This window comes from Gadus morhua, chromosome 6, assembly GCF_902167405.1.
Source record: "Gadus morhua chromosome 6, gadMor3.0, whole genome shotgun sequence".
Taxonomy (NCBI): domain Eukaryota; kingdom Metazoa; phylum Chordata; class Actinopteri; order Gadiformes; family Gadidae; genus Gadus; species Gadus morhua.
Genome location: NC_044053.1, coordinates 5,085,371 through 5,140,370, shown reverse-complemented (window position 1 = coordinate 5,140,370; position 55,000 = coordinate 5,085,371). Strand labels below are relative to the sequence as shown.

The 55,000-nt window shown below is 45.3% G+C and overlaps 3 protein-coding genes across 6 annotated transcripts; 2 read left to right on the top strand and 1 right to left on the bottom strand.

Annotated features, from left to right (window-relative positions):
- The first annotated feature begins 6,810 nt into the window (after positions 1–6,810).
- On the top strand, positions 6,811–22,249 carry thrap3a (thyroid hormone receptor associated protein 3a). 2 transcript variants are annotated; one of them, XM_030358490.1, is made up of 11 exons: positions 6,811–7,114; positions 12,098–12,275; positions 15,191–16,168; positions 16,660–17,298; positions 17,859–18,043; positions 18,521–18,629; positions 18,901–18,985; positions 19,622–19,806; positions 19,913–20,099; positions 20,250–20,387; positions 20,676–22,249. In XM_030358490.1, the coding sequence occupies exons 2-11, from the start codon at positions 12,124–12,126 to the stop codon at positions 20,886–20,888; spliced, it is 2,871 nt and encodes a 956-aa protein (XP_030214350.1). In that variant the 5' UTR covers positions 6,811–7,114; positions 12,098–12,123; the 3' UTR covers positions 20,889–22,249. The 2 variants fall into 2 exon arrangements, with proteins under 2 accessions (XP_030214350.1, XP_030214351.1); XM_030358491.1 differs by lacking the exons at positions 6,811–7,114; positions 12,098–12,275 and adding an exon at positions 12,615–13,536.
- Positions 22,250–22,520: 271 nt separating this feature from the next.
- Positions 22,521–36,763, top strand: sh3d21 (SH3 domain containing 21). Its single transcript, XM_030358492.1, has 17 exons — positions 22,521–22,765; positions 23,444–23,601; positions 23,741–23,795; positions 25,426–25,535; positions 27,145–27,235; positions 27,373–27,434; positions 27,541–27,586; positions 31,037–31,131; positions 31,641–31,739; positions 32,146–32,197; positions 33,130–33,177; positions 33,284–33,392; positions 34,088–34,226; positions 34,914–34,988; positions 35,302–35,438; positions 35,750–35,813; positions 36,178–36,763. The coding sequence occupies exons 1-17, from the start codon at positions 22,762–22,764 to the stop codon at positions 36,208–36,210; spliced, it is 1,377 nt and encodes a 458-aa protein (XP_030214352.1). The 5' UTR covers positions 22,521–22,761; the 3' UTR covers positions 36,211–36,763.
- A 2,581-nt stretch (positions 36,764–39,344) lies between these two features.
- Positions 39,345–51,472, bottom strand: eva1ba (eva-1 homolog Ba (C. elegans)). 3 transcript variants are annotated; one of them, XM_030358681.1, is made up of 4 exons: positions 51,185–51,472; positions 42,982–43,103; positions 41,114–41,202; positions 39,345–40,901 (listed from the first exon to the last, which is right to left on the bottom strand). In XM_030358681.1, the coding sequence occupies exons 3-4, from the start codon at positions 41,178–41,180 to the stop codon at positions 40,441–40,443; spliced, it is 528 nt and encodes a 175-aa protein (XP_030214541.1). In that variant the 5' UTR covers positions 41,181–41,202; positions 42,982–43,103; positions 51,185–51,472; the 3' UTR covers positions 39,345–40,440. The 3 variants fall into 3 exon arrangements, with proteins under 3 accessions (XP_030214541.1, XP_030214542.1, XP_030214543.1); XM_030358682.1 differs by lacking the exon at positions 51,185–51,472 and adding an exon at positions 43,739–44,034; XM_030358683.1 differs by lacking the exon at positions 42,982–43,103 and having other exon boundaries at positions 51,185–51,469.
- Between the last annotated feature and the right edge of the window lie 3,528 nt (positions 51,473–55,000).

The following is a 55,000-nucleotide window of genomic DNA, read 5'->3' as shown; positions in this document are numbered from 1 at the left end:
GGAAACACCGTCTACACAGCACCAGAGAACATCAGTAATGATCATGTTACGCAACCAAAAGGAACACGCTGCCTTCCACGGACACTTATACGATTCTTATGGCTCCTGATTTGTTAATTACCTTAAAAGTCAAAAGCCTTAATGAATCTGTACCCCTAGGCTACTATGCAGTTTATTTGCATGACGCAGTAATTTAATGATACATTTTAGTGTCACCGACATCATTGAACTATTATACAATTAAAACACCTTTCACAATTGTTCGTAAACGATCATGAACATTCTTATGTACTCATAAAGACTCATATTTAAGGATACTACTGCTTCCTATGTGTGGAGGGTGGGGGCAAGAAGAGTGGACAGCGTGCGTCGGTCGGACTCCAAGCGACCAGGCCGCCACAGCCAGTGGACAAACACGTCCATCCCCTCACCCCGAAAACACACACCCGTAATACAAACATCACCACAGAAATATAACAGAACTGTTTTTCCTGGACAGCCCTATAGCAGCATCCACCATTTTTATTGCCTGTGTTTCAGGGTTGCGTTCAAGTCCATGGGTGGCTAGACGGGTTGAGGTTTTCCAAAGGCATTCTTGCGTGTTCCCTTCTTCCTGCTGGAAAAGCGTTTTCCCTTCTTCTTCTTTAGTGACTGGCTCTCAGGAGAGGAAGCCACAGAAGCAGAAATGTGTTTTCATGTGATTGCAGGTCACAGTTGCAGCCACTGCCAAGCCAGCTGCTTTCAATTTTGCGTATTTATTCCAAGCTTTATAAAGCGTCTGTTTGTTTGCGAGTGCTTTCTTCTGACATAGCATTTTATTATATTTGCTGTACTTCTCAGAGTGAAGAGAAGGTTGTGTAATGTTGCATCTGACTCCATTTAGTATGTAGTCTACTCATCTCTATTTCATTGCGCCTGTGTGTATACATGCCCCCTGTGTGTGTGTGTTAACCTGTGGCATAGTGTCTCGGCGGTGAGAACATCTCGTTCCCCGCTAGCATATCTCACAGGTTTAGTATGTTCTTAGTAGCTTGTTCTTTGGGGTTCCTCGGTAAACTCAGAAGAGTTCTCCGTCCTGGCATCAGAACCGGAAACACTAGTTTATCCACCATTCCCTGGGATCTGGTTTCAAGCCACACGATAATGTGTCTATAAAAGGTAAATAAAAGATTGCCATATTCCTGTTCCATTCCTCTGATCTGTCACAGATGGTTCAGACCAGGAAAACTCTGCCCGTTGGTTCCAACTCAGACTGTCACCAAAGTGTCACCAAATAAAGTGAAAGTCTAATGGGGAGGTGATGGGGCTGAGTGATGTCACTTCCTTGGCAATTCTTCTTCGTCTCTCGCACAAGACCACGCTTCACTTGACTCATATCATCGGAATCGCCAAAGTGGGGATAATGGGTTATATTACGACAAAGATACTTGGAACACGAACAACGATTGACTTAATCTTCCAGCAAAAGCTCCTTCCTGAAGATGGTCATTTCAATTTCACCATTCACCCTCGCTAGGTCCAACATCCAGAGTCCTGTATTCTCTGTGGGCGGGGACTTTTAATCTTTCAGATTTTATTTGCTTGGCACAAACTAGAATTAAATCATTTTCAGATACACATTTTTCCTTTCTTTTTATTTTTTACTCAAAATAAACCCTGTTTCAATTTGGTATTGCTGCATCTGTTTTTCCCACAGAGAAGGTGTTTGCTTCTGTGTTCTCTGGATTCACCGCTCGGAGGGGAGCAGTTTCACAGAAAGGTCTTACATTTGTACCGGGCTTGCTCATGGACACTACAGTAGCTGGGATTATGTCAGGATGGTGAACAAGCAGGAGGGGGGGGGGGACCTAAAGCCCTTGGAGACTGTAACTGTGATTAAGGGCTTTATAAATACGATAAATGAGAAGGCCTTTGGAAATATCCATCATAAAACCTGCTTGGAAAATATCTCCAGATAGAGCCGTGCCGCCTGGTGTTGGTTTCACAGTTGTTACACGGCCATTTTGTGTGTCAGGGGTGTCAGAGATGAGCAACACAATCTGTTTTATGCACTTTTCATATCTGCTGCCCTCAGCAAGAAACAGGAGGCTAAGTGTTCGGAGAGCAGCCAGACATGAGCGGCACATTAAATGTTGCTATTTCGAACCGAAACGTTTGTTATTCCACACGACGCTAAGAGCATTTAATTGTCCGCGTCTCCTCCTCCCTCCCTCCCGGCTTCCCCCACCCACCAGGACCCCTCCGGGACCGGGACGTCCCCCCAAAGCCGCCGACTCCGATGTCGGGCCAACGCCGAAAGCAAAACGTTACGATTGGAAACCTCAGTATGCCTTTATATCCTGCTGCTCCATCTCTGGCCAGCGCGGTCTCGGGTTACCACGGCGACACTGGAACGCGGGGTTGGTAAGCGAGACCCCGTTAACAGCCGGGGGGCCGGGGCGACGTGGCGGGGGCCGATACGGTCGCCCGTCCGGGGTTAGGTGGATTTACCGGCGCACTAATTTTACCCACAGTGCCGAGGGGCGGAGGGGGTGGGGGGGGGGGGGGGGGGGGGGGGGGGGGGGTTGGTTGCACCTGTGTGGGGATTAGTGCAGATAGCATATGGTGTGTGTGTGTGTGTGTGTCTGACGTGTGTGTGTCCTCGAGAAGTGCACGAGGGGGTGAAGTGTCACTGGTGACGTCCCCCTGATCTGTCCTGGCACAGGGTGGGCGGGGCTTGTTCTGTTCCGTACCTGCACATCCTGCGCTCCCACACAGCAGTTTGGGGCGGACTGTAAAGTTGAACCCTTCTGTCTTGGTTTCCACCCCTACCCTGAATCAGCCGATTTAACGTCTTTACAACTCCCTCCGGGCCCCGTGACCACCGCGACCACCTCCAGATGGTTCCCTCCAAACTCTGGGGACTGGATTCTGTGTCTCTAGGAACCGGAGTTTGTTCCTTATGAAAATGTAGCCACCCATGAGCCACTGGAGACCCGGCCAAGGTATTTCCACTGGAAGGGTTGTGTGGATGCTGACAGGCTCTCAGCGGAGGCCCCGGAGTGGGTCTGCTCTTCAGGGGGAAATCCTGGGGGACTTCGGGGTCCCTGGTGGTGCAGCTGGGCACTCAGGAAAGTTATTTTCTCCGCTGCCGTTTTCCCCTTGAGTCTTCCACAAGCCAAAATAACACGCACAAAGACCGAGAAACACACGCACCCAACGCACGCGGGCGTGTCAACTAAACACACACGCATGCGGTTTGCGCACGCACAAACACACCGAAACACACTCTCGTACAAACGCACTCACACCAGTCATACTGCAACTGCAGGATGACTGTGTGAGTGGATGCTAATATATTAGCATCCGTAACATTCTAGTCATCTCTGTTGCTAGACCAGGTGTGTGTGTGTGTGTGTGTGTGTGTGTGTGTGTGTGTGTGTGTGTGTGTGTGTGTGTGTGTGTGTGTGTGTGTGTGTGTGTGTGTGTGTGTGTGTGTGTGTGTAGACACTTCTTGAGAAGCCCGCCGACTGTTCAGTTGAACCCATCTCTCAGTCAGGGACAGGGAAACCACGTGTGTCACGTTCAAGTGTCGCAAGCCACACATCTGTTCCCCTACACTCACTGCGGCAAAAAACACACCCTCAAACACCGCCGTTTCCCTGGCGACCGAAATGCCAGGGCCCATCCATCACCAGTCGACGCGCCCGTCTCTCCATGACAAGAAGCGCTGCACCGGCTCTCGAAAGCACCTGATCACATGTCACAGCAGAGGATTCAAAGAAGGCCCCGCCGTCCCCCACACTTTCCTCCTGAGTTGACGTTCTTATTATTCATTACCGTCTTCCCAGGAGACCCTTTGAAAGACGTTAGCAGATGTACCCTGCAGAGTTCAGGCTCAAACAACAGCGAAACCAGTCCCACGTGGTGTGCAGGCTGTTTACCGCCAGACTTGTGATACCCGTGTCCCCTACGTTCTGCTCAGCCCACCCGGTCTTTACACCAACTCGACCGGCTTCCTGCCGTAGCATTATCGACGCCGTTTGACGTGATTTCATTGGAAGATTTTTGGGAGTGAACCTCACTCAACACACCGATTATTGGGGTTTCTGTAGCTCTTTAATTGTATGTTCATGTCGGGGGGGGAGGGGGGGGGGGTCAGGGTAGTCTAATGGTTGGTCAGTCTGACTCACAGCTGAAGAGGTCTGTGCCCAATGTCCCCAGCATAGGCATCGTTGAGCAAGATGTCCCCTAGCCACCAACTGCTCCTAACGACATGTATCTGAATACACTCTAAGTAGCTTTGGATTAAAGGGTGATGCATGACTCAACAGTAAATAAAGTTATCGTATCATCCGGTGTGTACTTGTAAGCACATGCGTGTTAGTCCTGGTGCCTCCCCCTCTGACTAGACCTACCGAGGTTCACCCCCTCCCTCTCCTTCATCTGAAGCTCTGAAGCGCTCTCAGAGATAAGGTTGAGGGGACTGACCTCGCCGTCGCCCCTTGTGTGTGAGAGCGTTTCTGTTTTACGATCGAGCCGTGCTATTTCGGTTCTGTTGGCACACAGGGGGGAGGGCTGTCAGCTCTCTGTCTTTCCCGTTCTTATACAAGACATGCTAGCAGCAGTGCTGGTCTTATACAAGACGTCTTAGCAGTCACACTATTCTTATTAAAGACATGTTATCATTCGTGCCATTCTTATGCAAGACATGTTAAAAAATTATACTGTTCTTATGCAAGACAGGTTAAAAATTATACTGTTTTTATGCAAAACATGTTAACAGTCATGCTGTTCTTCTGAAAGAGATGTAAACAATTATTCTGTTCTTATGCAAGACATGTTAACAGTCATGTTTTTCTTATGCAAGACATGTTAACAGTCATTCTGTTCTTATGCAATACATGTTAACAGTCCTGCTGTTACTATGCAGGACATGTCAACAGTCCTACTGTTACTATGCAGGAGATGTTAACAGTCATGCTATTCTTATGCAATACATGTTAACAGTCATGCTTTTCTTATGCAAGACAAGTTAACAGTCATGCTGTTTGATTTATATACAATACATGTTGGTAGTCATGCTGCTCTCATTCAACACATGCTAGCAGTCATGCTGTTGTTCCGCGACACATGAGAGAGATAAGATAATGAGGATGCTTTGATTATCCCTGAGGGGGAATATGTTGTGGCAGCAGCGCACAATATGAAAAATATCAATATAAAACCGCGATTACTTTAACAATCTGTATAAGAATAGGTTGAAAAACAACATGTCTCCTCGCCATTAGCATGACATTTTCAGTGAATCTGTGGAATTTTCCACTAGAAATATTCAATATTTCTTACCGGATACCGTACACTTAAATAAAAAGATCTCTTGGCTTCTTCATTTTACTACAACCCCCATCATGCAACGGCCTGTTGTCAGAACAGAGACGCTGTGGGTCTCCATGACAACTGGTTCCCCATCAAAAGGCCGCCCTTGGAGTTGCTAATGGCATCTGGATGAGGGGTCGCAACCCCCCGTGGGTCCCCCCGGCAGCTGCCTGCCTTACACTCCGATCTGGTTCAACCCAGTCCTGACCGCAATAAAGGCTCCTTCGGACCCCCCATGGAGTCGGATGACTCGACATTTATAGATAAGAGAAGGGTGAGGACAATTCATATCTGGGACATCTCCACTGGAGCCGCTGCCAAGCCCACAGTTTACAAGTTGGACAGGTTGGAGGTTGTTAAAGTTGGACGTTGTGTCGAAATGAACTAACGTTGCGTCCCAGAATACAATGCTCGTAAACACCATCTTACTCTGATATTGATAGGAGCGATGAGTGATTCACAACATGACGAATTTATATCACAGGGGCAGCTTTGTAACACAAAACCAATCTCCAACGGTTTGCTCATGAACACACTATTCGTTTAGCTCTGTCAGACAAGTCTCAGTCTATTTATGTGCATCCATTGATTGGTGAAAACCAAAATCTATTTTATTTGTTTAAATTCTAACATGTATTGATGTATATTAATGTAAGATTGTGTGGTGGCATATATATATATATATATATATATATATATATATATATATATATATATATATAGATATAGATATAGATATAGATATACATTTGGAAAACTAAACTAGAGGATGAAAAAGGTCGGCAGGAGTGGAGTCTGAGGGCTGAGGGAGAGAGAGAGAGAGAGAGAGAGAGAGAGAGAGAGAGAGAGAGAGAGAGAGAGAGAGAGAGAGAGGGAGAGAGAGAGAGAGAGAGGGAGAGAGAGAGAGAGGGAGAGAGAGAGAGAGAGAGAGAGAGAGAGAGAGAGAGAGAGAGAGAGAGAGAGAGAGAGAGAGAGAGAGAGAGAGAGAGAGAGAGAGAGAGAGAGAGAGAGAGAGAGATGGATCTCTGTTATCCAGGAAAAAGGCTCATTCCTTAAAATACCTCCATATATCTCTGCCAAGGACAACTGTGCCAGGGCTAGGGAAGGCCTTGAACGAACCAGCCAGGAGATGACCTGGAACCGGTTCAGAGTGGATCTGGAGCAGGACCATAGAGATGGAGGAATAAGGACATCTGAGAGAAAAGGGATGCACCTCTACACCTCCTCCGACGTAGCAGCAGGAACATCTGGAGTTGGCAGAGTTTAACATAACGTATACGTTCAATTATAATTGTTCTGTCTTATTCTCTTTCTAGCAATGTTTCGTTCGTCTTTTCTTTCCATTATTTTTTTATTGAATAACTTTGAGACGGAGTTAAATAATGGTTGATTTTGGAGGGCGGTGTTATTAGAGCGCCTGCGCGTGTCTGCGCGGTCACACCCATTCGCCCAGTTTACGCATCTGGTGCGCGCAGGCACGGGCTCTCCATCCGATGGGATTGTCAACCAAACTCGTCGTTGGTCGCACCGGAGGCAGAACTATGACTTTACCCTCCACCCAACAACACACTGGCAATAAGGAATGAAGACTCCGTGATTTGGATGCTGGCAAATACTTTGCCAGGCAAACCTATTTATGCGCAAAAAGACATCCCAGTTACGGTGACATTGTTTTCGTGTGACTCGATTTGGACGTCAGAGTCCCTGTCTCTCTTGAAAGAAGCTCACATCTTGATCTTGAAGCTGACTGAAAAAGGTACGTAGCGTAACACACGTGTAACATAAGTTATAGGTTAAATATTTAGACATTGTGGAGTCTGATGTGCTAACGCCAATGAACGCGTCTCTACGTTGTTGAATGAACTAGAGATGCGTCAGCAACAGTTTAACTGAGAGCGCATGTGTGAGCTCCTCTCACCAGGATCTCTCCCGCTGAACAAACACTTCAGCAAACAAGGACGTGAGGCAGAACCAGGAGCGTCAGCAGTCACACACATTTTTTCACTTTTGATGTGGATGTGTGTGCGTGTGTGTGTGTGCATGTGTGTGTGTGTGTGTGTGTGTGTGTGTGTGTGTGTGTGTGTGTGTGTGTGTGTGTGTGTGTGTGTGTGTGTGTGTGTGTGTGTGTGTGTGTGTGTGTGTGTGTGTGTGTGTGTGTGTGTGTGTTGCGCGTGCGAGTATCTGTGTTTTCTGCTGTTTTCAGAAACATTTTCCCTGCTTCATTCTCAATAGGAATAAGATTCATTATGTAACCTTATTATAACTTGGCTTCCGAGATTTCCAGGGACAGACTCGCTCAGGTTAAAACAACGCGAAACTAACACCACACACTGAGGGCTCACCGCAGGAGACCAAAATAGAGAGGACCTTTAGATGAGGTGATGTCAAACTAAGAGATGCAGAGAGAGGAGATGACAGCCGTTTGTCATCCCCTTGTCCTTCTTCAAACAGACAGGACTAGTAGTTGAACAACCAGTGAAAAGGAATGTTTGTCATAATTATGTTTGTTCAACGCTATGCAGTTAAACGCTTATTTGCCATGAACTCTGGCTCTATTACTGTAAAATGTATCATGAAATTAGGATAGAAACACAGCCGAATTACACATTGAGATGGATGCATGGTACAATGAAATCAGGATCAACAAATGACAGCGTTCTAACCAGGGGCGTAGCCACGTGGGGGCCATGGGGGGCAACGGCCCCTCCTGGTCAGGGGACGGCCACCCCGCTGCCCCCCCCCCCCCCCCCCAGTATATATATATATAAAAAAAAAAAAAACACAGAAGATTGAATTGTACTGAATATCATCAGAATTTGTATCAGAAAACTTAATTAATCCCTGGGGAAAAATTGTTTCGTTCCAGCTGCTCCGAACAAAAGTAAATTACAAGCATAGAAGATACGATTATAAAATAGAAAATTATAAATAAAATATATTAAAATAAAAGTAAGACTAAAGTAAGAAGTGGACATCTCTAAGTGGAAGTGGACATCTCTTAGTAGGTTATATTCACTCATTCATAATATCTTATCCCCATATCTACGGAATTGCAGAACATTTTGTATCGGCATCGGCATAAAATAGTATCGTGAGGTCCCTGCAGATTCCCATCACTACTAGCCCGGTTGTTTCAGCGCTAGTATAGTTACTCTGCCTGTCATAGCCGGTTTATAAGCCTGACTACTAGCCAAGTTGTTCTAACATAAGCCTGGTGACTAGCCTGGTTACTAGCCTGGTTTCTAGCCTGCTTGTTCTTACTCTGGCCGGGTTATAAGCCCGTTTACGAGCCATGTTGTTTTAACGTAAGCCTGGTTATTAGCCTGGTTACTGGCCTGGTTACTAGCCTGGTTACTAGCCTGGTTACTAGCCTGCTTGTTCTTACTCTGGCCTGGTTATAAGCCCGGCTACGAGCCATGTTGTTTTAACGTAAGCCTGGTTATTAGCCTGGTTACTAGCCCGGCTGTTCTAACTCTAGCCTGGTTACCCACCGGCCTGGTAACAGGCCAGGTTACGGGCCCAGCTGTTTTAGGATAGTTGTGTGAAATCTCTCGAGGGATAGCAGTGCTAACAGACGCTGCAGAAGGCTGCCAGCCAATGATGACAGTTGGTGTAGCAGCGTGGCAGAGGGACGGGGAAGTTTGTGTGTGTGTGTGTGTGTGTGTGTGTCTATGTGTGTCGATGTGTCTGTGTGTGTGTGCGAGCATTAGTTTGTACATGTACTCAGTGTGGCATGAAGAAAGCAAGTGGGATTCCAGCTGTCTCTGTGGAATGCTAGTCTGTATGCTAGTGGAGGCGATGTTAGCAAGATGCTTGTGACGGTAATTGATTGTTGAGTTAGTGAGATGCCAGTGGAGATGATTGGGTTCAGCCTTAGTGAGATGCTAGTGGAGATGATGGGATGTTGTCTGGATGCTGGCTCTGGCGATGTGCTGCTACAGGTGATGGGAATTACCTGGATGCTAGTTCTGGTGATGTAAGAGTAAAGCTAATTGTAATGAGGGTTAGCGGGATGCTAGTGCAAGCCTTTTGTGTTTTTTGCAAGTTCTTTTGTGCAAGTCTTTTTTATTGGTGGTGGTTAGTGAGGTCCCCCCTTCACTTTAGGCGTCTTTGAGTGTTATTAATTATTATTATTCTTCATGTTTAACCTCTGTTTTCCTTTTATTCCTAGTCTGTTTTACATAGTTTTGAATGATGACTATATGCTCTGTAAGGTGACCTTGGGTGTCTTGAAAGGCGCCTCTAAATTAAATGTATTATTATTATTATTATTAAGCCATGTTAGCCGCATGCTAGTGCAGGGGATGTTAGCTTGATGCTAATGGAGTCCATGACATCAGCGTCATTGGATGGCGTCAAACAAACAGGAGGCAGAGAGCAGCTGTTTCTTAAGCTCCATCACTGTGTGTGTGTGTATGTGTGTGTGTGTGTGTGTGTGTGTGTGTGTGTGTGTGTGTGTGTGTGTGTGTGTGTGTGTGCGTGTGTGTGTGTGTGTGTGTGTGTGTGTGTGTGTGTGTGATGGAGCCCGGGAGAGTATTTTTATGTGTCTGTGTGTGTGTCAGTGATTGATCCATGAGGTCGTGAAGCATATGTTTGAGCATATCTGATTGTCTAGTGGCACATGTGTGTGAACATGTGTGTGTGTGTGTGTGTGTGTGTTTGTGTAACCCAAGTAGAGAATGATTACAGAATAAGGCCTCCTTGTTTTTTTTAGACCCCATCACAGTGATTAGGGAGGCTTGATAGCAGCTGCCGCTTGCTAGTTAGCTACCAGTTCGCAATGTTACAATTTTCTTGGTTAGCAGCTAAATGCATCTGAACCAATCTCCGGTGTTTAGTAAGCATTACTTCATATATAGTTTTGTGCTGTAACATTTTTTTTGCATTACTCAATGTCTATTCTCTCAGTGTAGTTAAACTTTGTTTCACCCAAAGCTGCCTTTAAGAGCCAATAAAAGTGTCTAAAGATGTACTTTTCAGTCTCTTCTAATGTACTTTTGTCATTTTAAAGTTTTTAACGACTACCCTTAACAAATGGCAGATGAGAGCAATTCAATAGTCTTCCTAACAACACTGCTTATATAATGCTCGACTGTGTGGCGAGGGAACTTTTATTTACTTTGCCCCGTGCTTCACGAAACCCCTCTGTAAGCAGAAAATCTGTTTCAATGAAGGAGAAGTCCTCAGGAAATTATTCTTCTGGAGCCAAACACAACAAGCCAGCTGGAATGAGGAGATGGAGGTGGAGGAGGAGGTGGAGGAGGAGGAGGAGGAGGAGGAGGGGGAAGGACGGATTCATTTCAATACGCTCCAAAATAGTAGCCTGAATACACAGTGGGACCACCATGTGTTCTCTACGCTTAGCATGTCCTCTGATGTTGGTTCCTCTCGTCAGAGGAACTATAGATGCCGTGACCATCAATTGTCATACTTGAACTCGGTGCAGATATTCGTGAAATAAATGTGTCCGGTCTAGTCTCGTCTAGTCTGGGTCGAATCGTAGAGAGAAGAATAGTGTCAGAGGATGTGACTGATGGGACACCCAAAAATTCCGGTCTGGGATTGATCAAGTTCTCTCCTAGTTCTCCTCTAGAGGATTTTTTTTTTTTTTCAAATTACATTACTGTTCTGTACTGTCTGCTGTGAATACGAATTTCCCATCTCAAAATCAAGAGAGAACAATCAAATTTCATCCTCTCGGCTTAGTATCTGAAACGTGGTGAGGAGATCTCTGGAGATATCGTGTTATTCACGTCCACATTGTTTACATGCGTTCATGGAGCAGACTAATGTGAGCAGGGCCGGTAACCAGATGACAAATACAGATAACCGTTTACAGTTCGATATTCATGAAGGATCGCTCAAAGCACGTTAAGACCAAGAAATGTGAATATTTGAATAATCATGAGTAATAATATGTACAACTTGTTTCAACTGCACTGGGAAAATATCCGGCCCACAGTTTCTTCTTCTCCCGTCTGGGTCCCAGGGGTTTTGACGTTCTTTGTGGTCTCAGGGTTAGGGGATGTGGTCCAAATGTGGACCACATCCAATAACCCATGAACTGTATATGGTTAAATTAAAGTTGACCTGAGCAAGACTAATTCTGCCCTATATGTAACTGAGCAGATTGGTATATAAACAGGTTACATATAAGTATTTACAGTTAGATAAAGTACAGTACTTCTACTATCTAACTGTAGATAGAGTTAGTCAAATGTAGTCGATACAGGATAATACTGGTAAATATAGGTAGTTAAAGATTGATATAAATGGTTACAGGTGGTGGCAGATACAGGTGGTTACAGACATACACAGGTAGATAGAAGTAGTAACGGATAGTTACAGGTAGATAAAGGTAGAAACAGGTAGTGAGTTGTGGGTGGTTACTTACAGATGGTTACACAAAGTTAAAGATAGATACAGACATATACACATACAGTAGATACAAGTAGATACAGGCAATTGGATTCAGATAGTTAGTTTCGGATACAGGTAGATCCACTTTTATACAGTTACATAGTGGATACAGGAAGAAGTAGGTCAGGTACAGCTTCCTCAGTTTCTGGTGCTGCTACTTCTACTACTACTACTACCACCACTACTACCACTACTACGATTACGACTGCGATTACTACTGCGATCACTACTATTACTTTGATCGATGTGCCGGATCCTTCCTGGTGTAGTATGACTCCGGTCAGAAGCCTCACCCTCCAATCTCCTGGTTGTCTTTCAGCTTGACAAGGCCCCCTCTCCGCAGCGATGTCCAAAACCACCAGATCAGAATCCAAGTCCTGCTCACGGTCTCGCTCCAGGTCAAGCCAGAGATCCCGTTCCAGGTCTCGTTCCAGGTCCCGTTCCACCTCACGGTCCAGGAGTCCCTCCAGGTCTCGGGGGAGGAAGCATCACTACAGGTGGGTGGGTCCGAGGAACCAGAGGTCGAAGAACAATTCGTGGCCTCAGGCCTTTTGGTGTTCTGCAGCTGAGTCGTGATTGGTTGTGCGATCTGCTGTTGTGTTGTCTAGTTGTGTTGCTTTGATCTGATTGTGGTACGTTGCGCTCTGTTGTGTTGTGTTTCTGTGTGTGTCATGTGTTCTGGTTTCCAGTCTCCTCTTCATTGTGTATCTCTGACCATGTGTGAGTGTGTCTCTGTGTTGTGCAGCAGAACTCAAGTCAGGAGACGGAGCTCATCTGGTCTTTGTAGCTCGATTCACTTATTTTGTTTAGTGTGATTTTTTCACTGCCTTGTGTTCTATAAGGGGCTAAGAACTCGATGACGCACGGAAATATATTTTTAAGATAATCTGTTGGTTTTCTTTGGAGGCCGAATGGAAATTTATTGGCGTGGATATCTTCCACTGGCCGTGATCACTCACTCCCAGAGAAGCGACTGGTTTCACTGTCTCGACTGCAGTACTGGTATACCGGTGTACCGTCACTACTACTGAACTACTGGTGCACTGTGGTTTAATCAAAAGCACACAAACACACACCGATACACTCTCACACCCACACCCACCCACACGCCACATGAAAACACACCCACTTAAACAAACATTCTCAAGGATATTCTTATAACTTGATGACTCACAGTTCCTGACTGATCTTCAAATATTCTGCTCTCACCTCAGTAACACAAACTCTCACTAAGTAGAAATAATACATTTATTAAGTAGCCTAATTCATACCACATATTTTCACAAACTACATTACGTTTATAGAAGATACTCAATGAAAGAGGGAGAACAGTTCCGATTTTTAGCCCGTCAATTTGATAGGACCAAGTTACAGCAGGTCTAAATACAGATCCGTGTGTAAAACGCCTCTAAATAATACCATCAGTGGTAACGGCCTGAGGCGGCTGCTAGATTTGTTTGTTGAACGTTTTTTGTATCTCTCTGGATATTTCTAGCTTTAGTTCTTAGTTGTATTCCCGTTCAACACTATCCTACCTCTATAATGTCTGGTTGGAGCTTCAGTCTTGGCTGTGTGTGTAGTTGGCACCGGCACCTTGGCGTTGTGGTAGCGGAAGGCTGAGCTTTCTCCTCCCGGCCCATGTGACCACAGGACGGGCTACTGGTACTCAGCAGACTCGCTCTCAGATCTCACTCCGACGTGCGTTTCGATGCGTTGCTGTCTTTAAACCCTCTTTATTCCGATGAAAAAACGTGCCCGGTGAGTTTTCCACGCCTTTTCGTTTTATTTACGTGGCAAAGATGCTAGTATTTTACAAAGTGGATATTTTTCATTTCAGACAGTGTTCCGAATTACATAGCCTATGTTCCTCTTGTCCTCAAATAGTAGGCTATTGAGATGTCGGTCTTAAACTAAGACTGGATGCAGGTAATTTTGAATTGCATTTTATTAATTTAAATAGTTTTAGGTTGGAAATCAGTAGACTGAAATTAAATCAGTGTCAATGGAAACGGAAAGTATCGGTCATTAAGGAAGCATGATGCATGTTGTGTGAACGCAGCGAGTTCAGTGGTAGACCTGCATAACGCAACGCTTGTTTTTGATGGTCGAATAAAAACTCAAAATAGAACTTTAAATAGAACTTAAAAAATGCTGTGGAGAACCCGGCGACCCTGACTCATGTAAAGTCCATAGAGATGGAATGGCATTAAACTTGAGTGAGCTTTGAAATAATTTCCAGCGATGCGCCAGTGACATCATGTGGTCAGAACTGGGATGATTGGTTCATTTTAGCCCATGATTGTAATTCTTTTTTAATCGTTTCTACTTGGTAACATCCGTGACAATTGGACGATTTCTTATCCTTCCGTCACTGTGCAAGTCTTTGAGCCTAGTGCAACATTACTCGTCCATCAGGTGTTTTTATTCTTTAGTCTGTGTTTTTGTGCAACTCACCAATTAGCCAGCAGGTGACACTCTTTATTAGCACATGCAAGTTACGTTCATTAGGAAATTTAGACTTCTACCTTCTGAACTTTAGTTTAATCTCAGTACCACTCAGGAAAAGTTCAGTGTCTTTTGTTATGGTCGAGCTGGACATTGAAGGGGTCTTATTGTTTTTGATTTTCCTTTGTTGACCAGAGGTCCCTTGATTTATTCTTATTTATTATTTATATATAATTATTATTTATCATTAATACACTCATCTTGTTGAAATGTGAAAAGAAATGAGGAATCTTTAATGATTAAACCAAAAAAAATAACTAAATCGTTTTTAGTTCTCCTTTGTACACATTCTTTTATCTGTATTTCATATTACAGTTAGTGCATTTTATCATGTGTGAAGTGAAAAAAACTCACTTTCTGACAACATATACTGCTGATGCATCACCATGTGTTGAACATAAATTGTGATTCCTTTCTACCATGTAATGGTCCCAGTGGTTCCTCAACCCTCCCCCTGCATCCCAAACCTCTTAGTTGTTCATGGATCTGCTTCCCCCACACATCGTTTTAATCCAAAATCTGGCTGTAATATGAGTGTCCCACTGGATTTGGTCACATCCCAAAAGTAATAGTTTGTGGCTAAGTCAATCATTATTCAGTCTGTTCATATTGACAGACCTTCCCTGGACATCTGCATTTGTATAAGCTAATATACATAGCTTATAATCAGCCAGGACTTCCCTGGCTGATTCACAGACCTTCCTGTCTGTAAATCAGCCAGGACGTTCCTGATTTATAAGCTATATCTGCTATCTGATATTAGCCATCCTGGCAGGACCCAATACGCATATCAGGGGACCACAAGTGAGACCTCAACCCAACGGTCATGGTCACCCGCCCAAACAGCACCCGGTCGGGATGCATTGGGCGCCTTTCCGAAGTTTTTCCCTTCTTCCTCTCTCCTCAGCTCCAGATCCCGGTCTCGCTCCAGGTCCCGATCCCCCTCCTCCAAGCCCCGCGAGCGGAAGTACGCCAAGGACCACCAGGCCAGGGGCCCCGGGCCCCGGGAGGCCCGGGGGTACCAACACCGTGGCTTCCAGAGGCCCTTCAACTTCAGGGGCCGAGGACGGGGCTTCTTCCCCCGCGGGCGATTCCAGCGGGGGGGTGGAGGAGGAGGAGGCGGCGGCGGCTGGGGCTACAACCACCACAACTTCCGCAACAACTGGAGGAACTTCAGACAATGTCCGCCGCAGAGACAGCAGTACCCCCACCCCCAGTGGCATCAGCAGCAGCAGCATCAGCATCAGCAGCAGCAGCAGCAGCAGCAGCAGCCGCCGCAACAGCAGCAGCAGTACCCCAGGGGGCGCTCTGCCAGCCCCCGGAAACGCCCGGGCGTGACCCCCCCGAGGGCCGTCCCCCGCTCAGACCACTCCTCCTCCTCCCCCAAGTCCAGACGCTCAGCTCGCTCCTCCTCCTCTCACTCCCCTTGCTCCCCAAAACAGAACGCCACCTCTGAGTCGGCCAATCAGATCCTCTCAAGCAATGGCAAGGAGGAGCTGCTGGCCTCCAAGGAGGCCGGAGAAGAGGAGGAGGAGGAGGAGGAGGAGGAGGAAGAGGAGGAGGTGGGAGGAGGAGTTAATAAAGATGGCGCTATTGCAGGGAAGTGGCGGAGTTTGAGTGTCTGTAGCTCTGTAGTGAAGAAGTGTAATCCACCAGAAAGTTCTGCTGATGACGGTCAGATGACGCTGACGTCTGCTGACCAGTCCAGCCCTGCCCACAAAATCACAGCCAGTGGGGTGAACAGCGGCGCCCCCTCCTGGCAGGGAGTAGAAAACAAAAGCCCACCTCAAAAAAACACCAAAGCCGTTATTTCTGGTTTTGGAATCTTCTCTAAAAAGAACAACCTGGATGGAGGTAGTTCCAACATCCCTGCTGCCTTTAGAAAGTAAGACTTTCATCTATTTTAACCCTGAACAAACTCGTACTGAAAAGTGTTTTTGAGGATAGTTTTCGACCTATAGGAATTAAGCCTGATTTGGTCTGTGATTGTTTTCACATGGTTTCTTGTTCTTTCATTTGCCGCTAAGAAGTTCTAGCTCACGTTTCGTTCTCAAACCACACATTTTCTGTATTTTCCTTCCCCATTCGCCCTCTGGGAACATGTGGCGGTCGTCATAACAGACTCAAATACGAGGAAGAAAAAGACCAATAAATGCTAGATTGGCCCATTTGCGCAACCGCCTGGCATCACATGCTATGCCAGATATTATTTAGTCGGTTGCTCAGATACTTAAGTGCCATTTAGAGTATAGTATCCTTTGTTTATTGTTATAATAATAAGCGATGGAAAGCCTCTTCATACACATGGTATAATAATATGTCCTTGTGTTAAATGTGTGCCTGGACTCCTAAAGTGCGATTCTTTGGTACTTTCAGGTTCCTGGAGGACCAGAGTAACGGGTCCGGGCCGGGCCGGGAGAAAGGGTCTGAGGCGAGCGGTCAGGTCCCTCTGGAGGGCGGGGCTAACGGGAAGACGGGCGGCTGCGTCTCGAACCCATCGCCGCGCCGAGCGAGCGCCGAAATGACCCTGAGGAGCTTCTTAAAAGCGTCTCCCTTTCAGTCCGGCACGGACGCTCGTGAGGACGATGAGGAGGTGGAGGCGGAGGAGGAGGAGGAGGAGGGCGGGCCTCGTGCCAAGCCCCAGAAAGGGGAGGAGCCCTCTAAGACGAAGGTGAAGACCTCGGCGCTCGCCGTGTTCGCCGAGCGCCTCAGTCAGTGGGAGAGCGCCGGGCGCCGGCCGTTTGTGGCCCCGAACCACCCCGACCTCATACAGGTGTACCGCGGCCAGGACCCAGGCGCCGCCGCGGGGGCCAGACCCGCGGGGGGGTTCTCCTCTCCGGAGAAAGACCCCGGGAGGTTCACGAGGGCGGAGACGCATGACCCCTCCCCCCCCGCCGCCAAGAGCGCCGCCCCCCGGGAGATGCTCAGAGGGGAAGGGGCGGCGGCTTCCCCCTCTGGCTCCAGGGAGGCCAAGTGTAGCGTTGTGATGGACTTCCTGAGGGATCGGATGACCAGGTGAGCATCAAGAACACCCCCTTCCATGATGTGTGAGCCTAGCGTGTGACTCGCTGTGAGCGGTTCTGTCTCGACCAAAACCTCTCGCTAGTCCATCTAGATCAGGGGTTCTCAAAGTTTTGACAACTGAGGGCCAATTTAGGAACCCAAAATTGGACTGAGGGCCGCCAAAGGAAAAAAAAAATTTGGCGGGACCGGGAGTGAGGTCAAGTGAGGTCTAAATCACGAAACTGAGGTTCAGCCTTTCAAAGTAATGTTCAGTCGGATTAAAACTAACAAATGTAAAAGGATTTAATTGAAAGCTAGAGAGAGTCAACTTTTCTCTTTGTATTCATTTATTTTTGTTTAAATTAATATAGATATAATAAATAAAATAAAAAAGATGTATGTATGTATGTCATTGCGGGCCGCCAGGAATGATTCCGCGAGCCGCCATTGGCCCGCGGGCCGCATTTTGAGAACCAATGATCTAGATTGACAAATCGCAGCATACACCGCCTCCTAAGGTGGTTTTGACCGCGATCCAGGTGTTTGAGCTGTCCTTGCACTGCTATGATTAGATCTACTCCCAGCTCGTCGGATGTGTTGGCGGGGGAGCGTCAGCTATCCCAGGACCTGGTCCAGTCGTGCAGGAAGGAGCAGGAGTTTCGCTCCATCTTCCAACACGTGGACACCAGCAAGGTCCAGAGAAGCCCCTCGGAGCTCTTCACCCAACACATCCTCACCATCGTACACCACGTCAACGGTGAGCGCTGACTCCCCCCCGCGCTCTCGCTTCTCTCTCGGTTTTCACTCTCTTCTCACTCGCTCTGCCGGTCGTCACTAATCGTCTCTCTCCTCGCCCCGCCCTCTCTCTCTCTCTCCCCCCTACGCTTTCTTTATGATCTCTCCTCTTCCCTCTCTTTTCTTCTCACTAGCTGATCACTTCTGTGCATGCAACGTGACCATTTTTTTCCTCAAGGCCTGTATCTGTATGACCCATCCAGATACAGGCCTTGAGAAAGAAATTAAGCACTCGTCATTCAAGGCCTTGAGAGAGGCTCAAGGCCTTGATATTAGCTTCTCTCAAGAGCTTGACTCTCTCAAGGGCCTCTGCTTCAAAATGATGCTACACTGTTTCCCCCCACCTGCATCACTATGTATACCCATCGCTGTAAATCTCCAGTAGTACCCTGTGAAGCTAAGTGGCTAATGCTAAACTGACCCCTGACCTTCTGTGCAGCCCAGTACTTCCCGTCATCAGGAGGAAGTCTTAGCGAGCGCTTTGCGACGTACCAGCGAAACGCCGCCCAGCAAGGGGAGAGGAGGAGGAAGAGTCCGGAAATACACAGGTAGCTTGACCTACGACCTCTCTGAGAGGTGTGACCTCACCTCGGCTGGTTACCAGGTCAAAGGTCAGGCGGCGGTGTTGCCCGCTCGCCTGATAAAAAAAAAAAGAGCTACTTGGCTTTGTGTGTCGATGGGGTGTGGTTGGTGGAGGTCAGGTGATTCAGCTATGCATTTGTTCATTCAATCATTTCTTTGTTCGTTTTCTATCTAAGATTGCGTCTTCTGATCGAACTGACTGCGTTAATAATCAACTTTTCCTTTCCCCCCATTCAGGAGAATAGATGTTTCCCCGAGTGCCTTTAAGAAACACTCTCATCTCTTTGAGGCCATGAAAAGCTCGGAGGAGGGCAGTTACAAGGTGACCAAATATTTTGCAATATGATGCATAAAATGGGGAGAAAACAGAGCACCCAGAACGATGGGCTGAGCCAGCCAGACGTCTGTAGACCGCTGACTTGACCGCCATCAATGGCACAGAGTCTAAGGGAGTCAAACTCATTGAGTATGTTGTGAGTTGTGCACCCCCTCCACATACGTTCTTTAAAAAGTGGCTACCTGGGCGCTACAAGGCTAATCAATCACATAATTTGAGATCAATAATGGAAGCGAGAGTTGCTCCCGTGCCCACGCTGTTCGAAGGACTCTGAAGGTTCATAGTAAGTATTATTCTTCTCCAGATAAGGAACAGAATTTATCAACCGCAGCCCCAAATGAATCGTGGCTCTTCTCCCATTTAACTGTCTTTCCGATATCATTGTGCATGGTAACCAAAGACTGACCAAAGCCGACGTTAAAACCAACTAACTCAAACGAGCATCTCTGTCCATGCTTGTTGTCTAGCGACCTGGGGAGATTCTTCCAGCTTCACACTCCGAGTCTTAACCACCTCCTAAACGTCTCCAAACATCCCCCTCAAATCCCTAAACGTATCTTGGAGTGCACCTCTATGCAGACTGGAAGTCCACAGCGCGTTCTTCTGTCTCGTTTTGCTCAGGACGGGGGAGAGAAAGCGATGAAAGGTGACCCGTCCGACCTTCGCTTGGACATCGAGCGCCGTAAAAAGATCTCCGTCGGAGAGCAGGATTGTGATCAGGACAAGGAGAAGGGCATAGGGGATGCACCCCTTCCTAGCAAAGGGAAAAGTTCGGAAAAATCGTCCAAACGTCACAAGAAATCCAAGTATGTTCCAGCGATTTCAACACTTTGAAACATGGTGTTTAAACTGTCACCCCTCCCCTTGGTCCTCCTGCCTGTTAAAGAGCTTCTCTGTCTGCACTCCTTCAAGGAAAAGGAAGAAGAAACGTTCTCGCTCCAGTTCCTCCTCTTCTTCCTCATCCTCCTCGACCGTATCCAAGCACAAGGCCCATTCTTCCTCCCAGAGCCGGTCTGCTGACCAGGACTTCAGCAAGCCCCACCTGGCCCAGAGAGACATCTCTCAACCCCCTGAGGGAGAGGAACAACAAGGAGGATTTGTAAGTTGATTAATATGTTTTCTTTAAACCATTTGTTTTTGAAAGGAGAATTTTCAGTTCGCCTACTGCTTTAGACGGATCCTATTCAGATTTCTATTCAGTTGATCCTCTCAAGATGTCTGCCTTTCTTCTTCTCCTCTTTTAATGCAGCAGTTCACTGTTCGGGGGCGGGGCTGGAACGGGGGCAATCACCATGGAAACGGCGTCCATAGCCAGCCCTCAGCCACGGCAACTCATAATGAGGACTGGGATCCCGAGTTCACTCCTAAGAGCAAGAAATACTTCTTGGTAGGAGGAAAGAACCACAATAGAACCACAATAGTCGCGCAATAATAACAGACATTACACAACACTAGTGGTACTATAGTGCAGCATAGCAAACATTTCGCTGTCGAGTTCTACAGCGCAGTACAGTATATTACACTGTGTCACGGCGTGGTACAGAATTGTACCACTGTTTTACTTTATATATAAAGTAAAATAGTACTGTATAGTACTGCAGTACAGCATATCAAACAAAGAGCTATACAACAGTTCCTGTGCTGACGCCGGCCCTGTCCCCCCTTCGTCTCGCAGCACGACGACCGAGAGGGCGAGAGAGAGAGAGAGAGATGTTCGTCAGACGCCCGGGGACGCGGCGGCGGCGGTGTCGGCGTCTTCGCCCACGGGCGACCTCGCTTCATCATCCGCAGAGCGGTGCAGGGCGGCAACAACCACTTCCAGCTCAACGGGAAGCCAAAGGTCGACGAGGACGCCGAGGCCGGACGCGAGCACGCCGACAACACTTAACCCCCGACGCTGAAGCGACGCTTAACGTTGCCACGCAAGCACAAAGCCTTAATGTCCCCTGTACTTTAAACAGAGTTGAAACTAGCGTCACGCAGGCTAAATGGCAAACTCGAAGCTCCGCATTGGGCGTCCATTGCCAAGTCTTGTCTCGATGCGACTCCAGGCATTAAAACGTACAGCAAGCACATCAAAGTGACTATATTGTACCGCTACAATGGCCGTGTTCATCTGCAGTTTGACGGTCAATGCAAACATGCCAATTTCGGCTTTGTTTGAAGTACACTGAGGCGAGTAGGCCGTTTAACACCTTCTCAAAATCGCAACACTTCAATAGAGGAAAATCATTTTGAGATGTTAGTTTATTTCGGGGCGTAACGTCAGGGATTGACTTTGTTCTGTAGTAAGTACTGCTAGCAGTACATCACCTTCATGTTGTTGGTAGGGAGGTAACTCAGACGGCGGAAAACCTGACCGTCTTGTGGTGGTGGGTTTGTGTTGGTATTGGTGTCTGTGTTTTTATATTTTAAATGATTATGAATAGAACGCTGCATCTCACCTGTACTAGATCCTCCAGGTAACCAGACAACCTGCTGTTGATTTTCTAAAGGCGCTTGATATGAAATTATAAATATTTTTAAAGACTTTTGAATGAATGTACATCTTAGTGCTAGGTAACCAATCATTAATAAATTCAGATTCATTTTGAGGTGTATCCCACTAGGTAGGCTATGCAGGGAGATTACAGGTGTTCCAGTTTACAACGTCACAATAGCGGTTAAAATATGTGTTTACTGCCAGAACTATCTTCGAAGCAAGCAGCAAAGAATGAAATATTACAATACATCAGTGATGTATTAGGCTCCGCCCCTTCTCACCACGGGACCAAACAACAACGCGCTAGGAAACAACTACTTATGACGTGAACTAGCCTTTTAATTGACTGTTCATTTAGTTTTTTTCTGTTGACGAAACATTCTAACAACAGTCTAGATGTTAATATGAAACGACAGCCTCTTGTCGGCTACTAAAGAAGATTAAATATGTGATATGTATTTGTTGGGAAGTAGGAAAGGCTTGTCATTTTAAAAGTTGATATATGTGTGTCCTTTTATGGGAACGTTTTTGTCTGTAAATAGTAATCCATATGATGCACTATATACCTGGTGTGCCTTGATGTATGTGTGTTTGTGTGTTAATTGTACAGTCTGGGTGTGTCGATTCTGAATTGCGAATATTTTCTCTTAAAATCACCTGCTAAAGTGAAATGGCTCTTTTTTTTAATAGTTTTCATCACTGAAAGATTTCCTAGAGATTGTACATTTGAAAAGATACTGTAATAAATTTGACATTTGCTGACTTTATTTTCTGTCGTGGACATTCTTATTATTACTCTGAGTATTTAGAAAAGCGCTATAGGCCTATAGGTTAAATGTATAATAATAATAATTATTATTATTATTATTATTATTATTATTATTATTATTATTATTATATTCCTCTCACGTTCATTGGTCAACCGCCGTGACCGCTCAGTCACGGTCAAATGCTGAGCACAACTCCCTGCGGTTATGAACAGGTCTCACCTGTTTACCTTCTATTCTTATCCTCCTCCACCGCTTCTCTTTTCTTTACTTGATCCCTCCCTGTATGAATACTCGCCTCCTCCTCCCCTCATCCACATGACCGCAAGAAAAAGTTGCCCAATCTTAAAGTTGGCGACAAGTCGTTTCTTGAGTCTAGAGTCCGTCTTTAGCAACAACACAACACAACCGCTACCTTTCTCACTTCTCCTTTTGCACTAGTACATAGACGAGCGGCAGAAGGTGTTGTACCTGCTCACCTTCTGAAGGAGTTTGAAGATCCAGGAGACAGCATGGGTGAGTCCCTTACCTTTCCCCCGGCAGGTGCGCTCCGTTTTTGTAGGTGTTTACCGTCTCTTCCAGGTGGCGTTGCTCCCGGCACCAACCACACCATAGTTAACCCTTCTCTGACTTGTTTCGAGTGACTCAATGTCTTCACAGATAAACCCTTTTAAATGACTTAAGTTATTGAAGGTCGCTTGGTGTTTGTAAATCTTATGCACTTATGCTAGCCTCGTAAAAGTTTAATAAATGACAGCCTGCTGGGACTTAGTACTCTATTAAGAAAAGCACCTTGTTAAGTGCTGAAATGAACATGATGTTAAAGAGAATACGAATGTTTTCTTAGTTTTCTTCATCATGGACTTCCTAGCCAGAAACGCCTTCCGAGGATACTTCCAAATACCAGAGCATATCTTGTCAAAACACGCAGCTGGCCTGCTTCCTGCGATAGGAAGCAGCTTGTGTTATTAACAGCTCGGCTGAAGCAGTTCTGCGTTTCGGTGCACTCAAGCCTTTCGGTAGAATAATGTACTCCCAATTAAGTCACAAAGGGCTTCACAGACCCTTATTATTAGAGGCCTAAAGTGTCAAAAACGGAAGGAAGAAACCTTCAGAGGAAATGGTTACCAGGAGAACTAAAGGTGTCTGCTGGAACGATTGTCCCATGGTGATGTGGTTGCTATGGCGTTGCAGAGGTTCTGGTGCTGATAGACTTCGAGGGCACGCTGGGCGATGAGATGACAGTGCGGACAGGAGACCTGGTGAAGAAGGTGACGAAGGCCTCGGAGGAGGGCTGGCTGGAGGGGGAGATTCATGGCCGCAGGGGCATCTTCCCCGCTAACTTCGCCAAGGTAACCTGTCGGCGTGTGCGCGTGGGCGCATGTTACGAGCTAGCACTGGTTCTGATGGCTTTCATCCACCTTGAACACGTTTGCGTTTTTGATTCACCTTGATCCCGCTGTTGTGGTGTCTGTGATGCTGCGTTCACAGGAAGTCCCCGTCTACCTGATCGGAGACCACAAACGGGAGCCAACTCTGAGGAAATGTAAGTTCCTCCTCTCATCCAGAATCTGTCTTCTCTTCTATCGTCTACTCTGAAACATCTCCCCTTCTGTGCTCTACTCTAAAACCTCTACTCTTGTATACCAGGTGTGTTGGCTGTAGATGAGGAGATTAGAAAGGTGTAGAGCAGGGCTATTCAACCTCCTTATCAAGTGGGCCGAAAAGGAAAACCACTGGGGGTTCATGGGCCACACAGAGTAAAACTACGTGAATGAATCGCTACAAATAAATCGTACTTAAAGTAGTGTTAACTTAATATATATAGTAATACTACATGGAATAAACTTGTCAGACACATTCCTTCCTTCTTCACTTTTAATGGTATCATTATTAAAGATTTTGTTCTCACATATTTTGGACACGTATTTAGAATTAAACAATGTTGTTTGAATCATCACAAAACAGAACTACTGTACATATGAGACATTTTGAGCCAGTGAGTCAGTGAGGAAGATTGCACTGCCTTGTTTGCCTAGTTTGGCTCATCCTGAGACACTCGTGCAGCTTCTCATAGGTCATTGATTAACGTGCCCTTGTTCTGATGGCATTCATATGAGGAAAGCTAGACTCACACGTATCGGTTGAGCCAAACATTGTCAGAATAATCGATGCCAGTTACTGATTGTGGGGTATTGATACTGGCTAGTATCACCGGCTACACACAGAAACCTGATTTGCATGCAACTATGTTCCTCCTTTATTTATTAATTTTTTGCATGCAACCTCTTGCGGGCCAGAAAAAAATTAAGAGGGGCCGCATTTGGCCCACGGGCCGCTAGTTGAATAGGCCTGGTGTAGAGGATGTGTTCAGAGTCTCCTGTGATTCTGTGGCCCAACAGATTAAATCTGATCCCGTCCAAACAGAAGATGACACAAGGGATTCTCCCTTGGCGCAGCCCTAAGCTCACGTAGCACCAAACAGTAAAGCAGATATTTTCTGTATCTTGTATCTGCTCTACACCTACACAAGTACAGCCGTTCACCCTGCCCCGGAGCTCTGGACTCTGTGATCCAGAAGCTGAGCCTCACATTGGACCCCAGCCACACCGGTTGTAATTACAACCTGTAGGAAATATCAACAAACACGGTCCCTTTGAGGCCTCCAGTGCTCCCCAAGACACGGGGCGCTTCTGCCGCCTCTGCCTTATCCCTCGGCGGCAGGCCTCCTGAGCCCCCTGTCACGCGCGCACGTGTGTGTGTGTGTGTGTGTGTGTGTGTGTGTGTGTTTTAACAAGTCGATGCGTGTGTGTGTGTGTTTGGGTGTGAGTGTGTGTTTGTGTGTGTGTTTTAACCAATCGATGCGTGTGTGTGTGTGTTTGGGTGTGAGTGTGTGTGTGTGTGTGTGTTTTAACCAGTTGATACGTGTGTGTGTGTGTGTGTGTGTGTGTGTGTGTGTGTGTGTGTGTGTGTTTTAACAAGTCGATGCGTGTGTGTGTGTGTTTGGGTGTGAGTGTGTGTTTGTGTGTGTGTTTTAACCAATCGATGCGTGTGTGTGTGTGTTTGGGTGTGAGTGTGTGTGTGTGTGTGTGTGTGTTTTAACCAGTTGATACGTGTGTGTGTGTGTGTGTGTGTGTGTGTGTGTGTTAACGTGTCCATGCCTTGTGTGTTCCCAGCCAAGATGATGAAGCAGCAGAGGAAGTGTGAGGTGTCGTTCTCCTACACGCCGCTGAACGAGGACGAGCTGCAGCTGAACGTCGGGGAGACGGTCGTCATCCTCAGAGAGGTGACGTGTAGGCCGTGTTGAGGGCGGAGCCTATGTTGTGTTTATGTCATGTTGGAGAACCGCGAGTATAGTTCTTAAAGTACATGAAATGCTTGAATTATGGCCATCCTTAACTGTGGAACTGTCTGGTATCAGTTAACAACAAAGAGAATTTATAAAATAAGGTAACATATATGTAAGGAATAATCACCGAGAGGCCGGGCAATAAACAGTTTGATATGCCCGGCTCGTGGACGTCGAGGGCGGTAACCTTCCGCGAGCCGGGCATATCAAACTGTTTATTGCCCTGCCTTGAGGTGATTATTCCGTTTATTCTACTTCGCGCCGGCCAACATAATAAAACAATTCATATACTTTAATAATTAGCCTTTTTCTTATTCGTATTGCATGCTTATTAAATGTATGCTCTGTTTAAGTTCATCTCCCTCGAAAAGTAGTTCCCTTTAGAACTACGGTGAATAACGTTAGCTCAACTGTAGGTAACGCGTTTCTATAGCAACCACACAAGGTTGCAACTGATCACTAGTTTAACAACGTAGTTGTTACATTCGTATCAAGTCAGCTTTAATGACGATCGATCAAACATGCACTCCTTGGTTTATTTTTACAACGGACCTCATGTTTGAAATGTATGTGATAGAAAACGATACAAGCGGCGTATTGATCTACTGTGCTCAGTCAGCAGCAAGTAGAACCGACAAGTCAGCGGGCAATATGCCGGATTAATGCACCCCTCCCAGCCAATCAGAATCGAGCATTCTTAAATGAAGTAGAATAAATATATATAAAATATAAATAGTGTGGTATAGGTATACTCTATGTATACGTAAACAGTGTTTTTATTTTTTAACTATCTTAGTAGTTTTAATTGTAGCTGTAGTATAGGTATGAAGTTAGATATTAACATACAGTAGTTAGTGCTAGGTAGTAAGACCGTTTTCATTGACTATAGTAGTTGTAGATTTGATGCCTGCACAACATTATAAGACATAAGATCCTCATTTAAATCGTGCTCTTGACAGACTGACTTAACCGGTTTCTTTGGCTGGTTTGGAAAGTTTGCTTTTCAAATCAGCTTTTGGCAACAGCTTACCTCCCTGGAGGATCTTGCTGATTAAATTACCTGAAGTACCTCTGGCTTGTTACTCATGTCTTGGTCATAGTACAGAGAAGGCATTATGCTGTTGAGCTGTGTGTCGTCATTACTAGGGGTTGGAATCTTTCAGTAGCGCCCGATTCAAAAGCGATTCTCCAGTGCTGATTTCTGGGTCTACTCCAGTCCACTTGGTGCTAAGAAAGCGCCGCGCCAAATAATGGCATAAAGAAGAGTACAGCGTCTAATGCCATTTTTTTATTATTATTATTTTTAGATAAACTGATAGCAATAATGCAAACAAAGGCAAACCTAAGAATGATTTCTGGGAGTTGGGAATCCATTCAACATCCTAAGCGATAAGAATTCTTAAGTGAATAGATTTCTTCTTCCCCCACCCCTTGCCATTTCAGCTGTTTAAGCACGCTGGTGTGTGAACTTCCTTCCTCTTGTGTCCCTCTCATCACTCTTACCCCCTGACGTCTCCTTCTCCCCCCTCTCCTATCCTACTGATAGATAGAGGACGGTTGGTGGCTGGGAATGAAAGATGGAAAAGTCGGAGCATTTCCGTCCAACTTCGCCAAAGAGATCTTCGCTGGTCCTAAAGGTGAGAGTCCTTACTGGGATCTGTTGGAGTAATTTACAACAAACCCTGATGGAAACCAGAGTGGAGACTCATTAGATTTAGCACGGATGGATGAGGTTTTATCATGTTTTTAATTTCATTCCGCCATTATTTAACAGAGGCCAAGAACAACGAGGGCAAGACGAGACCCAAGCTCACCGACGCAGTGTTCACTAAAGAGGTACGCTGATCATACATTTAACCTACAAGCACTAAGTCGGTATGCAAACCATCAGCAATAAGGCCCGCCAAACAATTTACATAAAATGGGTTTAATCTACCTGCAGAGCAAACTGCCGCAGAAAGCGAGTGTGAGGAGAAAACCAAAGGCTGGTAAGTTTTAATTAAACATAGAATATTTTAATTTGTTTCAGAATGTTAAAACACAGACCTTTTTGTGTAAACCAGATTTAACAACAGGGCATGACTCGCGTGAGTTCACATAATTAACCGGAGTGCCCTACAAACATTAGCTTTTGTTGTCTGACTCCAGCTGCCTTAATATAGCTCTTTCACAGGGCATCGTCGTTGGTTAAACAGAGGTTTCACTCATAACACTAATGATGGGTCTGCTCTTTCACCGGGGCAATGGTAGTAGACTCAAATATTAAAGGCTTCTTCCCTGGCTGGTCTATAGAGGAGAAGACCCATAATTAATGTTATGAGCGTCACCTTTGAGAAACAATGTCTAAACTGAATGTACAAAGTGTGTTATGTCTCCTCGCTGGTTATTCTGGAACATTCAGAAGCTCTTTGTTGTGCGGTTGTTGTGAGTGTTACAATGAAGTGCCAGGGACAATATAAAAGGCTGAATAAAACCACTAACGCACTTTGCTGCACTGCAGTTAGACTTTATTTTACCTGGTAGATATCAGGATATCAAACTGCTGACGACATAAAACTGCCACACCCAGTCGTCAATCAAGGAAAAAATCGGATGAGCAAATATTGCCATTTTTATTCTAGCAAATCAAATTTTTCATTGTCAAACTTTTATGGATGATCTATAACATAGCTAAATCACAGTTTGGGTATTGTAGACTATTATAACTCCTAAATTGAACCTTCTTCTACATGAAAAAGTTCTAAACATCTAATGCTTCTTGGCAATGTTTGCCGCATTAATCAGCAGAGCTCCTTCTGATTGCCTTGAAGATGGAACATTAAACTTAAACCAAAACACACACACACACACACACACACACACACACACACACACACACACACACACACACACACACACACACACACACACACACACACAAATTACCTCCACTATACGACCGTCTCTCTGATAAAGCGTAGGATCCGACCACACCTTGGAACAGCAACACATTGCAGGTCAACTAATGCCCTGTCACCTCACCTGAAATGACGTTAGTCATTCATGAAGGAAGACACAGCCTGAGCATTAAGCTTATCAGAGTTTATGCTAATTGAGCTAAGATGAGATATGAAGGAGCTCTGTTGATCTTTGACAGGAAATCCGGGACATTTACTATACTCTGCCTACGAGTAACAGTAGGCCAGGGGTCGGCAACCCTAGGCACGCGTGGCATCACTGGCACAGGGCAGCATAATCATTGGCACACTTGAAAAAAAAAAATTATTACTACCAATTTTTTTTTTGCCCTTTATTCTGTTTTGGGCATTTCCTCCTGGTGCAAATATGTTTATATTAGTTACAGAAAGCAGAGTTCTGAAATGGGATCAATTAATAGTTCTCAAACCTATGTTGTGTCATAATTCAGCTTAATTTTTAATAGAGTGTTGCTTAAAGGGACTCTTACCTTTGTTGCATTTTTACACTTTTTTTGGATAAGGTTAAATTGGTATTAATAAGGTAATAACACTCTAATATGCAAGACAGACCCACCAGGAGTAAAAACAAACAATTATTTTACTCTCATAATATTTAGTGAAAACTTCAACCAATAAAATTCTTCGGACCGAATGACCTTATTGGCCGACAGACCTGTCTGTTTGCTGCATGGATATATAAGGTTTTCCGTCTGCTTCTTGTGGCGCATTCGGGCCCGCGTCATCAAGGCGCGTCCTCAACTAGAGGGTTTGTTTTGATTCCACGGCAGACAGTAGCGAGTAGCTACCGTAGCGACTGACGATGGCAGACCAAAGTGGTCCACGGCGTACTGAAACTGCACCATTCAGTCCGATTAGGGGACTCATCTCGGACTCAGACTCACAGAGTTACCCTCCTCTGGAGCCTCAGGAAGACCTCCAGACTGTTGGCCACCAACTGCACCATTCAGTCCGACAAGGGGACCCGATTCGGCCTCAGAAGCCAAGTGGTCCCGCTCCCCTGGATGATTCTCAGGACCTCCAGACCGTTGGCAACCAACCGCACCACTTAGTCCGATTAGGGGACCCGTTTCGGACTCAGACGCGAAGTTGTCCCGCTACTCTGGAGCTCCGGGAAGACCTCCAGACCGTTGGCACCCAACCGCACCACTCAGTCCGATTACGGGACCCATTTCGGACTCAGACGCGACGTTGTCCCGCTACTCTGGAGCTACAGGAAGACCTCCAGACCGTTGGCACCCAACCGCACCACTCAGTCCGATTACGGGACCCATTTCGGACTCAGACGCGACGTTGTCCCGCTACTCTGGAGCTACAGGAAGACCTCCAGACCGTTGGCACCCAACCGCACCACTCAGTCCGATTACGCGACCCATTTCGGACTCAGACGCGACGTTGTCCCGCTACTCTGGAGCTACAGGAAGACCTCCAGACCGTTGGCACCCAACCGCACCATTCAGTCCGATTAGGGGACCCATTTCGGCCTCAGACGCTACGTTGTCCCGCTACTCTGTTTGTAATGCTTATACACCTTTCTTATACTCAGTGGGACCACTGTCCTTCAACATGGGGCCTCAAAACGGTATCACACGAAGCCCATAAAATTACAGTGAGCCACCTGCTAAATTTCTTGTTTACTAGACCCCTGGTAGATATTATGACCCCTGGGAGTCTAAACATAACCCATGGGAGTCTAGAACTTTTGTACTGTAGCGACCCTGGGACAGTTAAATAGTTTGTGTGTTATGTGTTACATTATATTTCGTTGTCCGCTATGCCAGTTGTTCTATGTGCATGTATTGTAATGTTCTTCTTGTCAATCAGCGTGGGGGCGAATCATTAGGTCAGCTGGGGGAGGGCCTTGGAAGAACAGGAGGGTGGGGGCCTGCACGCGTGTGAGACCGTGTTGGGGGTTGCCGGGGTAACCGGGGTTTGTTTTGTGTCGGTTTTCTGCCGTTGGTTACAATGTTACGGGTTTCAGTGACCTGGTTTTGGTTCATTAAAACTACCTTCAACTACTAATGACTCGACATCATTATGTCACCGGCGAGGTCGTTACAGTACTCTAAAAAATAACGCTTAGTTTTGTACTCTAAAAAATAACGCTTAGGGGGTGGGGCATTGGAGGAAGGCGGGATGATTTGAATGTGCTGTAATTCTCAAATGCAACAAAGGTGAGAGTCCCTTTAAGGCACACTCATTAACGGAAAATGTCAAACTGGCACTGCATGTTCAAAAGGTTGCTGACCCCTGCCGTAGGCAATAAGGAAATTAAATTAAGAAATGCATGATCATCGGTCCTTTTTAATCGTTCTCATAATCGTCCATTTATATTGCAGTGTAACATATACATGCTTATTAACAGCCGGTAGAGGAATTTGTTTCCCATAAATTTATAATACTCTTAATTACTACTATTATTATACGCCCTGATTCAAAACAGTCGGTGTTCTCTTTGTTCAGACGCAGAAAGGGCTCTCGTCATGTTTGACTACGCCCCCAAGACCGAAGACGAACTGGAGCTCAAGAAAGGAAACATCGTCTCCATCGTAAACAAGGTCTGTGTCGGTCTCACAGCCCTAAGATACGCGTTTTCGATCCCCGATGTCCTCAGCCTCCCTCTAGATAACCATGAGCAAGATGGCCCCTACCTTGGCCTCCCTACCTTGTTGACGTCTACGTACTGCATTCTCCAGTACATAGGGGTATTCACAAGCACACTGTATTTGTTTCTCTTTCAAAGTCTCCCATCTGAGAAGTATGTTGCGTAGCCCGCCAAACCTGTTGTACCCTCCCCGCGAATGCCTCCGCTCAAGTCAGAACACTAGAACACGGCCTGCCAAAATGACGTGACTATGACTGTGACTCCTTCTTGTACTTGACTATGACTGTGACTCCTTCTAATGGCCGCCGTAGCGGCCATTTTGAACATCTCACAAAGATCACCGACCACAGGTCGAAGCAAGTGCAGTGTTTACGTCGACCGCTCCGCTACCTCTTTAAGAAGGGCAATCACGCGTCCCGGCGGGCACTGGAGACACTAATCAGACGTTTCAATCTCCTAAAGGAAACGGAGGATGAAGGCTGGTGGGAGGGAAAGCTGGACGGACGCCAGGGATTCTTCCCTGACAACTTTGTCATGGCGATACCACCGCAAGACGCACAAGTGAGTTGAAGTCACAACGTTTTTCTTGCTGCTCTCCAGAGAGAAGAGAAGCTAGCTTTTTTTGATCTTAGCTAGCTCTCTTGTCTGCTCACAGCAGTGAGGTCACTTGTCTTTCTGCTGGAGCTTTTACTGCACGGTTGCTGGTGCAGTTATGAGGTGTACGTTGTCGAGACCTCGTGTTCTGCAGCTGGGCTGGCATCGGGGCCCTTCCTGTTTCCGTCCTCAAGTATTTTCTGTTTCTTGACGTCGTTGGTTGGCGTGACTCATAAGTGTCTATCGGTGACGGGATCTTCCCTCAGTGGTACTCGGTGTGTGAAGAGAGACGAGGTGTGTTTTGGTTGTGCGGTGGAGTAGTGTAACTGCATCTGTGAACGTGTGCGTGTTTGTCTCTCTCTTCTCTGCGTAGTCGGACGCCGTGAGCGACCCACCCGCGCGTAAAGAAGCCACCACGCCGCCAGGTAAGATCCAGACAACCGTCCCATCAGGATGGCCGTGGCTAGGTTATCGGCGGGTTTAGTCTGGTTAAGGGTTGGAGATAGTCTCTGGACTCATGGACGGTAGTTAGAGCAGCTTCAGTTGTGAGTGGAAGAACACTGGGGTGTCTTCACCAATTGATCATCCCTTACTCACTCACTCCCTCACTCCCTCACTTTGTCTGGAAGGACTACTTCCTGTTTTGCTGTAAATGGTATACATCAGAATCTATTGAAGTACCGCATAATGATAATAATAATAATACTGTAATAATGCTTTACTGAGGTATTAATCTTAACAACTGAAACCACATTTATCAATTATAATAATTTATATTATAATGTGTGTGTATATATATATATATATATATATATGAGTATATTTTGTACTACATATTCTCACGTCATTATGTATTCATCCAATCAATATAGCAGTTAGAAGTATGCTTTATGTTATATTTTTGAAGATTCCTTTGTTGGTGAAGGATGTGGTCACACGTGGTGCAGTGATGAGGGGGATGTTAGTAGCTTTGTCTTAACCTGAGGAGTATTTGAAATAAGAAGCTTCTTCTACTCATCATCTCCAAACCACCATTAGTTCCCAGTTGGGACACTTAGAGAGCTCGTGAATGGGATTGTTGCGGGTTTGCATGTTGTCAGCTTGAATCCTGCATGTTAAATGAGTTCATGTTTTATCAACAAACAGAGTCGCTTCCACAGCTCTTCCAAGCTTGCTCTTTGAGGTGCTGACACACTTAAGCAACCTCACAGGAAGTCTGATATTGCAGCAGGGTGCAGAGAGTGTGGCATGGGCTGGGGATTTCACTGTGTTCAGGGGGCTTTGGCGGAAACAAGTTGAGGGATGTTATGTTATGTTAAGTTATGTTTTGTTTTTTTAATTTCTCTGTGAATCACAGCTTGTCCAACGCCAGCGATGGACAGAGCTGTTCCTACCAAGACCAAAGGTAAAGAACACAGCAGATTATCAAAATAATTGTATTTTCTTTACACATCTCAATGGCACCGTGCTGCATATTTCCCTGTTACATGAAGGAGTGGTGTGTATTACAGATGAGAAGCCGGACCTCCGCAGTAACCCCCCCGTCAAGCTGAAGCTGCCGTCTCTTGTCAGGCCCAGCCCTCCCCCTGTGAAGGACAAACCTGGCAAGGCGTCACAGAGGTGGGCTACCGCACACCTGAGAGACAAAACATCTACCACACAACTGAGCTAGGCACCTTAGCTACAGCACAACACACCTGAGCTCCACAACTGAGTTACAACACACCTGAGCTACACAACTGAGCCAACTCACAACTGAGCCACCACAGGCCTGAGCTACACGCCCAAACGTCGCACTTCAACTAAACACACACGCCACCACATATCCGCCTGCCATTCATAGTTCAACGAAAAGATTGCTTCGTTATGGTTACTGCATAGTTTGGGCTAAACTAAACTCCAAAGTCTAGCATGGCACCTTCTGTCCTCCTAGATTAAGCTATTTAGCTCCCTCTGTTGTTGCTCAGGTAGGATGTTTTAGTTTAGCTTTTGTTGGACGCAATTGTCTCTTCTAGCTTCGGAAGACCTTCGAAACCGTCATAGATGCTGTGTGTGTGTCCAGTGTGTGGGTCCACTGTGTGTGTGTGTGTGACAATCTGTAGCCAAGGTTATTATGGTCTGACGGCCTCTCGCGGAGCCAGGCGTTGCCACAGGAACCTTTTGAAAGGTTCCCGCTGAGCGGTGGGAGACTCTGCGTCACCCGTTGGAAACGCACACACACACACGCACGCACGCACGCGCGCGCGCACACACACAGCATGAATTGGGACGACGTGTGATATGTGACGGTGTGCAACGTGTATTTTCTTCCGCAGTAAGAGCAACGGTGATCTGCAAACTGCAGACCAGTTTGATGGCGTCGAGGCAGCCCCCGAGAAGCTAAGCCACCCCACGGCGGGTCGGGCCAAACCCCCTGGCCGCAGACCCCCCTCCGGTCTGCTCTCACCCGGACAGGTACCGCACCACTAGTACCACAACTCATTCAACTGTTACTACTGCTGGTGTTCGGACTAAATACTATTACCTATTTAAACAAATGTTGGTACTAATGCAGACTGAACTAGTACTTATACACACCAATACTAATACTAAAACACATTCATACTTGAACCTAGCACACTTGTACTACAAACTATAGATGATATAGTATATATATTTAGTACAAATAGTACATATCTATGGTGTGTGTGTGTGTGTGTGTGTGTGTGTGTGTGTGTGTGTGTGTGTGTGTGTGTGTGTGTGGTGTGTATACGTATATATATATATATATATATATTTATATATATAGACACACACCAACTCCGAAAACATTAGTGCTATAAGAACAGATTATTGTGGTGTAACCGACAATGATATAGAAAAACAAGTGGCTAAATGCGTGTCACAAGCTGATGCTACAGCACTGCTGATAAACTCGACGTCACCTTTTATGAGGTAGATCAATGAGGTATGGCTCCAGGTTTTTGTAGGACTCGGGTCTCTTCCGTTCACATTTGCTTCCTTGATAGGGCGTTAGAGGGGAGGCTAGTAGCCTTTGTGTTTTAGTTTGACAAACGGTTTGATTAGGACTGAAATTGGCTGAGGTTCTTCGGTAAGACGTTAGACTGGGTCAGTAAGAACAAGTCTAATTCTTCTTTACAGGATACTTCTGAAGAACCAGAGCTATTGTCTCCATCCAGAGTGTCGCCTCTGAGAAAGTCGCAAAGCATGTCAAAGGTTTGATGTGTTTTCATTTGATTCAATGTATTAAATTTGAGATTTTAGAAGGGATTCAGTATTGACCCTCGAGAAACGGGGGCCATTGGCATCCAACCAGGGATAGTGGTAGAGCGGGAAGAGTCTGTGTTGCCAAACCGTTTTTACACAATCTTGTGCTCGATTACGCTGATAACCACACAGAACGGGTCAAGCAGACACAAAAGCTTTGCCACTTCCGGCATTATCAGAGGATTTTTGCTTCTGTGGGGAAAAATCCCCTTAAAACAATTTAGAAAACATTGAATTGAAGATGTTCCCTTAAATCCTACAGGCGTCAGACAGTAAAGCATCGGCACCCAGGCCAGATCCCGAGGCGAGGACCCCGCCCGGAGAGCCCTCTCTGGAGGGTCTGCAGGCCGACGTCAGGGAGCTCAGGATGGCACTGGAGCTTCTCAAGACTCAGCAAGAGTGAGTGACACACCTCTGGCATGTAATGTTAAATGATGTAATGTACTGCAGGCGTTCTATCAAGATGCCAAAATGCTTCTGGTTGATACAAAATAATTTATTTGAATAGTTAATAACACGGCTAGAATTTTTTATGTGAAATTATACTTTGTGAAATGAAGTGCTTATGTTTGTTGTGGAATGGTGTACAGTTATGTTGTGGTTTGTTGATTAATGTTGGGGTGTATTGTATTCGGCTGCATTATGTCATGTCCTAATTATGTAATTATCGGAAGCTAACTGTTTGCATCTGTTGCCGCCGTCTCGCTCAGACAAGACATGAAGGAAGTGAAAGAGGAACTGAATCAGGAGAGACAGAAACGGACGATGCTTCAGGTCAGTCATGTCTCCTGACCCAATCTACCAAGTATACAACTACAAGCCCCCTTAAAGGTGTAGAAACATGAAAATTGGTATCCCCCCTCCAACAGCTACAGTCTCACTGGTCATCACAGGTCCACTTGAGATGTTTCCTCCTGTATATTAATCGTTCTGCACTGTGGAGGAAAGCCTGGAAGTCATGCATCTCATTGGCATTAAGGACTGCTGCTCGTACAATTAATTTACAAATGAGAATAAAGTTGAATGGAATGAATAGGTGTTCCCACTCAGCCTCACCCCTCAGAAGCACGACTTGCAGTGAACTTGCTTTATCTGAGAGAGGATTACTGATTCTGACTATCTGTCTCTTTTGTCCTAGGAGGAAGTACACAGTCTGCGGATGAAACATTGATAGTGTCTGGATTATTCTTGGCCTCCCTGCGGTAGATAAGACCAAAGAACTTTTCTTCGTCTGTCGGGAAGTACAAAAAGATCAGAAAGACAAGTGACCTCACTGCTGTGAGCAGACAAGAGAGCTAGCTAAGATCAAAAAGCTAGCTTCTCTCTGGACCAGCATTGTATTAAAAGGTTAAATACTATACCTTTGTCATTGTACTTGGGGAGCTGTATTTCTGATTTCTGGAAGCCTAATATGTATATTTTTTGATGTTTCTTTTTTTTAAGAAATTTTGATTTGTTCATTATTTTGTAAATCTCAACCAGTTGCTGACTATGGGATTGGTTGGCAAAATAAGGATTTTTTTTTTTGTATATTGAAACAAACCTTAAATGTATATAAATGCATTTAATGGACGTTGCTGGTTTTTACTCCTGAGGTAAAATAAAAAAGATTCGAATTGTTATCAAAAAGATGATATCAATTCCAATTTGTTATATTGGAATTTCGATCTACAAGCTTTGTTTTTCAACTGCAGTAGTACAATAAACCTGTAGAGGGCAGTGACGGTCTGTTTCTGTTTTTTAACTGGCTGTATCTGACGTGAGTTTCTATATTACATTCGTCCCGCAGGACGGAACCATGTATGTTACAGTTTATCAATTAAATTTATTTTAATTTATCATTTAAAGAAAAAATAAATCTGTCGATATATTGAGCCTGGGAGGGTAGGTTCAATATATCTGCTTGAAGAAAAAAACAAGTTCTGTCGATATATTGAGCCTGGGGGAGTTAGGTTCGATATATCGCTTGAAAGAAATATTTTCATCGAGATTCCCTATTGATATACTGAGCCTTGGGGGGGGTAGGCTCAATATATCGCTTGAAGAAAAAAAGAAATTCTTCAAGCGGGGTAGGTTCAATATATCGCTTAAAAAAATAATTTTAAAAATCTATAAAGCCTATATACAATATATGTATTGAACCATGGGGCGGTAGGTTCAATATATCGCTTAAAAAAAAAAAAAAAAATCGGTCGATATATTGAGCCTATATGTTCAATATATTTCTTGAAAAATTAATTCAAAAATCGATACAGCCTATATATACAATATATACAAAACAAAAAAATCGAAGTAGCCTATCGATATATTGAAACTACCGTCCCAGGTTCAATATATCGATAGGCTATTTCGATTTTTTAGTTTTGTTCAAGCAATATATTGAACCTACCCCCCCAGGTTCAATAAATCGATAGGCTACATCGATATTATTTTTCTCTTCAATCGATATATTGAACTTACCCCTCCCCCCCCCCCCCCCCCCCCCCCCCCCCCCCCATACATACAAACATAAACTGTGATTCTGAATCAATTATAATTAATTTTGAAATTCCGAAGAACTGTAGATATATTGAGCCGGGGGGGGGGGGGGGGGGGGGAGGTATTTTATCTTTAAGCCCCCTAGTTTCAGAATTGCTGTAAGACACGAAGATCAGTATGTCCCATGGGGAGTGAAGGACTTAGGGGTTAGTATCTAGACTTGCACTGTCCAGCAGACCTGATGTAGTCTAAATACATCCAACAGCCTCTGATTAACGGTCTAGTAGCATTGTCTATGTCTTTAGCGCTAGCACATTTCGCCCAACTGTCTGTCTGTTGTTTGTGTTTCGTGTATCTTGACACGAGTGTGCTGGAGACTGGTTGAGTTGCAATTATGTTAGCCCTATTATCTCCACTAGAGATTCCCCATAAGCAATAAACCTAGCAAAAATATTTGCACCATTTATATTCATCTATATCCTATTCAGAATGTATTCAATCTACTGTAGAATGAATAGGAATTGTCATGAGTTGTCTCATGACTGTTAATTGCATGAATGATAGTCTGTAGCACTAGTTACAAGTTGGTCATATTCCTTTGCATCAGCACTGTTAAATGTCATTACTACTGGAACAAAAAAAAGACTGTCTTTTTCAGATCTCTAAGTATTGTGGTCAACTTCAACTTGAAACAGGACCGTCCCGTGCCGCCTCTATTTTACCGACGGCAGAACGGTAAAATAGAGATTATAGGAGGGAAAGTATTCCAACTTCTTTGTCTTTTCTTGGGACCATATTCCTGGTCTATTTTAAATCTGGTTTCAGATCCTGACTGTGTCTCTGCCGTGAAGTCTGAAACAGGACTAGCCTACATGCTCAAGAACACATCTGGAGAGCATCTGGACTTAGTTATAGAGAGGAGGCTTCCGAAATATCCATGGGAACTTACACTATTTTTAAAATAGTGTGGGGGACAAGTGTTGTCGAGATATTCCCACAGGATGCAATAAATATAGCTAATATCATGTTTGTCTTGTCAGCAAAGTTTTAGTTTATTTTATGTAAGTTGATTGGACTATCAATCACAAAGAATATAATTCATATGACTAAATTGTACACACTTGACTATTAAAAATAATAGTATTTCTCCCACCGCAGGGATAGTTCATACGATTGAAAAATTGTATAAAATAGCACATTGCTGATGGTAGGGATAAGGTCATTGGTTTAGGCTGTGGAGCTGGCTGTCATGGCTCTTTGCTATAGGAGTTCTTTGTTTAGCAAACACAGGCGATTACAGTGAAGCTTGGTGAATGTCTCTGTAGTTATTTATGATGCAGGGTTTTCTAGGATCAGCCAGGGAACCATAAATTATAGTTTACCCTCATCTTTGATGTTTGTTTGAGGATACATTTCCCACATTCTGAATAGAGACACTGTAGTCCTGTTTCCAGAGGTTGTACGAGTCGGTTCCGCCTCCCTGTGGAAATATTTGTGAAGTTGAGAGTGCTGTTTATTCATGCTTAATCGCTCAAATGGCAACCTGTAGTTACCTCCTAGTCAGCAGACCACCTGCAAACAAACCACCTTCAACCCTCTTGTCCTCCTCCAAAGTGGGTTGGCTAACTAGACAGGAAGGAGGAAGTCGTGGACACACAGACGCCCCCGCATGGTGAGGTCAGAAACCCGAGCCGTCAGCCCCAAGCTGATCTGTTTAATCAGCACATCGTATGTTTGCCTAGAGTTTTTTGACGTTTAACAAAAGGTTCCTCTCAACGATGGACAGATTGTGGCATGCGTTGGTGAATTATTCATGAAACAGCAGAATCAGAACCTGTGGACACAAGTCATACATTTATTTTTTTCTCCCCTTCCTTAGTTGAAGGACAGCGGCCAAAAGCACTGAGCGACATGTAATCAAATGGAATGCAAAACGTGTGTTTCATCAAGAAAGTCTATATCTGTGCACAAAGTACTGTAACCGATAGCTCTCCTCAGGCCGGGACAGGATATGACTTTCATACCGATCATCAGACATCACCATTTATATCCTCTGTCTTTAGGGTTCCTTAAGGCTGTTGCAACGCCAACATTTAACAATTTTCACTAGTTAATGGCTGTTTCTAGAAACCTGTATCTGCTCAACGATTTAAAGCACTCATGGGAGCCATGAGAAGAAAATATAAGCTGAGGGTTCTTCCTCAAGCCTCTCTCTGGTGTCCTCTAAAATACTGTTGAAATAGTCTGAGGTTCGGCATAAAGAATACTATTCTCTGTCTAATACTTTAATTCTCTCTTTTCCTCTCTTGAGTTTAGTTTCAGTCCAATTCAAATACAATTTATACTGACACTTTGAAATTCCTCATTTTAAATATTTCAACGATAATCTTTAAAAAATATATTTGTTTTGTAAAATACTTCATCCTTATGTCATCTGTGGGTCATTATGAATTATCATTTTTGAATACATCAACTTTAAGAACTTTGTGCTTGGTCCCATTTAGCTCCAGGCGACGTTAATGCATCAGATGATTATTAAAACAATGGTTTGGTTCATATTGCAACTCTGCCGTTATGGCGGGAATGTGTCTTGGGAAGAAGGCCTCAAGATGGCCTCCGTACACTTGAAGGGCAACATTACACCGTTTGTCACGTGTCAGTTAAAGACCACGGCTTTATCAAGTGGATCCCAGAGTTACTACAAAGGAGTTGGATTTTATGTTGACCGAGCTCACTTCACTTCTTTACAAAGGGTTCAAAATGTCTGCGGATCAGAACCAGGAGAGAGCCCAACATGGACTCACGTGCATTTTCTCACGTGCACGCTCATTGTGCTGTGGTAGTGTGTGTCTTGCGGGTCAGGACAGGGGTCTTCTAGTCTTCATGGCCCTCTCTCAGACCTGTAGCACCGGTAACAGTGTATTTAGTAGTAGTGCACGCGTCCAATAGTTCCTGCTCCTGTCCCCAGAATATCCGGTTGGCCGTTCCTCCAGATCTCCCGGATGATTCGCTCCCTCTCCTCCAATCGCTGGGCTCGCTCCAGCTCCTCGGCCGACGTGAAAACATTCGGTGCGCCGTCCAGTTGGCTGTGGTGGTGGTTGCCGACGGTAACCTCAGTGCTGGTGGTGGTGGTGGGGGTAGTCATGGGGGGAGGGGTCATCGCCACGATGACCTCGTCTTCGTCGTCGTCGTCGTCGTCGTCGTCGTCGTCGCTGTCGTCCTCGTCTTCGCGGCTGGCGTCCTTCAGCCGTTTGCTCTCGAGGGCTGCGGGCGGGACGGCGATCCGAGGCTTGCAGGAGATCCGGATCACCAGGAGACAGAGCGTCAGCACCAGCCCAAAGCACACCCCGATCACAAAGTAAAGACCGAAGCTCTCTGGGTTTGCTGCGAAGGGGAGACACACCAAATGTCATCTGGGGTCACACAGTTAGGGGGTCGGACATTGCATACAGAAAGACAAGGGTGTGGGCTTGCTAAAGGATCTTGGCCTACAGGTGGCGTTTCATTGGGGATCGAACCCAGCATCTTTTGACTATGATGAAATACTGAACATGAACCAGCATAACACATATTGCATCTCAGGACCACACGCTGACCTTTAATGTGAGCGAAAGCGGCGATGCTGTTGCTCAGGAGATCCATCTCCTTCCTCTTCACGTCCATGGTTGCTCTTCACACCTGGAGACTGAGACATACATCAGCGTTAGCTTTGGTCAGACAAAGCCGAAAGTACCCAAATATTGGAGGTTGGCGGAAACCAGGATACCTCGAGAGCGAAACCCCCTCTAAGTGACCGCCACCTGGTTTCATGTTCCCAAACCAACACACCCCCACCTCCTCCTCCTCCATGTGGTGGTGGTGGAGGAGGAGGAGGAGGTGGTGCGTGGAAACATTGAAGCGAGACCACCAGCCAACAAACGCTCCTCTGTGTCCTCGAAATGTTCCCCACCTCCACTCGGATCATCTGGCGCATGCTGCCTGACCTCTCCGATCTCAACTCTGAACCGGAACCGACCCGCTTTGGAAGGATTTGGCTCTCCCCTGGTGTTGACCAACAGTCTACACCAGAGTTGTAGAAAAAAAACCCTCTGGTCTGTGCTCCCCTCTAGTCCAGTCCTCGACGGTTTACGTGGGTGTGGGTCTACATCAGCTCATCTGGAGCGATGCTAGCGCTACGTCCTGCTAGTTTCCTAACTCTGAAAGAAGCTATTGTTGGTCTTCCTAGACAGGTCTCCTCCCACCGGTTGTGACTCCTCCAGGATTCCGAGGAAATTTCACACTTCCCGCCCAAGAAACCACTCGCCCAAAATTGTCCGGTTCCCCACGTGCGTAATCCAACAGATCCTTGTTTAATTACTCTACTACAGGGTAACAACAGATAATGTTGTTGTTGATTTGTTTCTCCTGTTGTGTATTTATGAGGACATCCCCCCCCCCCCCCTGGTTGATGGCGTCCTTCATGGCTGATTTCCTTTCTGAGGGACGCAAGCCGATTCCACTCAGAGTTAATCTGAGTTGCATAGAGCATTGTAACGCCACCCCACCAAGTCTCTAGCAGTTTATGCTGACTCTAGGTTATTGTGGTCATTGTTCCCCTGACCCCTCCCCTAACTTCCTCCAGGCATAATGTCCTCACAGCGCTGGACTCGGGTACGAGGATGCAGCTGTTGATGGATTCAGAGAGCAAAGGAAAGCCCAACAAGCAGGGGTACCCTTTAACAACCCTTAACCTTAACCTACCATTAGCCTATCTCTAACCCTAAACAAACAACCAAAAAAAGATAAGAGTGCATTATTCTCATTCATCGGTTCTAGGTTCTATTTCAACAAAACCTCTAACCCATTGACCTAACCCTTAAACCCTGAACCCTCAATCGATCAGCCCTCCCATCATTAGCCCTAGCTCTACCCCTATCTGAACCCTAATCTAACTCTACCATCTAACCCTCAATTTACCCCAACCCTACCCTGCCCCGGAACCTAAGTACCCTACCCCTCACACACCATGTGTCCTGTTTCATTGAATCATCAACCGTTTCCCGGAGGTTCGACATGTGCTTTGGGTTAGGGCCCTTTGAAGGAAAACAAGCAGCAACATTTAGCTGAGATATAGAAAGACAATGAGTCTGTGAGCCGTTTAACCTGTAGCAGTCTCCCCCTGAATCAAACCACATGTACCTCTTCGCACAGATCACATGGATTCCCTGAAATCACCCAAACCCTGACCCTGCACCCTATGTGTATTTTCGTTTAGCGCAAAATGGCAGCCAGTCACAACCTGGCTGATGTTCAATGCTGACGTCGACGTCTCCACGAAGAGTGCTGCAATCATCCTGTTTATGTGTTGATATGGGGACACATGGAGACCACATGTAGCTTGTGGAGTATTAAATGCCTCTCTGGTCTTCCTGAGGAAGGTCTGAGAAGAGTGCAGATGAGGCAGTAAAGATCTAGAGGAACTCACCTCAAACTGAAGCTCTGTCTTTTAGTTCCAGCTCATAGTGAGGAAAAGTTGGTGGTCTCTCTCTCTCGCTCTCTCTCTGGGTCGATGCTTGTGATCTTTGCTCCCCTGTTCGTTTGAACACCCTTAAGCAGAGAGCAAACACACACACAAACTCGTCAAGCTTCATTACACCAAAACCTACCCAGGCGTTAACGTTTGCAAAGCACACAGTGACGGGGCTCATTCTGTTACCATGGGATACAAGATACAGCTAGCGATAAGCAGTCGATCTTGTATTTGTACAACTCCATCTGAGTGGATGTGGAGTAAAATACATAGGCCTAGATACAGAGCTGCAAAGAAAATGGAATATGTACAAGATAAAATGTATGCAAACATATGAAGTCGACTTTAGAGATGTGTTCAGTAGAAGATCGCATAAAAGTTGAGAGACAAAGAAGAATCATGTTAAAATGATGACAAAATGTAAAAGGTCTGCTAACGCTAGCTGTATTTCGGTTGGTTCAACAGATCCCCTCTTTGCTGCCCATGACAGATTCTCATCTGTCTGGGCTTTGGGTTGATCCTCAGTGCGCTGCACTGCCTGACCTTTCAGGCTGACTGTCTGGCCGCCTGATCATTGTTTGACTCCATGCCTTGTGGGCCAGGGACAGAAGCTGTCTACACAACAACCATCTCCAGGTCAATCCCTCCCAACAACTTCGCCTTCCTGTTTAAATACCGGACAAGCCCCCCTATAGCCCCCCCAGACACATACCTCCATGTTCCTGGAAGCTATTTGGTGATTCACACCTTCCTTCCAACGAGCTGTTTAGCGCTCCTCTCTGGGGTAACAAAGTAAAAGTCTTGAGTGACTCCGCTTTTCTCCTCGACCAAGGTCACCTCGCTGGAATGCAGTGACCTCTAGTCACTACCCTTGCATTTGTTGACAGACGGTTACGACAAGATGAGCAGTTGTGGTTAGACTTACCCTGCCTCTATTGTTGTGCTGTGTTTTATTTTTTGCCACAAGAGTGAAATGATTAACAGACATCCATCCCCCCTTGCAGGGCGCCATGACTAAAGCGTCCCGTTGACCCAAATTAGCTTTTCAAGTTGCAGATGTGACCCTTTTCCGAGCTCAAAGTTTTACAATAAAACGGTCGGTAAATATCTAGAATGAAAACCAGCCCTGATTAATGTAGCAGTTGGTCACGTGAAAAAATCTAACAGTTTCTGTTTGTTCTGTCATTGTGTTCTGTCATTGTCTTAAACAAGACATTCTTTGTTTAGGCTTAGCCCATCTAAGTTATGCCCATTCATTCAATATGAAGTATTATATGCTAATCCTTCACTCTTTAAGATTTGTCATCTTAAGGTGAAATATGGAGAACACAGTGTTGGTCACAGTTGGAAAAACATTTCCAGTCATCTGTCAAACTTCCACACTATCCCGCCTTGTCGAGATTTTTCTCAAATGAACAGTTGGTTCTTTGACTGAAAAAATGTCTAGCCCACCTTTCGTCAATCTGAGGTCCATGTATTCCTATTCCTTGTCGTTGGTTTCCAATGGCCCATATAAAAAATGACTTTAATTTAACGACATGATCTTGGTTTTTCTAATCTATGTCTTGAACTACATCATGACTGATGTAAAAAAGCTTTACTGATAAGAACAAGACCAGATAAACTTCTGCAGTCAGTCGCAGAGGGAACATCTCATTCCAGAGATAAACACTGAATGTTGTCACATGCCCCCTTGAAAGAGGTCAGACTATTTCTGTATTGTTTGGTTTGGAAGGACAGACGTGACGTAGGAGAAAACCAACAACCCCAAACCAACAAACCCCTTCTGGGCTAAGGATAGAAACCTCTCCATTGTCTACTCACTGCCGGGCTGTTATCTGGGAGACAGGTTGATGGAGGTGCTGTTGACCGCAACCGTGCTCGACCGGGGGGTTAGCTGGCCAACGCCGAGTAGGGCTTTGACTCCGAACCCGACGGAGTCTATTCATAATACTGTAATGACCACGGCAGAGACAGTGAATGGAGTATTGATTAGACAGCGATTTATTAGAAACCTAATAAACCGTCGGAACGCGCAAGACCGGTAACCATAGCAACGCCGGTAAACAAACCCCGCGAAGCCCAAACCAGGTCTTACTGAAGGCATTTAATGGTCAAAATATTATTAATAAATATTCGAATATATTCTAATATTAATAAACAAACGAACTTCGAATATGATTTTTGGGCAAAAGTAAAAGCCCTACCGCCGAGGCACTTCTGCAAACTCCTGAAAAAAAAAAGTCCTGACCCATGTGTGGTAGTTTGTTCAGGTGCTATTTGAAATCCAACAATCAAAAAAATGTCCTGCACAAACAGAAAGTCAGACTTGTGTCTTAGTTATAATGGCACACATCACACTGCACAGGGAAGAGAATATTTTTGATTCCTTGAACTTTTCTTCCTACGCAGAAATTCTTGGCAGGCGGCTTGGTTGCAGGAAAAAAGGGCCAGATCTTTAGTTTCACCGCATTTCATTGTTTTCCTGCACATACCCCCATACAAGCCCTGATGAAGGGGGTCTTTAACACTGATTTGTTAAGTTCATTAACTTTGCCAATGTCATCTTTCATTTAAATATTCTTAAATTTCCTCCTTTGATTTCTGAGCTGTTAGATGTGTCTTTAATGACCCGAGGAAACAGATCAACTAATCTGTGTAACCATTTCAGCATCACATGTTCCTCTAGGATAAATAAACCACACTACCCCACAGCTCCTTGGCTGGGTTTTCTCTTTCTCCTTATGTCTCAGTCTTGTTCTGCCCTTATCTTGGTAGCTGATTAAAGGGTAATGGCTTTTCCCAAGGTGCTCATCACCCCCTACGGAACGTCATACACAGGAAATGCAGATTTCTTGGATTGGTCTTCCTGCCCATATTTTCCGTCAAGGGTTTCTACTTAGAGTTAAACATATACTTCTCATCCAATCAACAGGCTGTTACAAGGTTTTCTCTCCAAGGAATGCTTCTGGGCATCAACTGATTCAGTAATAAACCTGACCTTGTTCGTTCTTGCTGAAACCACAGAGGTGTCCAGCACTCGCCAACGTTTCCATGCAATTAACATCGACACCTTTCCAAACCACATTCCTTGGTCAAAGTGTCTGTAAAAGCGTTTAGCGAAAGGTACTCTCTCCCTTCACACACATCTCGCTTTCCCTGGCATTCTCGACCCTCCTTAGGGTGTACTGATTTAGAGAAAGTAAAATATGTCTCCCCAGTTGCCTCTGACAGGAGCTCCAACTATATTAAGCTAAAGTGCTGTTGGGCCTTGGTTAAGGCATGCCAGGTTCTGATGGAGAAGGCCTTGTTGGGCTTGGAAGGCTCACAGACATGTGCATGTCATCAGCGTACAGATGCACGGTCCAACGGGTTAACTCGACACCAAGCCTGAACCAGTCCAAAAGAGAAAGAAACGATCATCAAATACTTTCAAAGTTTCATTTAGCCTGAACTGTGTCTGTTTGTCCACCAGGCTCAGTGCTTATCTAGGGCTTAATCTGCCAATATACTCTGGATACGTCGTTATTTTTCAATACAGTTACAATAAAAACTATTTACCCGGCTTTGGAAACACACACATACCGTGACGCACACGTGGTCTGGCACACGTTTTAATCATACCGGATATTAAAGTGTTTACAGTTCGGAAAGAAAGGTTCATTGGCAATTATTATGACATGCATTAAGGTTGAAAACGGGGATTGAAGCAGTGTTTTTGTTTCCTACATGTTTCCTTATATAATGTTTATAACCATGTAAAGCATCTCAAACACAGATCCTTGTTGTTGAAGGTCATCAGAGTTGATCACATGTGGCCAGCGTCGTCCCCAAACCAGAAATGAAGTCATGCGTCGTCGAATGTGTTTAAGATCTGAGTCTGAACGTGTTTCAGATGTACAATAGGAGGCATTGTGTGTACTGTCTCGAGAGCCATACACGTTCTCCTCCATTCTCAACTTTTAACCACCCTTAATGTTTTATTGCAAGCGCTGTGTCATTTCTGAATAATATTCAGCTCAAGGCCATTCAGATGATGCTGAGGAAATTATTGAAATAACTTTCAAACAATAACTAAATGTTGAATGTTGTCTTTTGTTCACTTCTTACATGCTTGGTTATTTTGGTTCTACAATGCAGACTATTGCCTTGTGGGTTATTTTTGGTGGGTTTTGCAGTGCTTGGTATCTGGTTGAAGGCAGCATCCAGTTTGTCCGGGTGAATACACACCAGCTGTCTGGCAGGCGTTCAGGGAAAAGAGGAAAACAAAGGAAAATTCCAAATCAAGCTCCGATACCATATTTGAAAAGAAAGTTAAATTAACTCAGTGCCTCCAACTCTAAGCCCCCCTGCGGTCCAACACAGAGAGAGTCATGGTATGACCTGAAACCCAAATATAGATTATTAAACACATGACGTTTGGAAAGCTGGAGTCCCTGCAGATAGGAACAGAGCCAAAGTGTCCTGTGGTGCATGGTGCATTGTGGGTAATGTCAAATTCGGAGACAGAGGAGGTGTAGGCAAGTGGTTAATGGAGAGCAGATGTGCGAGTGAGATGGGAGACAGGGACAGGGTGAATTAGTGTGTAAATCTAGACGAGATGTTCCACAGCCTAATGCCGACTTCATCATAGTTACCAGGGATGTCCCGGAACCCGATGCCTCCCGTGTATACGACCGCCTGTGTTTACCCCCTGGTTTATTCAGTGTGTGCATGTGTGTGTGTGCGTGTGTGTGTATCCTGTGTATACATGTCTGAGTTTGCGGTGAGAGTGGGTGTGTGTGTGCATGCCTGAGTGCTGACAGTGCGTGCGTAGGTGTAGGAGTCTCCCCATTCAGCACGTTTACAGACAGCTGTGAACTAGTGTGTACACTTTTAGATTTAGAGGTCCTGGTTCTATTGGATTTTTATTTTCTTGACACGCTGGAGTAGTTGGTTTTGTGCATGTGCTTAGTGCTTCTGTGTTTGTGTTTATGTGTGTAAACGTGTGTAAAGATTTACCTAAAGAGGCTTCATATTTTGTAATCTATTATATACACAGACACACACACACACACACACACACACACACACACACACACACACACACACACACACACACACACACATGCACACACCCTTTGCCATTGCTCCATGTTATCTGGAGCTCATTATGGGAACACGAGGAGAACATGTTAACTTCACGCAGCGGGAATCAAACCCGCGTCTTGTGAACTGGCGATCATCAGCGGTGGCCCCCTCATGGGCCCTGCTCTCAGGGGCCTTCATGTCTGGAGCAGAACCAGGCCCGACCCGGACAGGGAGGGCAGGGTTATCTAGAGGTTATGGGGTTTGACTCCCAACCTAAAGGTCTGGGTTCCATCTCCCATGTTCCATACATATTTAGATTAAATGTGTGCGTGTCTGTGTGTGTGTGTGTGTGTGTGTGTGTGTGTGTGTGTGTGTGTGTGTGTGTGTGTGTGTGTGTGTGTGTGTGTGTGTGTGTGTGTGTGTGTGTGTATTTGTGTGTTGTGGTGTGTGTATGCGTGCATGCTATGGAAGCCCAAAATGGTCACACATACTCCTCATTGTAGATGTGTATTGATTAACATCGATTTCAATTTTGGCGTTTATGCTTCCATAACACTGCATTTTAAGTCAAATGGGCCAATTCAGTTGTTTTTTTATTGTTATTTAATTCCTCGTAGTTATATCTCATAATATGGGCCGAATCCGCCTCATATGTTTGTCAAAAAACACAGTCTTTATGGTGTGTTAGCCCTCATGAAAGAAATGTGATTTGCGTTTTTTAACCACTAAAACTGTGCACTTTAAGGCGTCATGAAACACAGTAGGGTTATGAAAGCTTAAACGCTGAACTTTACATCAATCTTAATCAATCGACGACTACAATGAGGGGTAGTTGTGACCCCTTTCGTGCCCTCCGCAGCGTGCGGCCACGCCTGAGATCCTGTTCCCTTGTGCTGCATCACCTCCACATGGAGAGAGGCACCACGGCAGATCAGACATGTCAGGGGTTGACCTCTGACCTCTGGTTCTAGCAGACAGGTTAACAAGCCTCCCACTGAGACCCAGGCTATAGGAGAGAAGGAGGAAGGCGGCATAGGAGACGAGGAGGTAAGATGAAAGGATAGAAGGAGAGCGAGAGAGGTCACACACAAGTCAAGCGTCCCCAAACACCCCCAGGCACCTTAGCGTTAACACTTAGCCCTCGTTGGAGCTTATCTGATGGGCTTCAGGACTCACAGGCTCGGGCTAACCCTCGAACCCGGAGAGACCCCACATCCACCCTCTCTACACTGATAAGAGACAATAGAGGGAGGGAGAGAGAGAGAGAGAGAGAGAGAGAGAGAGAGAGAGAGAGAGAGAGAGAGAGAGAGAGAGAGAGAGAGAGAGAGAGAGAGAGAGAGAGAGAGAAAGAGAGAGCTATAGATAGGGGAACTCAACAGGGCTAAATTCCCCTAAATTTAAAAATGCTTGTGTAGGAGATCGTGTTTGTTTGTTTGGAAGATCTTGTTTGTTTGTTTGGAAAGCATGTATGTGTGTGAGCATGTGAATTTCCGAACGGCTGAGAGAGAGACAGAGTTTCAGAGGCAGTCCCAGTTGATTGATGCTTATTCATGCGTAGGTGTGGATTAATGTTGGATATGAGTGTGTGCGCGCGTGTGTGAACATCACATTGTCGCTACAGTTTTCTCCTTTCCTGTTGTCATTTGCCCTCAAGCCTCCCTGTCTCTAACCATACAGCGTGTAACGCACTCTCTAAGTTTCAGTGTGTTAGGGGTACATACAGGCTGAGTGGTAAGGTTGTATAACAGCAAGGTATAACAACAGCATGTTACATGTGTATGGGCTGTATAAGCAGTATGTTAGAGCAGGTATACAAACTGTGTTTCAGAGAGGTTAAATCAACAGTATATTAGAGGTATATGTGTTAGAGAAGGTTTATAAACATTGTGTTAGAGGTATATGTGTCTCAGCAGGTGTATAAACAGTGTGTTAGAGGTATATGTGTCTCAGCAGGTGTATAAACAGTGTGTTAGAGGTATATGTGTCTCAGCAGGTGTATAAACAGTGTGTTAGAGGTATATGTGTATCAGCAGGTGTATAAACAGTGTGTTAGAGGTATATGTGTGATGTGCAAACCGGGAGCTTCAGGGTGTTTGTTTTGCGAGGACGTGTGGTGAAGATCAGATGATGATACCATCGGGACGCCAGGGACAAGATATACAGGGAGAGAGCTCTCTCTCTCTCTCTCTCTCTCTCTCTCTCTCTCTCTCTCTCTCTCTCTCTCTCTCTCTCTTTCTCTCTCTCTCTCTCTCTCTCTCTCTCTCTCTCTCTCTCTCTCTCTCTCTCTCTCTCGCTCTCTCTCTCTCTCTCGCTCTCTCTCTAAAAGAGGACTTGGCTCTTTGAGGGAAGAGGGAAGAGCTTCTCACAACTAAAACACACTGAACTGATTTTAATGTTTTATGTCAGTGATACTGCCGTCAAAGAAACCCTCAGAATGCTCAAAAATGATATTCCGACATAGCATGAAGCTACATACTTCATGCATTCCCTTTTACTACGCCTCATCTACTACTTCATACTACTCATACTACTGCATGCATATACATCGTCTTTATTTTTTTTCACATTTTGACACTTAGCAATTGTATAGAAATCACGTTTTACTGCATAGTACACATTTTATTCAACACACTACACAGGTAATTCTGCATAATCGTTATTTTTATTTCCCATGACCTGCCTTTATACAGCTTATACTGACACACTATACTCATATTACTACATATAGTCACTGAAAGTCCCTTTTGATAAAAGCATTTAAATAACCTAAATTTAATGTAGGGTATTTAAGTCATCAAGCAGGAAACGATGGTATGAAAAATGTAGTAACCACTAAGTTATGTATAGTGAGACCTCCACCACACATCATCCACATCAGAACATCCATATCCATTCAAACACACAGTAAAGGTTGTGCGCTCTTGTCTAACATGATTTGTATTAAAAACACCCAGACATACGGCTAAAACACACACACACACACACACACACACACACACACACACACACACACACACACACACACACACACACACACACACACACACACAATGTCGGCAATCCATGCACTAACAAACATGCAACTCACCAGGTAGTGAGGTCATGAAGTCCAAAGAGACGACTTTGGTCTCTCCCTGCAAACCGGGGGAAACCAGGCCGGCTGATCCAAGACCCACAACCCTACAGCCCGATAGTCCTGCAACCTACAAGTTGGAAAGCTACACAGAGACTGTGTGTGTGAGAGAGAGGAGGAGGAGGAGTTTGGTGTGAGTGCAGGGAGAGTGTGTGTGCGAGAGGGCGCGAGGAGTGTGTTTGACTGCAGGGAGAGAGTGTGTGCGAGAGAGGTTGTTACCTCCCCTCAGAGTTGGAAACTGAGTCACAGAGTCTCTCTCTCTCTCTCTCCCCCTAATTCCCTCCCTCCCTCCCTCTTAGTCTCGATCCCTCTCTCTGTTCCCCTCTCTCAGTCCCTCTGTCTCGCTCTCTCTCTTTCTCTCCTCTCAAATGGAAAAAAGGAACAGCGTAAAAAGGGGGCGGGGATTGATCGGGGAGGGGGGGGGGGGGGGGGGAATAGTGAGCCTCCCTTCCTCCTCTCCTCCCCAACTCTCCCCTACCATCTCCTCTCTCCCTCTCTCCTCTCCTTCTCCTTCCTCCACTCTTCCGTTGCCAGGGAAACCAGGCACTCCTGGCCAACCGAGTTAGCTCAGTAGTGAGCAGCACTTTCCATCCTGACAACAAACACAAAAACACCAAGCTCCAAGCTGCACCTTGTACTAAACTATTACTAAACAAGCACTAAACCAGGAATAAACTATTACTGAACATGTATCAAACAATGACTATAAACGAGTAATAAACGAGTACTTAACCAGGACTAAACTATTACTAAACAAGTAACAAACAATGATTATAAACCAGTAATAAACAAGTAATAAACCAGGACTAAGTACTAAACTATTAATACACTAATGTTAAAACATGAATCAACTTCTGGACTAAACTAGTACTGAACTAACCATAATAAGTTCTGCGATGCTAAGTATAACTGTGTGCATTATAGTAGATCGTATCTATATATAAGATCTGTGTTCGCAAGCACCAATCTTAATAACAAGGAATAAATGAAGGTTCAAAAAACAGTACTCCATGTTCTACTAAAGATAGCATAATAACTGCAATACGTGTTTTTCTACCCTTACTCCTGACTTCCTCTGACTTCCTACAAGGATATGTTGTGTGTGTGTGTGTGTGTGTGTGTGTGTGTGTGTGTGTGTGTGTGTGTGTGTGTGTGTGTGTGTGTGTGTGTGTGTGTGTGTGTGTGTGTGTGTGTGTGTGTGTTTATTGTCTATCCTGGATTGAAACTGGGGCTGTAATCAGAAGTAACCATGGTAGGACATTATTATTTCACTACCGAAATACACAGTGAGACGTAATCATACGTTCCGGGGTATTTGGGGAACAGTATCTTCACAGAACGCAGTAAACATGTCATTTTCTCTCTGGTGAGAGAAACTGTTAATCGTTAACAGTCGGGAACAAGATTAGCAGTCACAGGCTTCTATAACATGATTAAATGTTGTTTATCTCCGTTTTGAGTGATATTCTAGTATGTTGTGTCATTCATTTGGTTAATTAAAATACTTTGTTTCCCTGTGTTTATCACTGTTTACATACTTATCTAACCAAGTGCTGGTGAAGTAATTTTCCCATTACAAAGGATTGGAAAAATACAAAATGATAATTGTATACAACTAGGAGTATCATTAGAACAAGTATGAAGACATTTTGTTGCGCTGAAATATTATTTTGCTCAACATGAGCCACTGGGGGGTCAAGCTTGTTCATGCCATGTGTAGGGTGTGTCAATGTGCATGGATGTATGTGTCTGATCATGTGCAGTGGATGTGAGACCGTCCTCTAGAGGATCTATGTCCTGGGGTGTATCTAAGTCCTGTGTTAAACCCTGTGTTTAAGATGTGTTTGGTGGATGTGTGTGAACCTGTGCAGCCGTGTACAGAGCGTTTCACTATCCCACTTGTGCTCGCGAGGTTTCGGGATCCATGTTTTTATCCATCCAACAGGTTTTCCCCACCTCTGCTTTCCTTCCCCTCTAGGAGCAGAGTTAGCTTGCATTGGCTTGCAATCTCCGGGGCCACAACGCTAGCTTTATTAAAGCCATACGATTGGCTCGGACAGACGATTCTTCCCCGTTGCCCTCGCCCACGGTCTTCCCAGGAGGAAAAACCGAGTGAAGGATGAACTAATAAAAGGAATTAGATCGTTGTGTGTGTGTGTGTACACACACTCTAGATCGGTTGAGAAATGGATATTGAACACGCAACGTTCTCTGGGTCAGCGGGTTGATGTTGGTTCTTGACTTAGGGGGGGTTGTTTGTGTGTGTGTGTGTGTGTGTGTGTGGGGGGGGGGTGATGACGGTTATGGCGCTGGACCCTGCGGAGGGACGGGAGGAGCACACACGTCACTCGTCAACCATCTCGCTCCGCGCGGATGCTGGACCCTGACGAGGCCTGGGACCGAATCCCCCGATGGATTGTGATTCGGCTGGATTCAAACGGAGGGATGTTTGGGTGGAGTCCCCTTCATCGATTGGCTGCTCAGACCGTGGCTCCCGCCCAATAGCCCTTTGCTCTGGGTCCACAGGAACACCATGGAAATCCACCATGACGTAATTCTTTCTGATACCATCCTAAATTAATACCACATTTTCAATATATTTACTTCATGGAAACCAAGACATGTTGGAGTTTGGTTCTCTCTAGGTTGGTTTAACCTAGTGAATATTAAAACCATCGATATACATATATGTATTGTACTTGTGTTGATGTCATTGTATTGATGTCTGTTTGTGTGTCCTTGGTATGAACCCTGGTCTTGGTTGTTCCACCGAATTCTCCTCTCACCCTCGTTAAGATGATTGGTGAGAGAGAGCAGGAGCACCATCTCCCCTGGCTGTTCTCCAACTGACAGAAAGGATGAGGAGGAAACCATTGAACAGGCAACAGAGGTTACCAAACACTGGACTGGATCACACGGCCCGGTACACCAGGACCGGATCACCAGGACCGATCACTCGGGTAAGAGTGTGGACCTGTGTGGGCGGACACTCACGCACACATACTTTCAAACTCACTCACAAACACACACAACCACACATACACACACACACACACACACACACACACACACACACACACACACACACACACTTTCAGATACACACACACACACAGACACACGCACACGCACACATACTTTCAGACTCACTCACATGCACACACAAACACACGCACACATACACACACATACAGACACACACAAGTGTGCACGCATGCACATGCACACACATAGATACAGACATTTTTAAATACTCATGCACTTAGACACACACACTCGGACACACACAACCTTCACGCTTTACTGAGCGTTCAGAAACAAACGAGTGATCCCCCTCCAATGAGACTAATCCCAGAGTTAGCGCCAATCGTTTCATCACGACAGGCTTCGCCTCAAACTTTTCTATACACGAAATTGACAATCTATTTTTTGCTGAGCCTTTATTGAATCCCGTTAGTCTATTGTACAACTATTGTACAAGAAAGAACCGGCCAAGACCGCAGCAGTAAACGCTAAAACCTACAGTGAACGACATAGAACAGCACCAAAGGAGGGCTATTAAGGACCACATATTATATGGCAGAGAAGAAGAATGACAGTTAGGTTGACATTTGCCGGATGTTTGTGGTCAGGAGTTCACCAGCTGAGTGTAAGGCAGTACAATTATTCCCATTATCACTATAATTATCATGAACATCTGTCCCAAACATGCTTCCATTCCTCTTCATCCTTGGAAGAATAACTACAACATTTTCAATTCAAGTTTTTTTT

Bases quoted from the DNA above. Each gene is read 5' to 3' on its own strand.
- thrap3a (XM_030358490.1), top strand. From the start codon at position 12,124: ATGTCCAAAACCACCAGATCAGAATCCAAGTCCTGCTCACGGTCTCGC. The intron at 18,986-19,621 runs GTGACCAAATAT...CGTTTTGCTCAG, and splicing joins CGGAGGAGGGCAGTTACAAG to GACGGGGGAGAGAAAGCGAT. The intron at 19,807-19,912 runs GTATGTTCCAGC...CACTCCTTCAAG, and splicing joins AAACGTCACAAGAAATCCAA to GAAAAGGAAGAAGAAACGTT.
- eva1ba (XM_030358681.1), bottom strand. From the start codon at position 41,180: ATGGACGTGAAGAGGAAGGAGATGGATCTCCTGAGCAACAGCATCGCC. The intron at 40,902-41,113 runs GTCAGCGTGTGG...TCCCCTTCGCAG, and splicing joins CGCTTTCGCTCACATTAAAG to CAAACCCAGAGAGCTTCGGT.
- sh3d21 (XM_030358492.1), top strand. The intron at 27,236-27,372 runs GTGAGAGTCCTT...ATTATTTAACAG, and splicing joins GATCTTCGCTGGTCCTAAAG to AGGCCAAGAACAACGAGGGC. The intron at 31,740-32,145 runs GTGAGTTGAAGT...TTCTCTGCGTAG, and splicing joins TACCACCGCAAGACGCACAA to TCGGACGCCGTGAGCGACCC.